Genomic DNA, 72089 nt, shown 5'->3' on the forward strand with positions numbered 1-72089 from the left:
ACTTTTCTCAGAAATTGAGACAAAGATGATGGGAGAACTCTTAGAAGAGTCTGAAAAGAGAAACCCCCTCAGGAAAGCCAGGCAGATCTGCTCTGGGCTGTCCCTCCAACAACACCCCTTACCTTAAGGGAGCTGGAGGTCACTTGTAAATTTCCCCCTCCAGTAAAAAGTTTCCTAAGTAACCTTATTGCTTAGAGAAATGTTTGGGGCAAAAATACACATGTAATACAATACATATTTATGTTACTATAGGTAATTGGGGCCACATGAACAGAATAGCCTTGGTCATGTCAAGGATAGTTTTGAATGAATATATTTAGAAGTATTTCCAATCCCAAATTTTAAAAAAAACCAAAAACAACCACAAACCAGTTTTTGTGCTAATCTCCAGAATGCCTCTTTTTGGAATGTATGCTTACTATTCTGATGTCGCTGGGCCTTTTTCAATTCGGTGATGATGAACTGGGTAAAACCTGCTAAGCTCCATGTTAACAGGGGGGACCCAGGTGCTCTCCCTGGAAACTGGGAAAGAGAACACAGAAAGGGCCCTGGGACACAGCAGCAGGGACCTGTCAGGGACCTTAGCTCTCTGTATCTCTAACCCGTGCAGACCAGGTGGAAGGCCTGGTCAGCAGGCCCACTCCAATTACTTGGCAAAGTAAATGGATCCAAACCCTGCTGCAGTAGTCAGCACCCTCAAGTGGGAATAAAAAAATAAAAATCTAGTTGGCAGCCACCGAAATGGGTGTTTCTCCTGGCACACGTGTGCAGGCAGAGTAAGCTGGAATTATAAAGCTAAATAATTCATGAGCATGCCTAATGCTTTTGCTGGAAGCTATGATTATTTGATTAGCCACATTATAACCTTTTCACATGCATCTCAAGAGGTAGGTTGATAGAAAAATCTCGAAGGGAAATTAAATGGAGTCTGAAAAGTATAGAATTATGGAAATGGTATAATGAATTTTTTCGAAACACTGAGTTTCCTTTGTCCAGTAGAAAAAAGTGTAATCAGTGACTGCACAGCTTACTGCTTGTAAATTACCACAAAATAAAGATACCTGTGTGTGCCTCCCAGATAAAGAAACAGAACATTTCCAGGGCCGCAGAATGGTGAGCTGCAGGTCCCAACCTTGCAATAAGGAAGACAAGGAAATAAAAGTGGAACATATGTTAAAGAAGGAAAGAAAACTTGCATTTTCTATACTGATGTTATTTCTAAATGTAGATAATTCAAATTTAGCTACAAATAAAGTATTAAAATGATTAAGTAAATTTCGCAAGATTACAGACTACAAAGTCAATATGCACAAATCAATTGTATTTCTATTTATGGGCGGAAAACAATTAGAAAATAAAATGTTAGAAAATAATTTTACTTAGAATAGCATAAAAAAATCAAATATTTAATATAGTAGTTTTCAAGGTATGGTCCAAGCAACCCTGGGGATTCCAAAATTCCATTTATGAGGCCCTTTTTAAACACTCGTTCTTTCGTGCACGAATACTGAAGTTTTCCAGAGATACATAATGTGTGATAATACATCAAATTGAAAGCAGAAGTAGATCTAAGAATCTAGCTGCTTTTTATTATACAAAGCTTTAAAGAGATTTTTTTTAAATGTAAAACAATGCCAATATCAGTTAATAGGAGATGTGTGTTAAAATTTCCATTGAGTTGTGAACTTATATATTTCTCCTTTCAGTGTTAGATTCCTCCTTTAACTTTAGATTAAACCAAAGAATTTATATCCATTACCTATGGGCACAGGCTGGTGAAGGACTGGGGAGGGGTGGAAACTAGGTGGAGAGGGGCAATGGAGGGACAAATGGGGGAAATCTGTAATACTCTCAACAATAAAGATTTAAAAAAATTTTTTTTCTTTGTCTCAGATCTAAGTAGTTTTAATTTGATTGTTCTTGTTTTTGTTAATCCTTACCTAAGGATATTTTTCCATTGATCTTTTACTGGTAGAGAGAGTGGAAGAGGGAGGGAAAGCCAGGGAGAAACATTGATGTGAGATAACTGCATCGATTGGTTGCCTCCTGCACATGTCCTGACTCCTGACCAGGGCCCGGGCCGGGGAGAACCCTGGCTGGAATCGAATCCAGGACCCTTTGGTCTGTAGGCTGACGCTCTGTCCACTGAGCCAAACCAGTTAGGGCTTAAATTGATTGTTCTTGATACAGTTTTCTCTGTATTTGTTAAGTTTGGGACTCAGAACTTCTTAAATCTGTGATTTATTATCTTTTATCACTTTGGGGAAATTTTCAGGATTATGTCTTTACATGTTACTACTGCCTTATTCCCTCATTCCTCTTATTGTGAGATTACACTTACAGGTACGTTAGACCTTTCACCATGTTCTATATGTCTCTTATTCTTGCTTATATGTTTGTTATTATTTTTTTCTGATTCATTGTGAATATTGTTTACCCGTATAACTTCCAATTTACTAATATTTTCTTCAAATTTCATTGATTTTAATTTCCATGTTTGTTTTCTAGTTCTTAAATTTTCATTTGATTTTATAGACTCAGTTTTTGCTGAAAAGCTCTAATATATCAATCACGATTATTTTAAAGTTTATGTCTGACAAAACAAATATCTTTATGACCTATGGATCTGTTTTAGCTGTCTGTTTTCCCTTTGTTTTTTGATCAGTTGGTCCTGTGTCCTGGTATGCATAGCAACATTTTATTGACTGTCAGATGTTGTCATCAATAATTGGAAAGATTCTGCATAGTGTTTTTCCCTCAGAGAGTATAATTTTGCTTTTGACAAGTAGTTTGATAAAGAGCCTATTATGTAATACAATCTGAGATTAAACTGATAAAATATAAATTATATTCAGGGAGGTTTGATCTATTTCCAGTTCACCTCTACTTCAGTTTCACAATCCCAATAGAAAGTTTATGATGTTTACTAGTTCTGCTTCATCTTGGTAGGCCTTGAACTTCATGCCTTTCCAGTATTTATGAGAGTGCCAATCACTCCTTTTAGATTCTCTCTATCTTTATATTTGGCTTCTGATGTTCTTGGCTTGCATCTACTTCTGAATGGCAAATGCATCCAGAGGAAAGCAGTGATAATACTTGACTCACCTCAATGCATTTCCTTTTCTTTGTGACCTTGATCACCTTAAATCCTGGCTGCTTGGTAGCTCTGGAATGAAGGCTTTCAAATTAATTTTTTTCTTTTATACTTTTTAAAAATCTAGCTTTGCTTACTCTTTTTGGTGTGAATTTTATTTGAGGCTGGCTACTCTCTATAATTGGAAATAAAGTCCCCAGAGCTTATCATTTTTTCTCTCATCCCTTACAGCGGTTTAGTTCCCTCGTTTTGAAACTACGTATCTTTGGGTTCTGCCTCTTCCTCTCCATTCTCTGTGCCTCCCTTTATTCCAGGCCCGAATCTTCCACTATTTAAATTACTACCAAGGCCCAGCTAGTCAATGTCTCTGTTTCAATTTTTTTTGTATTTGCTTCAAGTATTACTTCCAGGGTGAGCCATAATTTCCTTAATTAAACATATCTTGTGACTTATGTCACCTATAAAATAAAAATCCAAGTTCTATACAAGGTGCATGAGCATTGCAGTAGTTAGATGCTAAACAAAATTAAAAGTTAGAAGATTTAATTGATGGGCAAAGAATAAAAAACCGAATGAAATAATTGCACAAAGCAGGACACAAGCCAGTATTGTTTTAGAGGTTTAGAGGTCTACCAAGTGTCCAGTGGAAATGTACAGCCGATGATACTACCAGTGAGTAAAGACTAAGTTGGGGTGAAAACTTTCCCTTCGTATTTCTCAATTTTTTTCTTTCAATATCATGGGTAAACCTATTCTCAACCCCTGACTTATAGGCATGCTGGATCCTGGTCCTCCAATTCGTCAGCTGTAAATAACAGATACAAAAGATACTACCAATCAATTCTCAGTGTTTACTCTGAGTCTATGTGAATCAAATGACAGTTTTCCAAATGACAGTATTACAGGTTTCAGAACAGCCTTCACATTGTATTGTTCCCTAATACACTCTGCTTTCTGCTTTGTCAAAATACTCGCCTTCCTTTCATTTTTTCCTACATTCACACATATTGTGCCTTCTGTCTGGGTACCCGTCTTCACTTTCCAGAGGAAAATTACCGTTCATGAGTCAGCTCAAGTGCTGCCTCTTCCAGGAAGAATCCCTGACCCATCTTTGCCTCACAATAAAATTAGAACTTCCTCCTTTTCTGTTTGTATAATACTTTGCATATTACCTCTAATGGTCATTATGTCTTTGCGATTACTTGTTTATTTCTGTCTTCATGGAAAGAAAGTGAGCTTTTCAATGGCAGCATTCTCATTTATTTATTTACTTATTTATTTAGTTAGCTAGTTATTTTCACTTTAATCATTTTATTTTTAATTACACTTGACATACAATAGCATTATTTTCCTGTGTACACCTCAGTGATTAGACATTACGTAAGTTACTAAGTGATCATCCTGATAAATCTGGTGCCCATCTGACACCACACATAGTTGTTAGAATATTATTGACTACATCCCCTATGCTGTACTTTTCATTCCCATGACTATTCTTTCAAATAATTTCTTTATAAACCCAAGACCAGTACAGCACTTCAAACATAAGAGGAACTCAATCAATATTAGCTCAATGAATAAGGTTTCCAATATTATCAAATGAGATGGCTCAACAACCAATTATTTTCTTTATGTGAATGAATATCTGGCAAAGAATAGGTACTCAGTTAATATTTGTTTCATTGATGAATCATATTAACTATTGGGAAAATGTACTTTATTCTGAAGATGTGGGGTGTGTGTGTGTGTGTGTGTGTGTGTGTGTGTGTGTTTTTACATAAATAAAACTTGTAAAGAACAAACTCAAGTTTAGAGGAGAGAATTTAAAGGCTCACAGTTGGAGAAAATAATTTTAGAATCATTTCTCTAGAAATGAAACCAAAATTATTCTTCACAAAACCAGATTAATTAAGGATGAAATCACTTGGGCATGGAAAATTTGAGAAAAATCAGTTATCTATAAGGCCATAAGAAAAATGTGTCAAATGTCCAAATATATAATTTATCTTAAATTTTTGATTGGTGAGCCATGAAAATTATATTTTCAAATGTTTAAGAATTAAAGAGCACCATGTCTACTTCATGCTGCTGCTAAGCTCCATGAAAGCTTCACACTGTGCACGCAGGGCTCAATTGCCATGGACACTTAATTCCTAGGGATTTCAAGGAGCTGATTCTGCTCAGTCAATGAAGAATCTTTGGACGAACTTCTGGGACTTATGTTCAGGCACATAAAGATTCATTTCAGAGATATATAATTGTGGATTTTCATTACAGAATCTGCAGGTTAACTGAATTTCACCAGAAGGTGCTGTGAGAAGTTTTTTAACCAGGCAACTGAAAAGGACTGCTTTTTCCTAATGAACCTTGCAGTGGCTTCCTTTCAGGCACTAAGTTGGGGTAGTTGGCTGTTTTGCATCCTATTGAATCTGCATGTGCAAGACAGTTGGAATATGTATGTTACATTGGTTGGATCATACCCATGCTCTAAACCTGACTTTCTATATGAAGGTAATTGCTGAATTCATAGCATTTTTGTTGTTGTTGTTGATCCTATAGCTGACACAATAAAAGTGAAAATTTACCAAAGTTGGATCATACTGAGAAATTTTGACATGTAGATGGTTATATATTCTGCAAATATTTATTCAGCCACAGCACAATTTAAAATAGATTGCGTTTGAAAAGTCTTTTTGACATTAGTTATTTATAATATTATTTGACATATATAATATTATAAACAATGATTAGCCAGATCAGCAGTAAAAAACTATTTGGTTCATAATACTACTGAACAATTACACATTCAGGATGATCGTCTAGAATATATAATTAACACATTAGAAATTAAATGTAAAGTAATACTAAAATTTAATTCATTTTATTATTTAAAATATATTCTTAAAATATGGGAACAGAAATGCAAAGCTTGTGGGAATTTGTTAAGAAAGTTTTGGGACTCTTATAGGAGTTTATATATTGAGGCTATTAATTCTTTATTGTTTCACATTTTATGTAAAAATTATTGAGGTTTTTTTTCTTATTATGTTTACCAGCCAGTGTTGAGTTGATATTTGGCTCCCTAATGGGAAAGAAATAAAAAGAAGGGAGAAAAGTAAATTTTTCAGAAGTAACTAGCATAGCCCTAACTGGTTTGGCTCAGTGGATAGAGCATTGGCCTGTGGACTCAAGGGTCCCAGGTTCGATTCTGGTCAAGGGCATGTACCTTGGTTGTGGGCACATACCCAGTAGGGGGTGTGCAGGAGGCAGCTGATCGATGTTTCTCTCTCATATCGATGTTTCTAACTCTCTGTCCCTTTCCCTTCCTCTCTGTAAAAAAATCAAATATATATATATATATATATATATATATATATATATATATATATACTGTAGGATAGGTCCGAGAGCCCAGAATGTGTAAAATCTTATCAGCAAAGTAGGAAGAATAGGAGAAGCTGTTCATGCAAACATTATATGCCTATAATCAAGAAAGTACATGGCCATCTATAGAATGTTCTCTTCATTATTCTCAAAGAGATTATCTATGTTGTGGTCAACTCCCATCCACAACATAGATAATAAATGTTTCCTAATGACATTGCTTGTATATCTATTTTTTTCCATCATTGACAATCAAGATTTTCTGTTTGTTTTGTTATCAGAGAAGATCTTTGAAATTACTTACCCTTTTCAGGACTTTTTTTTTTGGTTAAATATATAAAACCTTAATAGCTGTAAGTAAGGATCTTGAATTAGGTTACCCTAAAAACAACAACAACAACAAAACACACACTAAAAAAATTAAGAAAGTTAACAGCTTTTCAGCTTCTCCAGCTGATCTTCTCAATGTAGTATCAACTGGAGCTGGGTGGGACATACCCATAAAGACAGGGATAGGAGTGGGCAGAGTTGTCTCCGTGCTACAGGTAAGAGTCATATTCATAGGGCTGAAGCTAAGAGAGAATGCCAAGCATCGCTAAGCAGAAGTGGAAACTACTTAGTGGCTGGAATTATGGGTTTGCACTGGGAAACTGTCAGGGATTTCTTGTTCCTGGGGCACAAAGTAGCAGTATGTCACAGATTTGTTCAACCATTCTGTGGCTGCTTCTAAAAATCCCATCTCCCATATCAACCAATGGCTTGTCCCTGGTCTTGAATGTTAGTTAGAATACTTTTTCTGCTGCAGTTTTCTGGGCTAAGGTGGAGAACAGAGTGGGAATGACGTAGTTCCTTCCAGACACACATTTTCCTACAGAAGGAGGTAAGGCAGGGTGTTGACTCAGCGACCCATTCCTCCTTGCCTGCCAGGTGCTGTGGTAGGTGGCAATGTCAATGCTCATGCCATCGTGATGGTGAAACCTTCCAATAGGCATACAAGTGCTGCATAAAATTCTTTCTGCTACACCAGTGGTTCTCAACCTGTGGGTCGCGACTCCTTTGGGGGTCGAATGACCCTTTCACAGGGGTCGCCTAAGACCATTGGAAAACACGTATATAATTACATATGTTTTTTGTGATTAATCACTATGCTTTAATTATGTTCAATTTGTAACAATGAAAATACATCCTGCATATCAGATATTTACATTACGAATCATAACAGTAGCAAAATTACAGTTATGAAGTAGCAACGAAAATAATTTTATGGTTGGGGGTCACCACAACATGAGGAACTGTATTAAAGGGTTGCGGCATTAGGAAGGTTGAGAACCACTGTTCTATACTGTCCCACCTTGTACCCTCTTGACTTACTTATTTTCTTTGAACTGAATATAAGAATATTAAACACACCAATATTCAAATATAAATATTCACATGGAATCCCAGTTCAAGTCAAAAATAAATTTTGAATGGCCAAAGCATTTGGTATCATCTGTAGTATTAACACTTTCTCAAGCATCAATAGCAGATATTTGGGTATATGTATTGTATACATGTGTCTATTTTTATGCACCTTCTTTTTCTCTGATGGTGGCAAAAACTCTCAAATATTGCTTTGGAGTTGTTCTTTTGATTTTTTTTTTTTTTTTTTTTTTGCCAGAGCATTTATTCAATAGGAATAAATTTGGCCGTGTTAAAGCTGTGAGGATATGGAATGCATAAATTTTCCAGCTACAAAATACTTTTTTTGTCTATTTATGAAACTCAAAACAGATGCATCTACAAAGTTTACCCATAGAAAAACAGATTACCAAAGGCAGAGAGTCAGGTCTGGTTTAGAGAAGATTTTGGTATTTTTACCCTACAAACATGTTCAATGTGTAAAATCAGTACTGGGAACTTGGATCCAATGGCTGGGTTTGGGGGAGATTACTATGAAGTAGCACAAGATGAGCATCCGACTCCAGCGCTTTTCAGCGTTGAGTCTACAATCTTAGGCATAACCATTGTATTTTTTAATTGAACTAAAGAGAGTCAAAGGTTGTTTTCCCAAGGTTTTCTGAAGAGTGGTAGCATGGTCTAGTCTGAAATTATACCATGCTTAAAAGTTAAATTCTTCTGGCAGTTGATCAAATCAACAATATGGTAATTTGCATTGGCTGCTTAAATGGAAATGAGCCTTTTTAAAAAGGGTTCTGGATGCTTAATTTATTATACAGGCCACAGATTCTCTTTGCTGCAGTTACACAAATGAGGTCTTGGTGTTGGCCCATGGATTGAGGTATCAAGGTGGATGGGTAGCTTTCTTTGAGTAGGCATATGACTGCTATAAAATTCTTATCCACTGGCTTTCTGAGAAGTGAGAAGTCTGGCAAACACATGGGAAGGTGGGTAGGAACTGGTGAATGTTTTGGCTCTAGCAATAACAGGAAGTAATTAAGTATATGGTTGCTATTAAAGGTAATAAAATACATCAGCTCCTTGATTCTTACTCCCCAAAAAGTTCCGTTCTTATTTTAATTAAATAAATTGTCATATGGCGTGCCCAGATCGCCAGTGGATTATAAATTTAAGTAAGATTAGATCTAGTTTCATTCTTGTATTCAATAGATAATTGTTGAAAAATGACTTTGTGGTAGGCACTAACAGTGTTGCCTAAGGGGGACAGGGTGCTTTTTCTCCCATTATATGAATAAGATTGAAAATATTAGTTTCTTTTATTAAAATACTAGGGGCCCAGTGCACAAATTCGTGCACCTTGAAAGGAACTGTGGGCTACGAGGCTGCAGTAGGCACAGGGGTGGGTTTTGGCCCATCCTCCACACCTCTGCCTGGCCTCTCCCTCAGCGGCCCCCAGGCCCCTGTCTGTCAGAAGCCCTGCTCCCACTGCCGCTCCCACAAACTGACGGTGATGGCCCTGCTCGCACCCGCTGATGGAATGGAGCGACTGGGGCCAGTGCCAGCAGTGGGTGTGAGTGGGGCCAGCACCGTCAGTGGGTGCGAGTGGCGGCTGCTGCCCCAATTACTGCTCAGGAGCAGAGGGAGGTGGAGAAGTCCTCAGGGGTGATCAGGGCTGGCAGCCACCGCTTGCACCTGCTGATGGCTCCAAGCCATCGAGACTGGCACCGGGCACTGGCAGCAGGTGCGAGTGGCAGCTCTGGCGCCAGCTGCAGGTGTGACCAGGGCCGGTGCTGGCAGTGGGTGTGAGTGGTGGCTCCAGCGCTGGCAGCAGGTGTGAGCACCAGGCGGGACCGCAGTGTGAAGGAGCAAAGAATTTTCAGTAACCACCAGAGGCTCACCCCGATGACAGCAACCAACATCCTGCCTTGATCTGGCGCCTCCACTCACCTGCTCCACCATACTGCCATGACCGACGCACGCCATGTTCCACACATGCCCTCTGGTGGTCAGCGCATGTCATAGCGACTGGTTGTTTGGTTGTTTGTTCTGCTGTTTGGTCAATTTGCATATTAGCCTTTTATTAATAGGATTTTTTTCCTATTCAAAATCTAATAAAGTTAAATAACCTCTCTTAAAGGGCTTTAATATTTTAAATTTTGTTTATAAGTTTAAAATACTTAATTCTGTTAACTATGTCAGTTATAGACTAACAAAGACTTACAAAACACTTAAGAAATTCTATAGTATAACTCTAATAATGCAGACAAAAACAGTGTATCGTAAATATGTTATAAAATGTTGTTATACTTTTCAACATAAAATTGCAGATGAGTTAGTAATTAAACATTTTAAATTGTACTCACAACTCCAGTATAAGTTCTTTTACACAGTGCAGACATATGAAATAAAAAATGTATAAAGATTAGTCCTTAGCTTAATGCATAAGTATTAATACTATGGATTTTTAATTTCCTTATTAATTTCTAACCTTCATTTTAAACCTTCCCAGAGTTAAAGACATTTTAGCTACTAATTAAATGATCTTTTCCTCATGCAATTCGTTATTCACCCCAAGGAAATTGGTGTTACCTTTTCAAAAGGCCAAAAAAATGACCAGGAAATGTGACCTGCAGCAGTTGATACTCAGGGTGATCTTCTCATGATCATGAGAGACAAGTCAAAGCCCTCCAAATGGTGGATTGGATAAGGGATGGGCATCAGTAATAAATACAAAGATTTTGGTGTAAGCAACTGGGTGAAGAGTGGTACCACTTACAGAACTAAGAGAGATGGCAAGAAAAGCAGACTTAAGAGAGAAAGTCTTGAGCTGCTTTTTAAACTTTCTAGGTTGGAGGAGCCAGTGGACATTGAGATGGATTTGTTAGAAGACTGAATAAAGTTCTCTGGCTAGGAATTTCTGTTTGGAATTCTCGGGAGATAGGCATTCTTTAAATCTACAGAATTGAAGGGAAAAGAATTGGGGAGAAAATACAGGAAACAAAAAGGGTGAGACTGAATGGGCTGACGTTTGGAGCTCAGGGAGGAAAGTGCTATAAAAGAAGACTGAGAAGTACCAACTGCAGAAAGACAACATAAACAGCAGTGGTGACAGCATGAAAGCCTAGAGAAGAGATGAAGGGAGACGGGGAGAGAAACATCAATTATAAGAGAGAATCATTGGTTGGCTGCCTCTCGCACACCCCCCACTGGGGATCGAGCCTGCAATCCGGGCATGTGCCCTGACCAGGAATTGAAACATGACCTGCTGGTTCACAAGTCAACACTCAACCACTGAGCCACTCCAGCTGGGCAAGAATTTTAAGAAGAAAATAGAGGAGGGGAAAACAATCAACATGAAGATAAAAGCTGCATTTAAACAATGAGGATAAAAGCAAATGTAAATGAACCTATCTGTAGGATTGACGAAACTGCACAAAATGAAAGAGAAAAATCTATGAAGAAAGAGCTATAGTTTCAGAAAAAGAAATAAACATGGATGACAAATAGAACAGAAGATATATAGAGGAAAAAAAAGAGCATAGCACATACAGAATAACAGCAACAAAAGTGTCCAAAGATATGAATAATGAAAAACCTCCCTGGAATAAAGAGCAAGTTGAATCTGCAGATGACTGAGGAAAAGTGATACAGAGCTGACAACAGCAATGTATATCTTAGTCAGATTATTGGAATTATTGGGCCAAGGATAATAAAGGAATCCTGATAGGGTTATTGTGAAGATTAATTCATTCATCTGAGGCATAAAAATTTGTGCCTAATGTGTAATAAGCACTTGATAAATGCTGCTGCATCGCTTGTGTTTTCTCCTTCTCTTCCCACGTCTATGCATTATGATTGTAACAACTATTATCACTCTCTTCAATTCCACCATTAGATGTGGGTATTGTTCAGACTGGGTCTCAGGCCCTCTTCTCAGTGATTCTCCTTCCGTAGGTAATCTATTCTACACCCACAATGGCAACTTTCCTCTGTTCATTGATGACTCCCACAGTCACATCTCTACTTGGGTGTCACCAAGTAATTCCAACTCAAATATCCGAGACATATTTCAGGCTTTTCTCCATGCAGTGATTCCTCTGTCATCCGTCCAGAAAGCTCGATCCTTTTCCAGTACTGCTGACCTACACGAATGGTACCACTGGTTTGCAGTTGGGTGAGTCAGATGCTTACGAGTCACCCTTGACCTCCTAACTTGTCCAATGACTGAATCTGCTCTTGCTCCCACAGTATGTTCTTCACAAAATGGCCAAAATGAGTCTAAAAATGTAAACCAGATTATGAATGCCTGCTTTCATTGTAGCCCATGATTGAAGAGAACATTTTTCTCTTACTCTGTAAATTAAACAGATTTTCCTTTGGGGGTTTATATTTTTTTTCTAGGTTTTAAACCTAAGGGATCTCAATTTGGTATGAATGGTGTCCTGCACTTGTTTTGATAATTCTGATAAACAGAGAGCAAGCTGTTGTGTTGGCTGTTGGGTCAGAGTGAGACATGCCTCTCCTGCAGTGACATCTGACAATGAAAAATTTGAAAATAGTTTTTACTACTTAAGAGTTGTTACTTTTCTCATTTGAAATAAAGCAAACATCATTTTAAAATTTTAACATACCATGATGGAACTGGAGAGCATTATGCTAAGTGAAATAAGCCAGTCAATGAAGGAAAAATACCACATGATCTCACTCATTCATGGATAATAGAGACCATTATAAACTTTTGAACAATAATAGATACAGTGGCAGAGCTGCCTCAAACAGATTGTCAAACTGCAGCGGGAAGGCCGGGGAGGGTGGGGGTGCAGGAGGTAGGGGGGTAAGAGATCAACCAAAGGACTTGTATGCATGCATATAAGCATAACCAATGGACATAAGACACCGGGGGATAGGGGAGGCTAGGGGACTGTCTAGGGCGGGGGGAAAAAATGGACACATATGTAATACCCTTTGTAATACTTTAGGCAATAAAAAAAATAATAAAAAAATAATAAAAAGAAATAAAACAAACATCATTTTAAAATTTTAACATACCATGAATTTAGAGCGTGATTATTATACTCCTTCATATTTTCATAAAACTTTACAATATTTAAAACACTGATATGCAGAGGTTATTTTTAGATATCTCTTAAAGTACATAGGACAGGTTCTAGTTTAATGTCTTATAGGTATAGACCCCGAAGCTACGGGAGTTTGTAGGTGGTAGAGTGGGACACTGGTCATACCCCCCACCCCAGGCCTTCACCACCCTATTGTCTGTGACCATGGGTTAGGCATATACACATGTGAGTTCATTGGTTGATCTCTCCCCCTCCGTCCCCCATCCCCACCTCCCCTGCCTTCCCTCTGAGGTTTGACTTCTACTTCTGACTTGTTTTGTCACTCTGAAGGTCTCTGATACAAGCACACGATGAATAAAAATGTAAAAGCATATGGACCTAATTTCCCATCTCATCTCCCTTTGTTTTCCAAAGTGGTGAAGCAGTTCTGCTCAAAAGCTAGGGTTGTTGTTCTGGTCTGGGGTCTATTCAGAAGATATTTATCCACCCAGAAGATTCCCAGAACTTCTGACTTCACCTGAGCCGCCTGCAATCTACATGGCACCTTTCTTCTTCTTCTGGGCCAGTGCAGTCCTGGGTTGAACAACATTACTTGGTGAGTGAGGTCTGGGATGCAATTCAGGCCTGACCTATCCTCTCCCCCAGTACCATTGTGCAGGACACTTTCAACTCACCTAGAAACACTGCGATTCACACATGTCTGGTTTTGTCTGAACAACTCATGACAAGCCTGTGTGCATGAGAACAGAGAAGCCTCTCAGAAAAACCATTCTGAGAGGGAAATGGCCAGATGGGGCTGGGTGACAAGAAAGAATTTTTCATCTGGATAGCAGTGGTGATCTGCGTTGTGGCTGGCTGCCAATTGAATCTGACTTGGACCAGCACCTGGAGAATGTCTGATTCCTCAGCAGAAGAGGAGTGCTAGATAAAATAAAAAGAGCATTTCACTAAGAAATTTCTAAATTTAAGTGGTGGTTCAAGCAAATTAAAGATGAGGCTCTTCTTTTTTAAAAAATTGATTTTTTAGAGAGAGAGGAAGGGAGAAGGAGAGATGGAAACATCGATTAGAGAGACATATCAACAGCGATCAGCTGCCTCTTGCATGCCCCCTGCTGGGGATGGAGCCTGCAAGCCTGGCATGTGCCCTGACTAGGAATCAAACCGGTAATCTGGTGCATGGGTCGATGCTCAACCACTGAGCCACACCAGCTGGGCCAGCTGAGGCTCTTTTGACAGCATATGATATGGAGGGGAAAAGCATTGAGTCCAAACATACTTAAAACCCCTATCATAATGTTTCTCTAAGTGAAGACTGTGTGCAGCTTGAAGAGAAGGTCACTGCTTGGCAAGTCCCTTTGGTAAAGATGATAACGCATTAGGGAGAGGCAGCAGCGCTCCTCTGCGTAGCACGTGTCCTGGTCAATTAGTTTGAGGAAGAGATGAAGCTGCCTTTTGCTAGCCACACATAATGCCCCCGCAGTCCCAGAAACCTGATGTTCATTTCAAGGCTCATGCGGTCAATGCAAGCTTCTGATGCGGGGATATTAAACACAAGGCATGTGTGCCCTTCTCTCCAGACATGCAACCACGGGAAACATGACTGATCCATCATGAAACTATTTCCAGAACCTGGGCGTGGCATGAATAATTTTCTCAACACAGTGCTCCAGGAAGTGGCTAGAAACTAATGTTCAACCCCTTCTCTAATATATTTTGCAACAAAAACAAGGTAAGCTCCTGCTATCTGAGAGCATAAGGTTTTTTTTTATTGGAAAGGCTCATTAAGTCCCAGGTCATTCTCCATCTATGCAAATGACCTGCATGCATATAAGCCTAACCAATGGACACAGACACCAGGGGGGTGAGGGCATGAGTGGGGTAGGGGGGGGGCAATGGGGGGATAAGGACACATATGTAGTACCTTAATCAATAAAGAAAAATAATTAAAATAAGATAGCTGCTGTCTACAATGGGGAATCCTTACAGCAGGAGGAGTCTTTCCTGAGCCCAAAGCCCCCCTGGAAATGTTACTGAAAGTGGGAAGGCCTAGCAGATTTTATTTGGAAGCACTCGAGATGCTGAACGCTCCCTTTAGCCTGCGGCTGGTAAGTAGATATGATTTGCAGTAACACATGTCAGCTCATCTTTGGTTTTCAATAAAAGGTTGAAGAAAGAGGACTCAGTATAATAAAAAATGTTGAATGTAGCAGAGATACAAATAAGTGACTTTTCTGCTGCAGCCTTCTTAGATTTTTCTTAGCAGAGGTTCCACTCTTGGGTCCAACGCATGAGTGTGCGTGCCTCAGAACACAACCAGATGAAGGACATGAATCCCTGCTCATTAAGGGGCATACAAACCTCTCTCTTCATTAATCTCACTTTTAAAAAGCGAGTTAATAATCTCTTTAGTGTGGAGCATAGTTTTTGTTGGGTCACTTAAAAAGGCCACAACCAATCTCTGGTCAGGACAAATATTAGACACATCTGTCTATTAGTTATTCAAAAAGAAAGGGTAGAAAATTCTGTTACTGCAGAAGAGCCATCGGTACTATATTGGAGAGGCAATTTCTCAGCCAGGCAAGGATATAAAACGGACATAAAAGGTTGACCTTAGGGTGAATGGCACATTAATCAAAGGCGAAGGGAGAGAAGTTCCAAAATAGATGTATATTATACAAAAATATTATTATGACCTTATCAACTTTTTGATGCTCAGGTAAACTGGTTTCCCTGGCAACCAAAGCCCACCTCATTTAAGCGTTCAATCAGTAGGAAATGTAGATTACTTTTGGACCAATATACCAAGGTTTTGTCACTCTTAACTCAAAATTCCACTCATCTATGTGTTGCATTTTTAATATTCCCTCTTTGACAATGTGGATGATCTCTATGTAGCAGATACATGGTGTACACAGCAGCATAGAAGAGAGATTGAGCAGAATAGAGGATATCTAAGAGCACAAGACTGATATCAGATACCCCTGGCACATTGGTGGCATGCCTGTACTAATGACACCTTGTTAAGCTTCAGGTTCTCCTTTAATAAAATTAGGTTAATAATGATAACTACTTTATGATATTGGTGTGGGAATGGAACACACATTTCACAGATGTCTTAGATCAGGCTGCCAGATAGAATATAAAACTGAGAGCTTCAACTCCCGATGTTATTGGCCCAGCATGACTTTGGTGGGCAACAGCTGTAGACAGTGCCCAGGCCAGTGGTAGCAAAGTGGTGTTATCTTTGTGGGGCCTTTAAAATGTTAATGGTCTTGGCACCAGATACATGCATAGGAATCTAAAAGTGAAAGAGAACAATGGTGGAACCTGTCTGGTAGCTAAAAATGCTATGTATCTTAATTAGATACTCACTGAGGACTCCCAAGATTGAGAGCCTGGAAAGGGAATGGAGATCTCAAAATCAACTCAGGAGCCCAACACAAGAGAAAATTCTGTTTATAAATTTAAAAAATTCCCCCAGGGGATGATGTAGCTTGAGGAAGTACAGGTATACAGAAATAGGCTTCCTCCGCGTGGCCTCATGGACAAACTCGAACTCTGTAATGCGTGTGGCAAAATCAGTGTTGGATGAATATTTATAACAGAAATACAAACCAACCCTGAGCTTCCAATGTGATTAAAATGGTTAATCCATTGTTGCTCCCTGATGAAGAGGTAAGATTTAATCATTAGTGTTTAGGCTGTGATTTTCCCTGGTGCTGTCCTTATGGAAGGCGGTCAGCAACGTGACTCCCTCCTGGGTAATGTTTGAATTTAATTATGTTCAGGGACTGCACAGAATGCATCAATTCATTAACCTGTTTACTTCAAGACACTAAATTGATGCACTTACTCCAATAGGATGTTGCATATACTTATCCTAAACCTCTTACTTGTAAAGAAAAAATGTCATCTTTAAGCAAGTCATTATAGCCAACTAGAGGCCCGGTGCACAAAATTCGCGCACTGGATGGGGAGTGTCCCTCAGCCCAGCCTGCACCCTCTTGCAGTCTGGGAGCCCTCAGGGAATATCTGACTGCTTGGGGCAGTGGGCCTAAGCTGGCAATCGGACATCCTTCTTGCAGTCTGGGACTGCTTGCTCCTTACCACCCACCTCCTTGCTACTCCTTACAGCTTGGCTTACTGTTCCTTAGCACTGCCACAGAGGCGGGAGAGGCTCCCGCCACCGCCACTGTGCTCGCCAGCCTTGAGCCTGGCTTCTGGCTGAGCAGCGCTCCCTCTGTGGGAAAGCACTGACCACCAGGGGACAGCTCCTGCTTTGAGCATCTGCCCCCTGGATGGTCAGTGTGCATCATAGCGGCCGGTCGTTTTGGTCATTCTGCCATAATGGTCTCTTATGCTTTTATTATATAGATAGGCTATAACTAGAAAAGAAGGCTTTAGAAAATAAGCACTAAAGATTCCATTAGCAACCTGTCCTGAGAGAAGCCAAGGGCCTGGCTGATGCATTTGAGTAGGCTGACCAACTATAGCCCTCAATCCATGTGGCTCACACTGCCAGTATGGCTCACGTGGCTTAGGTTTCCAAAACTGTCATTTCTACATGTGAGAGATGGATAATCAGCCTGATAGACTTCTAACATGGGGGACAAAGATTTTGTTGTGTAATAATTTCAATAGAAAAAAAATGCACCCACATGATCTGGGCGAATCTGGACAAATTGGCCCAGGTCATGTTTGTCTAGAGAGCTTAATTTCTAATTAATTTTGTACCAATGCTAGGGTGATTTCAGGAGTTTACAGGAGGAGTGAGAAGCCTCCAACCTGTGGAAGGATTGAACAAATGCTAGGGATGGCAGGTGGCACCCAATAAGACGCACACATCTCCAGCTCACATTGTCCCTGCCCAACTTCTCCCTGAACTTCCTCCCCTGCTCCTTTTTCCTCCAAGGTGACATCCCCCCTCTACTCCCAGCTGTTCAGGCTCTATAAACAGCCAGTTCTGTACCAAGTCGCATCTTTGCAGTTAAGAAGTGGACAGTGTTTTTCTCCACTCCTGCACATCAGTGATGACTAAAACATTTTGGGCACAAAATTGGGGCTCAACACAGGTGTCCCCTTTTCCTAACGCCTACCTGGCCCAGCGCAGAGATGTCTATACCTGACCCTTGTGCTGTCATTCTAACCACATCTTTATTTCCACACTTATGATAGTTTTCTTGCTGAGAAGCTGTAGACTTCTCCCCACAGCATTCAACATATCCATTACCAAAATGGTTAGAATTTCTCTGCTAGTTAAAACCACAGTAGAGCCCTAGCCAGTTTGGCTCAGTAGATAGAGTATCAGCCTGCGGATTGAGGGGTCCTAGGTTCCATTCCGGTCAAGGGCACATGATCAATGATTTTCTCTCATCATTGATATTCCTATCTCTCTCTCTCTCTCTCTCTCTCTCTCTCTCTCTCCTCTCTCTCTCTCTCTCTCTCTCTCTCTCTCTCTCTCTCTCTCTCTCTCTCTCCCTTACTCTCTGAAAGCAATAAAAAAGTAAAAATAAAAACACACTGTAGAACAAAAATAATATCCTTATGACGGGAAAATCACGCCACCCACCTCACCCAAACTCTGAATCCTTAATTTCAGGTCCAGTCACAGCAAAAACAACAATAATCCACAATAAAAATAATGCCTGGCACACCTCACACACATTCTTTCCAATCCTTGCAATAGTTCCACAGGTGTTTACAAAGAGGAATGCGAGTCCACAAAGACAGCAACATGGTCAAGGGCATACAGCTGGGAACTGGCAGAGCTGGCTCCCCAGTCAGGAACATCTGGGTACAAAGTTGGTGCTTTTTTCTTCTGAACTATTCTGTTGCTCCAAAGTATGAAAACTGTCTTCTTAGGAAAAATTTGCACATTAATTAGCAAAAGAGAGGTCATTTTTTATTTTTCCTGCCCATATAAAGAACCATTGGGTTGGTATCTTTTCAGTCCCTTGGCTGCTTAGAGTCAAATATTAACTCTCCTTAATATATAATTTTTTTTTCTTTAGCTCTTACCCCTCACTGTTTCTTGATTGAGCACCCAACCGACTCTGCCCTTGGAATCTGCTTCAAATGAAGGAGGCTGATACTGCAGTTTTCACCTGAAAGAGAAAATGAAGGAAGGTTTTCTGTCACTGATTTGTCTCAAGGCACATAACAGCAAGATGCTTCGGTAGAACTGAGGCATAGATCTTGGGCTGGTGCATCGATAGTCATTTCCTCTGATGTCCGCAATTCTTAGCAGGTTTCCAAAGCTGGGCTGTGTAATACTGCAGAACATCGAAAGGAATATGCTTGTTGCTGAAGAAAAAAATGTTATAACAGATTGCCTCTAAGTCTCAGTTTCTTCGTTTGTAAAGCAGTTTTGAAACTTTTTGAAGTTGTAGGCCTCTTTTATAAAATAAAAATTTAAACAGAAAGTCCAACATATCAAACTGATAAAAATGGGAACACTGTGATGGAAAAGCCAGGATAAGATACACAACCAGAAGTCTCACCCAAGAGTCCCCTCGGCCCACACCCTTAGCAGCCTTTGGGGCACCTGTACCAGAAGCTCTTCTAGACGCAGTGTGACAACCACCAGTCAAGATATTCTGGAAGGTCGTCTCGGACTCTAGCATTCAAGGACCTGTGGATTTCCTCCCTACCCTATATCATCTCACCAGCTTCATATAAATGTGTTCTTGCCCTCTCCTCAGGGAAGACAGACCGCGGCTCTTCATCAGCCTCAGCCCCCTCTCAAGGTGCGCCCTCCATCCTGGAAGGCTGATGATCGCTTCTCCCCTTATCCCATGCCCTTGATGCGTGTGAGCTCCCTCTGTCCAGGCACTGCTGTCACCAGCTTGCCCTGAGAAACTTCCCCTCAATCTCTAGCTTCCTTTTTCGCACTGCATACGGAGGCCAGGACATTGCACAGTCTTAAACAGTTCTCAAGAAACACGTTAGCACAATCGAGCCTTGGTGGTCTGGGGATGGAGTCTTGTAGAGATGGAGACCCCAGCTCCAAGCAAGCCATGATGATGACTTCAAGATATGGCTTTGGTATCAGACTACTACTGCCTCCTAGTGGTCCTCCCGGGGGATCGCAGTAATGATTCTCCAGCAGAGGGATGAGAGGGCTGATGAAAAACACAGCTGATCCAACTTAACGCGGCACAGCTGAGCCCTTCACTGCTGCTACTGTGAGCAGCACCACCAGACATGGCCAAGGACCTTCTGAGCAAATGTCCTGGAATCTGCATTTGTATCCCCGCTTTGCAAAATTATAAGCTGTGTAAAGTAGCGAGAATAACCCCTCTGAGCATTAGTTTCCTTTTCTGGAGATAATGGCACCTCCCCTGAAAGGTTTTGTGAGAATTAAATGACATGGCAAACTAAATTTCCCACCAAGTGCTGGGCGCAGAATTGGGGCTCAATTAAATGGCAGCTATTTTGCTTTGAATGGAAGGGACACAGCTCCAGACACTGGGCAGACTTTGTGAGTACATCCTGTAGCCAAAAGGAGAAGGATAATTTCACTGGTGTTCAGTAAAGAAAATATCATGATTAATTTTCCCTCTTTTCAGGCAAATATTCACCAACACTACGGACATTATGCCATTTTAGTACAGAAATCAGTGTGGTCCTGAAAACTGTAAAACAGCCAATGATGTAATTTTCCCCAAAGTGTATCATATTTAATTCTCTTCTCAGAAAATTAAAGAAAAAAATAGAAAGAGAGGCTTTAAAAGCACAAAGAATCACATGCTTTTAACAGTGTCATGTAATGGATTTTCATCCATAAATTATATTTATTTTCTTTTAGATAAATCTTCAAGTAAAATGATTAGGAAAATGTTGGGGACGTTTCTTGGTTTGGAAACATGTTGTGACAACTTCTTTTCTTTTTAAAATTTCTTTTAATTTGCTTTAAGTTGTTTTCTTAGCAATTTTATCATAAGAAGGAGTCAGTGGGGGTGAGAATGCTATTTGGGGATAATCTTTCAAGAAAATGATCCAAAATGTTCCACACAGATGAGCCAATGAAAATAGTATTTGAAAGGTAAGAAGCTAAAGTGGTAGGTTTTGTAATTTATATTCCACACACTAAGAAGTCATGGACAAAAGCCAGCACAGACAAATTATTCTTTTCACATGTTATCACCTGAAATTTTATCTGTAATATTGCTTCCAGGAGCATAACAACTGAGTGATCACAGACACACTGCATAGAAAGGAAAATGTTAAAGAAGGAGACTTTACAAACATAAAAAATATACCCAATTTCAGAAACATAGAACAGGCAAATTTTAAGTAAGCTCCAGGAATATTGTGTGTGTGTGTGTGTGTGTGTGTGTGTGTGTGTGTTCTGCAGCTAATTTGGACTGTGTGTACATACAGAGCTATGTTTAAGCAAAACCAGTCACCATGGTGACACAATACCACTTCTAAATGAAGCATGTGATATCTAATTCTGTCTGTATGGTAACTATTTAGTTGAAAAGTGGGGAGGATCTTAGAAGCCACAGACAGACCAATCAAGAGTATCTCTCTAGGTTTCTTTGTTTTCGCCTTATCTCTGCCTGGCCAGTCTCTTCTCCATTTTGGCCAAATATTAATTTTTCTTCTCTACATGATTAAATGGGTGAACTTTTTTTTCTGAATTTGAATGTACATCTTCAAAAATAATGCAGAAAGGCCAGATATTTCTTCTGTTAAAATAAGACAAAAGTTCAACATATTAAACAAATAAAGTCACTTTTAGAAAATTTCTTAGTTAGTTCTCATTAAAGTGGCATTTTCAAAATAAATTCCGAATATTAGAGCTTGTTGGTCTCTCTAATTTTAGTCTTTTCCTTCCCACACACAGTCACGAGTTTTTCATTTTAAAGTCATACTCTCTGTAAAGTATGGGGAAGCTGTTTTATAGGAAAAAGTGGAACACAAGTACATGTTGGAACGAACAGGAATGTATAAATCCCAACCCTTTACAAATATGTTTACAATCTCAACATCTGTTAAGACTCTTTTATTATTCCTAAGGACAAGTGATAACCATGAGGTACTTTTCCTGTGACTGTGTGGCTAAGCAGCTGCTTACTTGTTGGATCATTGTTAGGGGCATTTCCAAGGAAAACTATAAAAGAGGAATAAAGAGGCCGGAGAAGATCCTGACTATGGCAGAGTCTTGGCTAACATGGTGTGACAGGCAGGAACACTTGGGCCAGAATTCAGCACATTATTTCCAGCTAACCTTCCTAGGAAGTTCTTTAGAAGAACAAAATCCATAGGTTGAGTTCTGCCTCTTCTCCTTTTTCCCACATGCGTCCTCATAACCTGGGCTTCCACAACAGGCACTGGAGGAACTGAAGAACTGAAATGTTACACTTCATCTGTGGACACACCGAACAATTATGGCCAGAAAGCCCAAGGAAGAGCAGTTGCCGTGTCACTTTTGTGTGATGAATTTAGTCTTCACTGATTGAAGTGCTTGTGTGTCTTTGGCAATACACTCTCCTTAGTGCTATAATTTTTTTTTTTTTTAAGATTCCACCTGGCCTTTAAGCACCCATAACTTTGGAATTACGAAATGGAAATGTATAGTTTTTAGCTAGTTATAAATGCTAATCTTTATGACTTTACTGTTTAAAGCCTTGGGAGTCCATTTATGTAAAAGGGCTGTGTCAGTGAAGAGAGCTAATCGATAGAGTGCTGGATGTGGGAAGTGTGCCCTGTGTGACTTTTTCTTCTTTGCGTAGGTGATCATTAAAGTTACGATATATCTGTTTCATTTGTTGCACAGATAAATGAACATGTCTAAAAAATGAGATAGAGTTTGTACTGAAAGCTGAAAAAGCCAAGTCTACTTGTCTGCTGCGTCTTATGTGCTCTGTCAAACTATCTTTTAATTTGCTTTAAGTTGTTTTCTTAGCAATTTTATCATAAGGAGTGGGGGTGGGGGTGGGTTGAGTGGGTTAGAATGCTATTTGGGGATAATGGGTGAACTAGAAGCTATTGGTACAGGAACTTGTTAATAAATATTAATGGTACAATAGATTTTTTTCCATTTTTATGCCAAATAAAGATTACCCAGCACTATTTTTTCTTTATTTTATTTTGTCCACCACCCTTTATCTCCTCTATACCTTCTTCCACTCCTACCCACCCCCATGTCACCACACTGTTGTTGGTGTCCATAAGAATTCTCTCTCTCTTTTTTTTCAATCCCTCTACTGCCTCCCCTCACAAGAGCTGTTTGCCTGCTATCTATGAGTCTGTCTCCATTTTGCTTGTTAGTTCAGTTTGTTAATTAAATTCCACATATGAGTGAAATCATATGGCACTTGTCTTTCTCTGGATTATTTCATTTCACTTCGAGTAATGTGCACCTGGTCCTTCTATGTTGTTACAAAGGGTAACATTTTCTTCCCTTTTACAGCCGAGTATTATTCCATTGTGTAAATGTACCACAGCTATTTTATCCACTCATCTGCCAATGGACTCTTGTCAGACATCTTAGAGAAGAGCATTCTATTTTAATTTTCCCAATTAATCTGCTATTCTCTGTTACTTTTCTTGTTTGTTTCTATTTGATTGCATTGTATTTTATATAATACTAGAGGCCTGGTGCATGAATTCATGCAATGGTGGGATCCCCAGTAGGGAGAGAGACTGGGAAGTGATCAGCCCTCCAGACGGGCGGTGGGATGCCCTTGCTGTCCTGGGATCCAGATCCATCCTGCTGACATTCACGCTGGCTGTTGGGAGCCACCCGGTGGCCTCTTTCATATTGTTTCTTCCTTGAGGAGCATCTAGGGCAGGGGTGGGCTAACTTTTTGACTCGAGGGCCACAATGGGTTCTTAAACTGGACCGGAGGGCTGGAACAAAAGCATGGATGGAGTGTTTGTGTGAACTAGTATAAATTCAAAGTAAACATCATTACATAAAAGGGTACGGTCTTTTTTCTTTTTTTAGTTTTATTCATTTCAAACGGGCCGGATCCAGCCCGCGGGCCGTAGTTTGCCCACGGCTGATCTAGGGAGGGGAAGTGGCCACAGTGCCCGAGGCCGACTTCCAGGAGGCTGGCAGCGCTGTCAGGATAGTGCCAGCAGTGCTGGTCCATCGTTTCTTGTCCTGTTCTCCAGAGACTGGACCCACAGGACTACTGAGGGAATGGCCGTTGCTGGGCTGGTAGGCCACTAGGACAGGTGGGTCAGCTGAGTGGTGCTCTTGCTGTGGGAGCGCACTGAACACCAGGGGGCAGCTCCTGCATTGAGCATCTGCCCCCTGGTGGTCAGTGCATGTCATAGCAACCGGTCGTTCTGGTCATTCAGGTCGTTGGGTCACTTAGGCTTTTATATATATAAATTTTTCTTGTTTTTGTCTTTTTTCATAGAATGCAAACTTTTTGTACCTGGGATCTTTATTCTCTGTCTACTCTTTTTTATGCAGCATATGAACAAGGCCTAGAATATTTAAAAAAAAAATTTGTTGACTGCATCTATGGAACTTAATGGAGCCTAAGATAGGATAGTCAACAAAACCAAGTTTTAAAGACATCATTCATTTGTCCATTTTCCATACTCTTTTTTTCTCACCTTACAAATATATTGCTTGAGTCTTAACCATGTGGCAGGCACTGCGTTAGGCACCAGGAGAGTTATGATAAATTAGACACAATCTTGCCTTGGTGCTGTTCTCACAAGAAGACATTGATGGAAAAGTAAACAGTACAAATGTCTTACTGCACTAAGGGAAATTAGTTCGTAAGTCTCTTGTTGACACTCTGTGGAAGATAATACTGGGGAAAAATCGTGACAAAAGAAAAAAGATCAATTATTTCTAATTTAAGATTGTAAAATTTTCATTTTGTCCTTGTTTTGTGCTTTGTTTCTGTTTGTTTAGTCTTATCATTTCATATTGATGAATATCATAAATTTAATTTAGATATGATCTCAAAGTTGACAAAATGACATTTTGACAAAATGTCAAAATGAGTTTTATCAGTTAAGAATAGAATGAGCTGTGGTTAAAATAGCCTTGTACATTGGCTCAAAGCTACTAGGAGTTGATCTCTTGCTCATACATAGAATGAGGGTTATGTTCTTGATCAGCTACATGGTCCCTCAGGGAAGCAGTTTTCTTCTTTTGGCTCCACCATCTTCTTCAGGCTAGTGGTTCACCACTGTGTGGTCCCAGGATCAGTAGCATCAGCACCACCTAATGTAATGTACCCCTCGAATCACACAAGGACGCCTCAAGAAGTTGAATTAAAGAGTCACATTTATTGCAATCTGGGACTATGAGGGACCATTCCCCAAATCTCATAGCAATAAGATGGTCGCAGCTCCAAGGTCATATAGGCAAAAAATCAAAAAGGTATTGATTACATCCCAGAGTTTGGAATGAGGAACCTGGCTCACAAAAAGCAGATTACAGAAGCAGAATTAAGCGTGTTAATTATAGTTTTGGGTCTCGGGGTCAAACACATTATCTAGAGCCCTCAGGTCTGGAATGAGGAACCTAGTTTGCCAAAAGCAGTTTTCAGCATGTTATCTAAATAACAGTTTTGGGTCTAGAGCCCTCTGACCTTGGGATAACTGTGCTGTCCTTCCCAGGTAAAGGAAAATGTGCTTTCTAAGACCAGTATGACCACAACCCATGGGATAGTCACATTACAATCAATAAGGCATTTAATCCAATGGGATGGTTTATATAATTCAGAAAATCAAAATAACCTGTCCATTGTTAAACAAAGCAAATAGGTGCCATACTTCACTAAGACCTTATTAGAAATGCAAATTCTAGAATCCTGCCCTAATCCTACTGAATTGGAGCCTTTAAGGCTTAGGTCTAGCAATTAGCATTTCTAAGTGCCCTCCAGGTGATTCTGATGCAGGGCGAAATGTGAGAGCCACCGCTCTAGGCCTGCATGCCGGTGTTTGCATTCAGTGGGGGGATGGGCAAGGGAAACACCTCTTCTTAAAGGTCTCCACCCAGAAATGTCACACATAATTTCCTCCATATTTTATTGTCTAGAAATCAGTCTAGACAACCGAGTCGAGAGTCCCTTCCATGGAAGTCTTAAGTGCAAATTCACACACTACCTCTGCAGTGGGATGTTCTGTAACAGGGTGCTTAGGACTGGGCGGCAGAAATCTGTTATGCTTTGTGCCAGACCTGATATCACTAGTATGTAATAGATCCCGGTAAGGCTTGGGGGTAGACAAAACTCTTCTTGTATTTTAGTGGCCTGTAGCGGAAGGTTATGTTTTATTTGAATAATTGATACCGAATTTTTGGACTGGAACCCAGATTCTTTGTCCGCTGGAATCGAAGAATAAATCCACGGGCAGAGCCGAAACCGGTTTGGCTCAGTGGATAGAGCGTCGGCCTACGGACTGAATTGTCCCGGGTTCGATTCCGGTCAAGGGCATGTACCTGGGTTGCGGGCACATCCCCAGTAGGGGGTGTGCAGGAGGCAGCTGATCGATGTTTCTCTGTCATCGATGTTTCTAACTCTCTATCTCTCTCCCTTCCTCTCTGTAAAAAATCAATAAAATATATTAAAAAAAAAAAATCCACGGGCAGAAAGTGGTATAGCAAAGGTGGAGATTTATTGAAGAGCAAATACAGACTCCCACGTGGGGAGAGGGAAGAGTCCCACAGAATGGACTCCCAAGTAGGGAGGGGGAAGGGTCCCACTGAGTTCCTGTTTTCATGGTTTTTAAAGGCTGCAGTTCCTGTGTCCTGATATCCCCTCTGATTGGTCCATATTCCCCTTTGAATTGGTTACTATAGTGATTCCTGACCCCTCCTCCCTCATAGTCCTTCCATTCCTCTGGGCTTCCTTCTTTTCCATCTGAATGGAGGGCTTCCTTCTCTTTATTTTGTAAATATAGACCTTTCCTGGCTACTTCCAGTTCCCTTGTCTTATGTAAATGCAGCTGTTGCTGCTCCCTTGTCTTCTGGAGATGTACCTGCACCTGGCTTCCTGGTGCTATGGAGATGTACCTTCTCCCAGGCTGCAGCCCTGTGTTCTTCCATGGACCCCAATTCTAAAAAATCCCTAAGCTGCCTATGTTCCCCCCAAATTCCTGCTTCATAATGTTGGGTAAAGTGGTAAGTGGAAAATATGGCTTCATCATGAAGAATAATTAACTGGGGAAAAAAAAGGACAGGAAGAGAAACTCGCAGCAGCTGACTAAAGGACTTAGGCTAGTTGTTTTTTGGAAGGGGGGTGGGGGGTGAGGGTGTGGAACGGGATGAGGAATGGAGGAGAACCACTCAAACTTGAGCCTGCCTCAGACTCATCTGGAGGGCTTGCTGAAAGGCAGGGCACCTGGCCCCACCCAGAGTTTCCGATTCAGTGAGCAGGAGGATTGGCTGATGCTGCCGTTCAGGGGCCACACTGACAGCCTTGCTGCTTGGGAATGCAAAAGAAGCCTTTCAGTTGAAATGTGAACTTCAGAGAAATCCTACTTGCTGCAGGGCTTTCCCACAAATGTCTCTATAAAATGCAGACCAGGGTTTTTTTCTTTGTTTGTTATTTTCCTGGCAAAGTAAGATGTGTACTCTTGACTTGAGGGTTGAAGAGTAGATGTTGGCTGCTCTTCAAAGAAAAATAAAACCAACAACTTTGCACCTTTAGGGAATGTTTATTAATCCTCATTATAGCAGAAGTTCCTCCCACAGTGGAAATGGGAAGCTAAAGGTGTAACTTACTTATTGCTTCCTTTCTCACCCTACCCATTAACACTTTTGAACATTTCAAATGTACACTAAGACATACAAGCATAGATGTACACACACATACACACGCACAGGCACACACTTGCAATCTCATTCACCTTCAGAAAAACGTTTGACTTCATATAGCTGCTAAGATATCAATCTTCACTATGTAAAATAAATGCATTGGGACCACAAAATTATCTTGCTTAACTTAGCTGTCTTCCCTAGAATACCTTCCCTAGTAAGTATTGTTTTTCCTGCAGTTTAGGCTGAGTTTGTAAATTCACTGAATACACTTACTTTTGCAGCTTTCTGATCTCTCTTTTCATTGTTGAATCTAAATTAAAATTCTGTGGTAGTTGCAGCCCAGTATTTTTGCAAACTGCAAGAGGTATTTTCCTGTGTTGTTGTCATTATGGTATTAATTATAATACACACTACCAACTGAATGTCAGCAGTATCCCAGGATTTGTACTGAGTGAAGTTTTGACAAGGTCCCTGCCCAGGGATTATGTAAAAGAGGTCTCCATTCAAGTAGAATTGAATTAACATATGACTTAGTTTAGTGTGGCTAAACTTGCATACTGATTGATTCTTTGGATGTAAAGTGAGTTTGTGAGGGAGCAAAAGGAATTAATGATAGAAATTTTAGAATCTGTTTTTCTGGAACAACCCATGATTTCATGTAAGGGCTTGGTTGCCTCTGTAGAAGAAAATTCTTGTTTATTATTTTATTTTGTGGAGTTGAAAAAATAGGATTCACGGACTCAATTTAGTAGTAGGGGAGTAGGAATGATTTCTGATGTTTTAATAACCTCTCTTTTTTGGTCTAAGGTCGGGGGGGGGACACACTCTACTCTCAACGTTCTTTTGTCTGGTCTAATAATTAAATAGACATGAGACAGATTAGCAAGAAAAAATCACCAAATTTAATACCTACATATGTATCGGAACAGAGACCCCTCATGCTGGAGAGGCTCAGAGCTAGAAAGGGGGATGGAGGCATATGAGACTTCCTGAGCGAGGGATGAGGTAATGCACCTTGGGGGCTTCAAAGGGTCATTGGTTACCTCTGAGTTTGGGTCCTTGTGAAGCAGGAATTTTGGGGAACATAGGCAGCTTAGGGATTTTTTAGAATTGGGGTCCATGGAAGAACACAGGGCTGCAGCCTGGGAGAAGGTACATCTCCATAACACAAGGAAGCCAGGTGCAGTGACATCTCCAGAAGACAAGGGAGCAGCAACAGCTGCATTTCCATAAGACAAGGGAACTGGAAGTAGCCAGGAAAGGTCTATATTTACAAAATAAAGAGAGAAAAGTCCTCCATTCAGATGGAAAAGAAGAAACCCCAGAGGAATGGAAGGACTATGAGGGAGGAGGGGTCAGGAATCACTATAGTAACCAATTCAAAGGGGAATATTGACCAATCAGAGGGGATATCAGGACACAGGAACTGCAGCCTTTAAAAACCATGAAAACAGGAACTCAGTGGGACCCTTCCCCCTCCCTACTTGGGAGTCCATTCCATGGGACTCTTCCCTCTCCCCATGTGGGAGTCTCTACTTGTTCTTCAATAAATCTCCACCTTTGCTATACCACTTTCTGTCCGTGGATTCATTCTTTGATTCTGGCAGACAAAGGATCCAGGCTCCAGTCCAAAATTTGGCAACACTTGTCTCCAGATATAAAAGAATTTAGACCGGGGACACTGATAAAGGCAAAGACAGGTTTATTGAGGCTCTACAGAGGGCGAGAACACTGAGCTAGAGCCTGCCCCATGCATGTGGGTTTTAGGGATTTTTATTCCTTGAGAACACAGAAGTTGCTGGGGTCAACCAATCAGGCTGCAGGTCAGCAAGCTTTTCCTTTTTTGGAACACTGATGTCCTGGAACAATTCAGCCAAGTGAGGAGTCCTGGGATTGTGCAGCACTTATTATGGAAGGGACATGGCTTGGCTTTAGAGCTGAAAAACAAACTTAAAAGGAGTCAGGTTAGTTCTTGGACCACTGTTTTATAGCTACCTATTGATAACTGCTGTAATCCTGGCAGGGCTTGATTCTATGGAGCAATTTGGGGGAACATTTTATTCTACCTGTTTCAATTACAGGCTGTTCTGGAACATAATATAAATAGTGTCATACAGTGTATTCTTTGTGTCTAGTTTCTTTTACTCACTATAATGTCTGGGAGAGTCTGTGGTTGGTAAAATGTTTTTTATTGCTATGTAGCATTCTCTTTTATGAGCACACAAAACTTATTTACTCATTTTCTTGTATTTGGACGTGAGTTGTTTTTAGTTTGGGCTGTTATGACTAAAGCTGTTATAAACATTTTTGAATGTTTATTTTTTTGGTGATCACATGAGCCTGTTACTCTTAAGATATGAAATAGACATCTGATTAGCTCTAATTTAAACTATTCCAAAGAATGTATTAATCTATACTTCTTCCAACAGTGCATCAGAGTTCCAGTTGTTCCACAGTCTCGTCAACAATTGGCACTGTAAGTTTTTTAAATGTTAGCTATTCTCGTGAGTATATAGTAGTATCTCTCTGTCAACCTAGTTTTTCACCAATTGATGAAGCTTCTAGATTAAATGAAAAGAATTCATAAGGTTGTTGAGAAAAGATCAATTTGATCAACTGTCAGTATTTTAAAGCTGTTAGCATAGGTAGCTGGTCATTAATAAAGAAAGGGAGCAAAAGGAATTAGACATTATTAATCCTAATAAACTAGGGAGCTGGATCAGACAATAAGCCTGCCTCCATAGGAAGTTGCAGCATCGCAGGTTGAAGTACGGTAGCAATCATCTCAGGTAGAAACTATAGTTTAACTTTAACCCTGCTGTTTGGTTTCTGTACTTATTTGCTTGCTAAAATAATAGAAAAGTTATTTTGATTTTCTGAATTATATAAATCATCCCATTCGATTAAATGCCCTATTGATTGTAATGTGACTATCCCAGTGGTTGTGGTCATATCGGTCTTAGAAAGCACATTTTCCTTTACCTGGGAAGAACAGCACAATTATCCCAAGGTCAGAGGGCTCCAGTTAATGTGTCTCTGTTGACTCAGTGTTCCGGAAACCCAAAAACTGTAATTTAGATAACATGAAACTGCTTCTGCTTCTGTAAACCTCTTTTTTGCAAACCAGGTTCCTCATTCCAGACCCGAGGACTCTCAATAATGTGTTTCTGTCAATTCAGTGATCCGGTGACCCAAAACTATAATTTAGATAACATGCTGCTCGCTTCTGTAACTGCTTTGTGCAAACCAGGGTCCTCATTCCAAACCCTGGGGTGTAATAAATACCTTTGTGATTTTTGCCTATATAAATCTGGTGTTGCGGCCATCTTATCACTATGAGATTTGGGAGAGCCGAAATGCCCCCTCATAGTCCCGGATTTGCAATAAATGTGACTCTTCAATTCGACTTCCTGAGGCGTCCTTGTGTGATTCGCGGGGTACATTAAAACAGGTTCCCCAGGGGACCATTGCATCCTTCACCTGTTAGGGTCACCGAAGGAGGAACACACGAGGACAGAGTGGTGAGGGATTACGAATGTATTCGATTATCACACACCAGGTGGCTGAGCCTGGATGGCTCCAGCCCCAGTGACGGGAGTCAGCGGTTTTTAAAGGACTTTTTGGGGGCTTTTTCTGGGCGGAGAATTCTCTGTGCAGGTCCAGATTCTGGGAAGTTTGGAGGGGAGAGATAATGGTCTAAGCAAGTGGAATGTCCATTGTGAAGTGATCGAAAGGTCAGTTCCCAGGTGAGGGGGTATGGAGTCAATTATTTGGTCAGACCTAACACCACCTTGGGTAACTAATCCCTGAAGCTGGCAGGAAGGATACTTACTGGTCATTATCCAGAATTACCAAGGGAGGGATAGAACAATGAAGGTAAAATTCCTCTGCTGGGTGCATTCCCAATAGAAGCCAAGATGGTACCAGGGAAGGTCCTTCTACTATGAGGTATATACAATAGGAGCCAAGATGCCAGCCATAAGGGCTTGTCTGTCTAGCCTGGGAAAAGGACTGGATTGGATAAAGGACAGAGAACCCTGAAAGATGGAGGAAATGAATTGGTTATGGGGAGGGTCTAGCATCAGCCTGTAAAAGATTAGAAATTGATTGGTTAGTTTGAAAGAGCGCCTGGTCCTTCCCATGCCCAAGATAATATAAGCTGAGCCTAACAAAGGCAAGCGCTCTCTCTCTCTCTCTCCCCCTCTCTCTATTTCTGGCCTCATAACACACATTCATTTTGTGCTCAGATGTTCACGCTCTGCCCCAGCCATGCAGGCCCTACACGCAGGCTTCACGTGTGAGCCTGGGTACAGTAATGCAACACTGACCAGAGTGCAGCTGGACGGGAGCGAAGGCTGACCTGGTCTAAGGTTTGACATGGACTGAACCAATGGCCCTGACTTTCTGGACCTTGGCCTTTCTTCTGGGCTTGATGAAGACAATGCTGGACTTCTGCCCTGTGACTAAGCTGAACCCGGGACAGTCCTTTGTGTTTGCTCCAACTTCAATAAATCTTACCACCATACCTCATCCTACCGTGCGTGGTCCCTGAAATGCTTTGCTTATGATACTGCAAGGACCCATTTCCACCAGCAACGAAGCCACAAGAGCTATCTACGTGGTTATTAACTGAGCCAGTTCAGTGACAATTGGTGAGCTGGGATTTGTACCAGCAAATTATTATTTTTATTAAATGCTTGCTAGTTAACAAATAACTTGCTAAATTATTTATTTGTATTGACTCATTTAAGGTGTCAAGTTTTATATCTTACATTACCATTGTTTCTAAACACACTCTGCATTTGGGCTGCTTTTGAACACAATATGATTGAGATGTTCTCACCTGCTCCAAGTACATCTTCCTGTGAGCAGGGAATTCACCATCTTCAGATGCCCAAGTACTTATTCAGAGAACAGAGTGAGGGAGAAATGGAAAGGTTGGTAAAATAGTACAAACTTTTAGGTAGAAGATGAATAAGGTCTGAAAATCTAATGTAAGACATGGTTTACTATAGTTGACAACACTAAAGTATATAATTGAGATTTTCTAAGAGAATAAAAAAATGATACATTTGTGAGGTGATGAGTGTGTTAATTAACTAGCTAAGAGGAATCTTTTCATATCAAATCATTGTGATGTAGACTTTAAACATCTTACAATTTTATTTATTAATTATATCTCAATAAAGCTTAAAAATAACACCATTACTTAAATGTTAAGAGAGACATTTAAAAAGATTTTCTCTTGAATCTTGAGCAATAAATAATCATTAAATTTCAACCAGTACTCCTTCTCAAGAAAAGAAGTCAGTTCAAGAGATTGATTGCCTTTTTGTTATGGACATATTAATGGAGAGAGAGAGCTGAGAGGGTAGAAGAGAGAAAGAAACTTCAAACTTTTTGAACATATTTTTAAAATAATCAATCCAAATCCTTTTCTATCCAGTTTCTTCACATTTTAGATCTTTCCAATTCTAAATCAACCAAAGTATCCTATATTATAAAAGCCTAATATTGCTAAGTGTCCAGTTGACTGGTCAGCCATTCAACCAATCAAAGTGTAATATGCTAATGATATGCTAAGGCCACTCAACAGCTCACTATGATGTGCAAATGACCACCAGGGGGCAGAAGCTCCTACTGATAGGTTAGCTCACTGCTGGTGTCTGGCTGATTGGGACAGAGCGAGATGGAGCCCTCCCATGGTTCCTCCCCAGCTGGCCAATCTCCCGAGTCCCTCCCCAACCCTGATCGTGCACAGGTGGAGTCCCTTGCCTGCTCTGTACCCTCTTGCAATCTGGGACCCCTCGGGGGATGTAGGAGAGCTGGTTTCAGCCTAATCTCGCAGGCCAGGCCTCTAGTATTATAAATGTGACTAGTGTTAAAGTCAATAACTGATTTTAGTTTTGTTCTTTAACAGTGTAATTGCAGTTTTTCATTTTCTATGTATTTTATTACACTGGGGTTTTTGTGTAAACATAGTGTAACATACACTTAAGACCCTTTTTTAGGACTTAGAATGTTATTTGACAAATATATTTTGTTAAAGGTTCTATTGTATTTTTGCTTGTGTGACATACTGTTGGGCATTTATATTATTTACTTGAATTCTATATAAGAAATCAAGCCTCAAATATCTAAGGCAAAATCTGATTTGCTTTTAACCTGATTTCCAGGAGTGCATTGGGATGGAATTGAAATACAGATGAAATTAGGATGAACTGCAGTGTAGGCAGGCCTCTGAGTTTAGAGTCAGGGAGCTCCTGAAGACCAAAGGGCATGTTGCCTGCCTAGAGGAGAGATGCTGGTTACCCAAGGGTTGATTCTGGGCTGCAGGTCCAGCTGGGCAGCAGGACAAGCAGTGAGTATGTTGGTATAAAGAGACAGTTTTTTTGTTTGTTTGTTTGTAGGCAAGTGTGTAGTGATTTTTTTTAAAGTAATATTTCTCTATATTAATGACTTTCTGATTTGAAAAAAAATCTAAATATAATGTAATGATCAATTACCAATAACTTTGGAGGAAAGTTATTATAATTTTAAAGAGTTACTGTTTTTACTGGGAAGTGAGGATTTGAGGTGGAAGTCTAGAACTGTTTTGTTTTACTGCTGTAATGAATACCTGAGTGTTATTCATCTCCATGGCAAAGGAGTCAGTTTGTTGGAAGTTTCCTAACTTCTTTATTAGGACAAGGTCACATCTGCATTATGAGTAATCAAGTATGTACCATTATTTCCCAAGGCTGCCAGTTTATCAACAAAAACCTAATAGTTCATGATGCTTACACAATTTTCCTGGAATATACTTTTATTCCACAAAAGATGTTGTTCACTTTTGATTTCTTTTAAAAAAATATGTCCATGATTGTACTCTCTTGACTTGCCCTTTAATGAGTCTGAAATGTCATGAACATTTTCCCAGACATGAAATTAAACGCCCACTTGAAGCTTTGGCAAAGAGGGATGACAGTGAGATAAAGGAGCTGGGAACAAGCAGGAAGGGGCTGTTTACAGAGCAGTTTTGAGATATTGTCCATAGACCCCAGAAAACAGCAGCTGAGCACAACAAAAATGTTTGTAAACACTTGTTGCTAATGTGGTGAAGATAAAAGCATCACTAAGAAAACCAGTATTTGATAGCACGTTCATACTTTATTTTGTTCATAGAGTTTCTATCCTCAAGATAATATACCGACTTCAGAGAATGTAGTCTAAAAAATTACCCAAAACATGTTTATTGATAAATGTCAGGGTACATAAATAATAAAAGAATAATGGGGTGGTGAAGAACTAACCTAAGAAATTTTGGGGAAGCAGTATTTATAAGGCCAAAGACTGAAAGAACTGTGTACAAATACTGCACTCTCATTAGCAATATTTTTCTCAGAGCAATATGGATTTGCAATTCTGAAAATGCACAAATAAGTAAAACATATTACAGGTAATGAGATCCACATTTCTTATGATCAGAGGAAAATGTTACAAGTAAGGACTAGGAATAGCTTAGAATGAACCCTGTTGTATTGGATTGAAATTGGAAGTATCAGCAGGAATCCATGGTTTTTACTATATTTATATAGGTAGATGCAGAGATAAATGTAAATGTGTATATACCTGGGTTGCTAGACATACATAACATTTTCTAACTCTGTCCACTGAGTGTTCCTAGAGGAAAGAAGAGACCAGTAACAACGAACATACCTAGTGCCCAGACCTTGGCTTCTACACATCTTTCTCCAATAAAAGAAACCATATCTCTGGAGAAATGGTTGATCCAATGCTGAAATAGAAAAAAAAAAAAGTACAAGAAGATCCTAGAATATGGTTTTGTACAGAAAATAAAGAAGTGGTTTAAAAATTAATGTGTCATTTTGAAAGACACATTGCCAAACTGAAGGAGCTCTCAGTGGTCAAACCTGAAACAATATGTGTAACAAAATAAATGAGAGCATGGAATTATAATCAACAGAATAAAATAAATATCCATGAGCCCCTATCGATATAAATAAATAATCATAAAAACAAATAAATGGAGAAGAGGCCACTCTTTCATAAAAGATTTCTGGTTTATCAATGTAGAAGAAATGAAAGGCATGCAAAAACTATTAGGCAAACACCATGGTAACAATTTCAGGTAAGATCCATGGATGGTTGCTAAATTAATGAATGAAAGTTTAAGGAGAAACAGAATATTTGCATAATCTCAATGAGTCTCACTCAACTTTTTAAATTAAACACAAATGGAAAACAATAGAGAAATCTAGCAAACAACTTAAAATTATTAAGGTTAACATTTTATAGTTAAGATATATCAACCTCAGATGCACCATAATATGGTGCAGACGATGCCACTTCTATAGTATTCTTGCCAAAAATGAATAATCTCAGTCTAATTATCAAAAAACATTAGTTAAAACCAAATTGGTGGACAGTCCGAAAAATCACTGACTAGTGGTCTTCAAAAGTGTCAAGGTCGTGGAAGACCAGGAAAGACTGGGAAGACTGGGGCACTGTCACAGATCGGGGGAGGGGCAAAGGAATCATACTTAAATGCAACGTGGGATCCTGGTTGTGTCCTGGAAGAGGAAAGGACATTCATGGAAAAACTGGTAACATTTGAATAAGGACTCTACTTTAGCTAATAGTATGTACCAATATTAATTTCCTAGTTTCAAAAAATTGTGCTCTGATTACATAAGATATCAACATTAGGAGAAGCATGGTGAAGAGTATATGTGAAGTCTATGTAGCCTTTTTGCAACATTTCTGATAAGTTTAAAATGATCTATAATAACAAAAGTGTAATATGCTAATTAGATCAGAAGTCCTCCCGGATGTCCTTCCAGACGACCTTCTGGACGAAGCCAGGGCTGCGAGGGAAGTCTGGGTCCCAGGTGCCTGCCAATGGCCAGAGGAGAACCCTGGTACTGGGTGTCAGAGGGAAGCTGGTGCCAGCAGCCAGGGGAAGGAAGGCCTACTCGTGCACAAATTTCGTGCATCAGGCCCCTAGTTTTGAAATAAAAAAAGTGAAAAAAAAATCAACAAAGTCCCACTACTGAAAAAATGCTAATATAATTCTTTTTTTTAATTTTCTTCAAAACAGATTCTTTTTTATGATTAATTAAATCTTTATTGTTCAGATTATTACAGTTGTTCCTCTTTTTTCCCCCCATAAATCCCCTCCACAAAGGTCCCAACCCACCCTCCTCCCTCACTCCCCACCCATTGTCCTCATCCATAGGTGCACAATTTCTGTCCAATCTCTTCCCGCATCCCCTTCATCCCTTTCCCCCCAAGAATAGTTGGTCCATTCCCTTTCTATGCCCCTGATTCTATTATAATCACCAGTTCATTCTGTTCATCAGATTATTCACTTGATTTTCAGATTCACTTGTTGCTACATGTGTATTTGTTGTTCATAATTTGTATCTTTACCTTTTTCTCCTTCTTCCTCTTTTTAAAGGATACCTTTCAGCATTTCATATAATACAGGTTTGGTGGTGATGAACTCCTTTAGCTTTTTCTTATCTGTGAAGCTCTTTATCTGACCTTCAATTCTGAATGATAGCTTTGCTGGATAAAGTAATCTTGGTTGTAGGTTCTTGGCATTCATCACTTTAAATATTTCTTGCCACTCCCTTCTGGCCTGCAAAGTTTCTGTTGAGAAATCAGCTGACAGTCGTATGGGTACTCCCTTGTAGGTAACTGACTTTCTTTCTCTTGCTGCTTTTAAGATTCTCTCTTTATCTTTTGCTCTTGGCATTTTAATTATGATGTGTTTTGGTGTGGTCCTCTTTGGATTCCTTTTGTTTGGGGTTCTCTGCGCTTCCTGGACTTGTAAGTCTATTTCTTTCACCAGGTAGGGGAAATTTCCTGTCATTATTTCTTCAAATAGGTTTTCAATATCTTGCTCTCTCTCTTCTTCAGGCACCCCTATAATTCGGATGTTGGTACACTTGAAGCTGTCCCAGAGGTTCCTTACACTATCTTTGTGTTTTTGGATTCTTTTTTCATTTTGGTTTTCCAGTTGGGTGTTTTTTGCTTCTTCGTATTTCAAATCGTTGACTTGATTCTTGCAATCCTCTAGTCTGCTGTTGGGATTCTGTATAATATTCTTTATTTCAGTCAGTGTATGCTTAATTTCTAGCTGGTCCTTTATCACAACCTCGAGGGTCTCATTAGCTTTCTTGTAGGTCTCATTAAGTTTATCGGCAGTTTCTAGAAAATTCTTGAAAAACCTTAAAAGTGTGGTTTTGAACTCTATATCCAGTAGTTTGCTTTCCCCCATTTCTGTCATTTATGTTCTTTTTCTTTATCTCTACATTTTTTATGCTTCCCTATGTTGATAAAGTGGTTTTCTGTGCTAAGTGTCCTCTAGGGCCCAGTGGTTCAGCCTCCCCAATTACCTGAGGAGAACACTCTAGGTGCACCCCCTTGTGGTCTTTGTGCACAGTCTTGTTCTAATTAAGCCTTGATTGTTGTGAGTATCACTGGGAGGAATTGGCCTCCAGGCTAATTGGCTGTGAGAATCAGCTGTGTTTGCAGTGGGAGAACTTCTGTCCTGGAGACACCCCTCCGGGGCAAGACTTGCTCCAATGGGGCTTTGGTGCTCACTGAGTCTGCCCCCTGAGTGTGTCCTTTGTGGTTCCACGGAGCTGCAAACTGGATGGTCCCACTCTGACCTCTGGGTACATTGGCTCCTGGAACTCTAGGGAGGTGCTAATCTAGCCTCTGCCTTAGGCTATCCAGCAAAAGGCTCCCTGCAGGGCTTGGGTGGGCTGGGTCCCATGGGATCAACAGGGCGGGGCTAGCAGTTATGGCTGCTCTCAGAGGCTCCACTTCTCAGTGTCTCGGCAATTGCTGCAAGCCCCTCCTAGAGAAAGCTGTCCTTGAGTTCCGACTGATGCCAGACAGTCCCACTTCTCCCATATGAGTCTGGGTCCCCAGAGACTCACCCGGAACTGGAGCTCAGAGCCTGAGACTCCCTCCCGATTGAAAACGACAACCACACCCTCAGCCGCCAGCCTGCTCCACGTGCACCTCTGTACCGTAGTATTTTACTTCCACACTGCGCCTCCTCTGAGTCTCGGTATGCTTTTCTCTTTCCTTCTAGTTGTAGAATTTCCACTCAGCCAGCCTTCCTGTGGTTCTGGATGATGTCCGTTCCGTCTTTTAGTTGTATTTTTTAAGTGGTTGTTCAAGGCAGCAAACTCCGGTGTTTACCTATGCCACCATCTAGATTTCTCCTTCCAAAACAGTTTCCTAATATTATTCTTTATGACTTTTTCCTATGTGTGCATATGTATTTTGAACAATTATGTTAAAAAATGGGAAGAGTAATGATAGTAGCATACTTGCAGGGCTGTTGGATGACAAGAGCTAATATATTTAAAGCACTATGTCTAGTGATAGTGAGTTCACAATACATTTTTAGTCATTGTAAAGGTTGCTTACTGTTTTGTAACTATAAACTAAGTGATGCTTGGTGCCACCCAGGGAGGCTAAAGGGAGCCCTTAATCCTATCCAGGTCCTTGTCATAGAACAAGAAGAAAGTCAAGAATATAGCAGAAAGATTTAACAAAGCACAGTAAGTATATTAAAGTGATAGTACACACTTGAACAGTGAGAGCATGTAGGAGAGCAGGCAGCCTTGAAGAATGAGACGCGCTGATTGGGGTTTGGGTGAAAGGTTTGTATTCAACACTGGGGGAGAGGAAGGGTGATCCTCTGTTTCAGAGGCTGGTGTGGTGACTGCCAGTGTGGCTTGTCCTTATCTCTTCCCTCCAAATAATGATTTTTTTGGTCCTCCCAATTACAGGAAATTGGGGAGCGAGAAGCAGGGGAATACTAGTAGGTGGTTAGTAAAGGGTTTGTCTGAGATGTTTCAGCCAAGACGGAGAGGTAGAGCTTGAGGCGTTTGTTCTCTGTTTTAACTTTCCTGCGTCATAGGTAAGTATTTAAGGACTTTGGGTATTTAATGTCATATGTGAGATACTTGAGCAGGTAAGAGATATTTCAAGACTAAACGAGGTAGAATACTAGGTGCAAAATTCTAGAGTTACAGACTAGAACATAAATATAATTCTGTGCCTTTAACTTAATGGGAAGTTATTCAGTTTGACCCTCTTCTGAGTTATCAGTTTAGATTATCAATACTACTGCACAAGTGCAATTGATTTGTGTTTATTTGCCCCTTTAATAGCATGAGCATTGAATTTAAACAATTATAGCATAAGATTACATGGAAATAGTATAACAAAATGCCAAATGTGTTTGACTTCCTCTGATTTTTCTTTCCGAGAGTTCAGAAACAACAGGGAATCAAAACAGAAACAGAGGAAAGAAACCTCCCTGCCAGCGGCGCTGTTGCCGGAAGCCATAATCCACCAGGCTTGGAACTCCCCTGCTGGGTGTGACATGCTGCATTAGCTGTCCCGGAAGAGCAGTGTCCCTGATGCCCTGAATAATGTCTGAGAACCTCGTCAGCATTGTTGAAAGTTAGAGAACACAGGGCCATCGCTAGAACCCTGTCTAATCACCTTTTCCAAATCTTCACGTGATGCATCGAAAGAAGGAAAAGAGAGGTCATTCTGGGCAAAGACTGATACTGTATTCCTTTCTATAAGTTAAAATCTCACTCATGTGTGGAATCTAATTAACAAAATAAATTGATGAACAGAATAGGTCCACAGACATAGAAACATGGAACAGACTGTCTAATCTCAGAGGGAAGGGGTGGGTGGGTGGAAAGAGATTAACCAAAGAACTTTATGCATATATGCATAACCCATGGACACAGACAATAATGTGGTAAAGACCTGGGTATGGGGGGGGTGGTGGTGTTTGGGGCAGGGTGGAGGGGGTCAATGGGGATAAAGAAGGGGGACATCTGTAATACTTTCAACAACAAAGATCAATTTAGAAGAATAAAGATTATTGGGACATTGAGACCCATATGTTTGAGCTTTTTAAAACAGTAAGGATATGATAATGTTGGATTTTTCTCTTATAATCCATCCTACTCAGATTGTTTAGGCTAAAGCATTATTGAACAGATGGGCTACATCCTCAAGGTTGGAGGAAAACATAATAACAACTCAGGTGAAGGCCAAATTGGTAGAGAAACAAGTTTCAGAGGTACCACCATGTGTTGCACACTTATCATGAGAGAGATTTTTATGGCATTTTAGAGACATGGCAGCTGGTGTGATCCAACCAGTCCTTCAGAGAAATGTAGATGGATAAACTCAAAGCTGATAAAGTAAACAGAGCCTTACCCATAATTAACACAAGACCATGTAGTTTTTGTCACAATAAATTGCCTTCTGTTATTTTCTTTCCCATTTAGTCTTTACATGCCCATGAATGATGCCAATACAGAGATATTTGTATCATCAAATTTTATTTTAACTGGTGTCACAAAAACCTGGAAAAACCTCCCTGACCATTGGTAATGAGCTTCCCCAGAGTACAGGTGTGTGTTGATTCCAGCTCTGAAATACCTGTTTGCTTCTACTCTACCTCCTTTCCCACTGTCCTCTTCTTTCCCTTTGCTCTAGTGCAATGCTCTCAAGTAGTCTTCCTCCTTTTATCTCCTTCCTGCTGTAAGTTGCTTTTTGAATTCATAAATAATTGTCATTTTTCTGAATCAATCTATAATAATAAAAGTGTAATATGCTAATTAGACCGGACAGCCGAATGACCTTCCGGATGTCATTCCAGATGAAGCTGAGGCAGCAGGGGTGAGGCAGAGGTGGTTAGGGGCAATCAGGCAGACAGGCAAGCAGTTAGGGGCATCAGGCAGGCAGGTGAGCAGTTAGGGATGTGCAGGCAGGCAGGCAGGCAGAAGCAGTTAGGGGCATCAGGAAGGCAGGCAGAGTGATTAGGGGTGATCAGGCAGGCAGGCAGAGTGATTAGAGGTGATCAGGCAGGCAGGTGAGCAGTTAGGGGTAATTAGGCAGGCAGGCCAGGGGTTAGGGGTGATCAGACAAGCAGGCAGATGAGTGGTTAGGAGCCAGAGGTCCTGGATTGCAAGAGGGATGTTCCATTGCCAGTTTAGGCCCCATCCCATAGGCAAGCAGTTAGGGGCAATCAGGGATTGGGTTTAAACTGGCAGCCAGATATCCCCTGAGGGGTCCCGATTGCAAACAGGTGCAGGCCAGGTTGAGGGACACCGCCCCCCCACCACCACCGTGCATGAATTTTGTGCACCAGTGTTCTAATTTTTAAATAAGTCTCAATTTTCTACAGATTAAAATCCAAGCTTCTTAGAATGACTGAAAAGGATTTTCACAATCTGGGCTCAAATTGACTTTCCAGATCCACCTACCAAAATCATTTTGTACTCTGTGCTATGTGACACACGTCATACTCTTGCACCTCCATGCCTTTGTTCTTGTTCCTTCTGCCTAAATGTCCTTTCCCCTTACTTCTGTAATGGTATCCCACTGCTGGTCTAATCACCCTTTCCATCTCAACTCAAATATGTTTTCTCTGATGCTCTCTCTTCTCCATTCTCACCTACTTTAAATTAATCGCCCCTTATTGCTGTATTTATACAACTATTACAGCCCTTGTTATAAAATGCCATATTTAATTGTACATATAGATTTTAAGTTCTTTGAGAGCAAATTCCATGTCTTACTCTTGTTGGTTCAACCTGGCTCTTCTATACTTTGTAGGAATTTAATAAATCCACATATGAGTGAATGTATAAATGAATAATGAAGCCTGGGGGCCTCAGGTACCTTTCAGAGACTTAGGTAAATTTAGACTGAACATGTTAACATTTGGATGAGACTGTTATTTCATTCATGGGACCATCCCTTGCACTGTGGGCATTACAAGCCTGTAAATGGTGCTCTGAAGTTATCATGACAATCCAAAACATTGCCACACATTTCCAAATGCTTCCTACCTCCTGCAAGGATAGTACTTTCCTGGTTGTAAACAGTTTCTGGCTTAGCCACTTCATTGTGTTTCATTAGAAATCCAAATGGACTTGTCACTTTAGGAGATGAGTTGTGAGGTGGAACATCATGCATTGCACAGCCTACTCACTGGCTCCACCTCTCTGCTTTCCCCCCAGAGTTCATGCTCCCAACACTTCATCCTTCTACTGCCTTTTTTTTTTTTTTAATAGGAAATATTATCCAGTCCCTTTCATGATAATTCCTTAAAACTGGCCCCACCTGGATGGTTTGATCTCTCCTCCCCGGTATTCCATGGGTTAAGACTTTGTCATTGTGTCATTAAAGCCAATATTGCATACCATGCCAATAATAAAATAATAGTTCTAAATTTCTTGTAGGTATTTTCAAATATGACTTATAAGTTCCTGAGAAAGCTTATTCTATTTAGGGCCTGTATAGATTGAATGTTTGTGTCTCCCCAAATTCATACATTGAAGCCCTAATGCCCAGGGTGGCTGTATTTGGAGAAGGGGCATTTAAGGGAGTGATTAGGGTTAAATGATCATAGGGTTAGGGCCCTGATCCAACAGGATTAGTGTGCTCACAAACAGAAGCACCTATACTTGCTCACGCTCTCCTTACTGCACACGTAAACCAAGGAAAGGCCACGAGAGCACACAGCTGGATGGTGTCCACTATAAGCCAAGGGATGAGGTGTCAGAATAAAACCTATGTTGCTGGCACTTTGATTATGGACTTCCAGCCTCCAGAACCATGAGACAGTAGATCTCTTTTGTTTAAGCCACTCAGTCTGTGGTATTTTGTTATGGCCCCGAGCAAACCAATACAGGGCCCATGCTTCATTCCTCAGTGTCAGTCTTGAGTTAACTAACTAGTGAACTTCTGAACTAAATTCTGCTAATTAGGATGTACTATTATAGAACTACTACAGCAAAGCTTCAAGGACCTTCCCTTCTCATCTGAGCTCTGCCAGTGGGAACTCAACATCATGCCCCAGGTTTCTCCGTAGGTCACCACTTGGTGCAGGCCTATTCCCCTCCCCTAGTATTATTCTGGGGCTTGTCTCTGCCTCACCTCAGCTGAGTGTAGATATTGATGGTTTCCTGCTTCATGAGGTTGTGCTGAATGTTTTTGTTTGCATAACCTCAGATTGGGACTGTAGAATCCCAGTCCCACAAGCATTTTGCCTCCTTTTTTTCTCATCTCCTTCCAAGCCACAAATGATGGCTTGATAGGAGTTGGTACAGTTAAGTAGAAAAAATTAAAAATCTAGCTTCAAAGAGCACTGACAGTTTGCTGGGATGGGCTCCCAATGTCTAGGGTGCTGTTGGCCAAGAGGAGCTATTAAGGAAGATATCCATGACCAGGCAGTCAGTGATCCCCATGTGGATCCCGTCCCTGAATTGTCAACCCAAGATGCAGGTTGCACGATAACCTCAATATGTTGACCAAGGGCAATGCTGCCAGTGACCTGGAGACTTAGAGGTGGGAAGTCATGAGGGTAAGATGGGAGAGTTTGGGGGAAGAGGAAGGCATAGCACAGGCTGTGCTCCAAGGGAGAAAGTGTGAATGAGAAGCTGCATGAGCTCACTACTCAGTAAGGCACTCTGATGACCAAGAAGTGAGCGACACATTGAAGCAGGCTCAGGAGAACCAGGGAGCCACAGCTTCCCATTTGTTAGTGAATCTGCTGGTGTCATAGGTGGTAGATCACAAAAGTCCTGTCCTGGCACTGAAAATGATGGTGTAAACCCAAAGACCTTTGTAGATTATCAGTAATAGAAATGCATACTCACCAAGTCTTAGCTTATTTCAGCTGCTACAATAAATAACCATGGAGTGTGTGGCTTAAACAACAAATATGCATTTCTCTGTTCTGGAAAGTTAAAGATCAACTTGGAGGCAGATCTGGTGTCTCCTGAGGACCTGCTTTCTGGTTTGCAGGTGGTTGTTTGCTGTTATGTGGCCAAGAGAGAGAGGAAGTAAGCTCTCTTGTTTCTCTTTTTATAAGGTCACCAATTCCATCACGAGGGCTCTACCCTCATGACCTGCAATGGGTAATTTTACTTGTCAACTTGACTGGGTTAAGAAACTTTCAGATGGCCGGGAAACCCTTGTTTCTGAGTCTGTCTGTGCGGGTGTTTCTGGAGGAGATTAGCATTTGAATTGATAGACTGAGTAAAGGAGACCAGCCTCACCAATGTGGGTGGGCACAGCGGGTCTGAACAAACATAAAGGAAGAGAAAGGGAAATTCACTCCCACTTGACATTTCTCTCCCATCCTTAGATATTGGCAACTGCTGGTTCTTGTGCCTTTGGACTCAGACTGAATTATACCATTGGCTCCCCCAGTTCTCCAGGCAGCAAATAGTGGGACTTGGCCTCCATAATCATGTGAGTCAATTCCTAGAATAAATCTGTATATCTATCGATCATGTATCTAATCTACTATTGGTTCTATTTCTTTGGAGAATACATGACCTGATTACCTCTCCAAAGCCACACCTCTTATTACCATACCATTGGGGGTTAGCAGTTCAACATATACATTTTGGGGGACACAACATGTAATCCATAATACCATATTAGACTTGCTCAGGAGAGCCACTATGAGGAAACAGAAAGAGCCAGTGAGGCCATACAGGTGCATGGGTGGAGCTCTGTGCTGGGGACAGCATGGTCCCAGGTTGCTACCTTCCCCGCCCCTGCCCCCCTCAAGAGGAAGATGGAAGTGAGGAAGAATTGAATTTATTATTTCAAGCCCCAGTGACTAGGATAGTTTGTACAAGGCACTGTAGCAGATGAAGCACTTATCACCCATTGGCTGACCTCCTGTAATGATGGCCTGGTTCTACCCGGACCACCTGGGAAAAGATGACAATCTCTGTGAATACATCTACCTTTCTCTCCCTTTCTGTGCCTTTCCCCCAGAGCACCCATGTATGACCTCTCTCACTGCCTACTGGATCTTTTCATCTCAGAAGAGAAAGGCTCTGACATGGTCTGAACCTGAAAGTGGACTTAGATATTTTGGCATCATTAGATCTTTAGCTCTTGCAACCCACTTTTATAGTCCTCGTGCTATGTGATGCTGGCAAACCGTCTCCCTTCCTACCCTCAGAATTCTGTTCAATCTGCCTCATCTCCACAGGCTTTTCCCAGGTGGGCTCCCTCCTGCTTAACACACGCCAGTCATTTCACAGTCTTCTCAGCACTTGCATTTGTTTAAATATAGCTTGTTTATGTTCCTAACTGTGCTCTTGCTTTTATTTTTACTTTGCTGTGTTCTTATAAATGTTGTGGATGTTTGCCTTTCCTATAACAACAGCAACAGCAGCAGTGACAATAATGACAGCTCTGTCATTCGTCTGGGTTTAACTATGTGTTTGTCCTTGTGTTACACATTTCAGAAACAAACATTTTTGTTGTTGTTGTTGAACCTTATGATAATCCTCTGAGTTAGATGTTTTAAAATTTGTTTTCTTTGAAAAGTAATATATTAAGCTCTAGCCTATTTGGTTCAACGAATAGAGAATCAGCCTGCAGACTGAAGGGTCCTGGGTTTGATTCTGGTCAAGGGCATGTACTCGGTTTCAGGCTCAATCTCCAGCCCTGGTTGAGCACATGCGGGAGGCAGCCAATTGATGTGTCCCTTTCACATTGATGTTTCTCTCTGTCTCATCCTCTTCCTTCTACTCTCTCTAAAAATCAATGGAAAAATATCCTCTGGTGAGGATTAACAACAACAACAACAAAGGAAAAGTAATATATTAATGAATGAGCATTGTAAAATAGTTTTAAAAATTGTTTATAAAAAAACTGAAAGCACCTCTCCCATTTTCTTCCCCATAGTTAGCTTTGGTGATGTTGGAATGTGTTTCCTTACTGATCCTGTGTGCATGCGACTGTGTGTACATTTTTTGGACACAGAAACTTGGATACAGATTTTTAAAAGTAAATAGAATTATAGAATAAATAGTTTATGACTTTCTTTTTCACTTAACAGTATATCTTACAAGTAGCACGAGGAAAGAATAACTGTCCCCATAACATAGGCAAGGAAATGGAGGTTTGGAGACATTAAACAACTTTATCCTACTAGGTCATAGTTTCCAATACATGATAGGTTTCTTAAAATAGCATAAGCTTTCTGTTTTATACCGATATCCAGTGCCTTATACTTTACTTTTCATAGCTCACTTGTTCCAGAAGTTTGGTAATTCCCTTCTACTCCTATTCTTTTTTATTTTTCTTCTTCTTCTTCTTCTTCTTCTTCTTCTTCTTCTTCTTCTTCTTCTTCTTCTTCTTCTTCTTCTTCTTCTTCTTCTTCTTCTTCTTCTTCTTCTTCTTCTTCTTTAAAGCTGTGCTTTTATTGATTTTAGAGAGAGAGGGAGAGAAAGAAACATTGGTGTGAGAGAGAAACATTGATTGACTGCCTCCTGCATGTCCCCTACAGGGGATCAAGCCGACAATCGAACCAGACCAGAGGTCACTGGTTCGAACAACTGAGCCACACCAACCAGGGCCTTCTACTCCTATTCTTGAAGCAGGATGCTTTTTTCCTGTGGTGTTCCTGAGTCTTAGTAGCCTATGTGACACTTGTAATTTCAGTCAAGCTTTAGCTTTCCTATGCCTCATCTGGGTAGTGCCACCCCCACCTGACGGAATTCCAGCACCTTCCATCTGCTGACAGACTTCCCGATGCTGGCTGCCTGCCTGTGGCGTTTTCCTCACTCCTGAATTTGCTGATGCTTTTCAAGCTTGACAGTTGACTTGCGATGTGCAGGTTGCCATTCCAGCCATCTGCTGTGCTGCTGGTCAGGCAGGGCTCTCTCCTGGTACATGCAGCTGAGTTTCCTTTCCTCACATGTCCCCTTGCCCTATATCTGCCCTACTCCACAGGGTGAATCCTGTTGCAGGTCCCTTGCAGCATGCTTGATCCCACCCAAATCCTGCCTGCTTTATATTGAGGAGTGCCAGAAGCTAATTCCAGCATGTCATAAATGCAAGAGTTTCATCGAAAGATTGATGGAACTTGGGGACTCAGCAAGGGCTGAATCACATGTTATTGCCTGTTGGGAATGGCTGAGGGCATTTCCCCAAACCTGAAAAGGATGCATAAATGATTGCTTGCTGCCAGACAGCTGAGGGCATTTCAATCTACATGTTATTGGCTCCTACTGGCCAAACACCTGAACAGCCGGAGGCAATTCCTCCAATCTGATAATGGATTCTGTATACCACCCCTGGCTTTTGATATGTATATCTACCTTGCTTTAGAACAAATCTACTTATATAAAAACCATGGGTGGTGTTTGTCACATACAGACGAACAGCCTCTGACCGAGCGGAAGGAAGTCAGTCCTACAGGGGTTGTCTTGGCAACGGCCGCACCCTTCCCAGAGCTGTTTCCTGTAAGGGCAGGGTTTGAGTCAGGAACCTGCCCTCGGAGCGTGGAGGCCAGCATGGTGTGAACCTGAGTGGGGGGGCTGAAAGGCTTAGAAAAGACAGACAAGAAAATGAAGGCCGGGTCTTGGTGGGACACTGCTTTTCTGAGACAGCAGCAACCACGCCCATAGCCATGCCTTTTGTTTATAGCAGATGCTACAAGGCAAAGTAAGGGTGTGACCAAGGTGTTTACAAACATTCTCCTGGGTTTCAATCCTACTCAACTACATGCACCTGAACTCTATCAAGCCCACATCACTCAGGCACGTGGGGTCATGTGTTTCGACAATAGGTTCAAGCTTACAACTACAGCTGTTGGCTATAATTGTGCTGGGAGGGCCCTGCCTTCCAAGCTGGGACTTGAACATGACAATGAGAGGACTGTGCCCTCTCATCAGTCCAAGGCTTGAACCTGTCCAAAACACTGTAGCAGCTCCTCACAATAAAATTTTAATTCTGTTTCTTTGTTATTGATGTTGCGGCCCCTCCCCATAACAAAGAAACAAAGGAAAATTTCCCCATCAAATTTCTGAATAATATTAGTCCTTTGGGAATGCCATGTCATAAATTAAAATTGAAAGTGGGTGCAATCATCATGCTATTGAGAAATCGCAATAGTAAACAGGGTCTTTGTAATGGTACCAGATTTATTATCAAAAGATTACGACCTAACATTATCGAAGCTGAAGTATTAACAGGATCTGCAGAGGGAGAGGCTGTTCTGATTCCAAGAATTAATTTGTCCCCATCTGACACTGGCCTCCCATTTAAATTGGTTCGACGAAGGTTTCCAGTGATGCCAGCATTTGTGATGACTATTAATAAATCACAAGGACAAACTCTAGACAGAGTAGGCGTGTTCCTACCTGAACCCGTTTTTGCACATGGTCAGTTATATGTTGCTTTCTCTTGAGTGTAAAGAGCATGTGATGTTACAGGTAAAGTTCTAAGTACTTCATCACAAGGGAAATTAGTCAAGCACTCTGAAAGTGTTTTCACTTTTAATGTGGTATACAGGGAGATATTAGAATAAGTTTAATCACTTTATCAGTCATTGTTTGCATCAGTTTTTATATCATGTTTTTGTTGTTTTCATATCATGTTTTTGTCGTTTTTATATCATGCCTCTGTTGTTGTTATATCCTTTTGTTACTGTTTATTCATTAATAAATTTATATACTATTTTCATATACATTTTACTAATTTCCTTTCATCTCTCACATTTCTATTATAGAGAAAGGGCAAATAGCAATGTTAAAATATCTCTGCTAATTAATTCCCTTTTTTAAAAAAATATATTTTATTGATTTTTTACAGAGAGGAAGGGAGAGGGATAGAGAGTTAGAAACATCGATGAGAGAGAAACATTGATCAGCTGCCTCCTGCACACTCCCCACTGGGGATGTGACCGCAACCAAGGTACATGTCCTTGACCGGAATTGAACCCGGGACCCTTGAGTCCGCAGGCATATGCTCTATCCACTAAGCCAAATCGGTTAAGGCAATTAATTCCCTTTTAATGTGCATGAATTTTGTGCACTGGGTTACTAGTTGTGTTAATAAAGAGCAAGGGGTCCTGAGACAAGAGAACTTAGTTCCTTTAGCTAAGTTTTCTCTGGCTCCCCAAAACGCCTTCCAAAATTATGTTTCGTCTCTAGACTCTTGATTAATTTACAAACAGCACCTTCTCCAGATTCCTGAACCCCTTCTAGACGCTGGATCAAGCCCCCCTGCAAGGAGAAAAGCAACTTGCCCTGACTTTAGGCAAATACACGATCCATCTTAACAGAATGCGAGGTTACCATATATTCCATTGAGAGCAAAACAAATCTAATGAAGGCTTTGGCATAAAGTGGAACAGATAGGGTGAACCAGTGGTGTACAGTGTGACTTCTCATTTCTTTACCATCTATGGAATGACTACCCCGTTTAGGCTAATCAGCAGCATTTCCTTTGCTCACCCTGATCTTGTTCGTTTCTTTTATAAGAAATAACACCACTTCTTCTTGTTTTAAGAAATAGTCTTCTAGAGATTGTTTTATTTATTTTTTTCATAAACTTTTGAAATGCTCATGAGGCTTTTCTATTTTAGTAAACAGTTTTTCTTCATTTCTCAGCAACCTGTCTTATGTTCCTCATTTCCTTATCAGTGCCACGAGCAGTTTTAGTCACCCAGAATGGAAACATGGGAGTCATCACATAAACCTCTCCTTTACCCTCTGGTGCTGCTGCCTGTGCCCTCGTCAGGGACCCAGCAATACATCCTTGTTGATCTTCCAGGCCCCTTCCTTCACCACTCCCTGTCCCACGCTGTGATATGCTTTCCCTTGTAAGCATTGTTTTTATTACATCACTCCCATTTTCAAAATCTAAAATGTGTCCTATTGTTTACCAGAATTGGCTCAAATAGATAAGAATTGCCTACTATTTTCTTCCATGTGCCAGAGTTGATCAGAAAAATTCTAATTTAGGGGCTTCATTTGTGGGTCAAATAATTATTCTTGGGAATGAATCAGAGCCCTTGATTCCAAACTTCAATCTAGTTCCCCCGAGTTGATCTTCCAGACCCTTCATAATGGAATCCCATTCTATTACCCAATCTTATTCCCTTCTATTCCCCCGGTGAGAACCTTTCCATTTGTCTTTTAAATATTCAGGGAATCATTCTGCTGCTAAGCCTTTGATCAGGTTCTACCCTACTTTGCAACACTCTGCCCTTTTCTCCTGTTGAATAGGAAGTTGAAAGGCTGTAACATGTCATCCTTGGCCTCCACCAGCTCATCTTGTACCCTATTACCAAAAAGGTTATCTTGCTGGATGGATCAATTATAATAAAGGCACAACTTTCCTCAAATATTGCATCTCCCTGCTTGGCTTGAGAGGCTGGTAAGGGTTGGGTTTTGGCTCCCACTCACTTCCTCCCTTTGTGAGGAGCCTTTGTGCACCATACAAATTGCACAATGGTATATGGCAGCCCCATTCAATCCATCAGCCCAGGGCCAATTTGTTTGACCCAATTGGGGAGGAGAATTATTTTTTTTTTCCCTCCAGCCTTTTCTTAGCCCAGCTGATAGCCTGCTTCTTGCTTGAGGATACCAGTCATCAAATGTTCTCTTTCTAAATAGCATGTTCACAAGTTTTATCATAAAATTGAATTCTTGGTTATATTTTGTCTTGGTTTCTGAATGTTTCTTGGGTTGGCTTTATCTTTCCTGATTAGGAGATTGTTAAAGATAATAATAATAGGACTTGGAGTTTTTTCTCTAGTAAATAAACTACTCACCATACAAAACTAAACACATATATTATTTTATAAAATCCAATTACCCTTAATTGTAAGATATTCTTTGGCTCTATTTACCACTAAAAAAGAAAAAGAAAACTCTGAAAATTGAACTATAGCTTAGAATCCCTATTTTAAATTTATTGAAAATAATTTTTAGATTTATTTATAAAGATTTTAAACACTTTACAAAGATTATACAACACTCTTACACATATATAAAATGAAATATATGTCAAATACACTAGTTAAGATATTCCTAAATATTCTTCACAGTTTCAGAGTGTTTTGAATCATTTTTGACTCAGTTATAGACGCCTATACTTTCCCTCATTCTGGTTCTCTGTGCTCTGGTGAGCAATGGTGGTGTATCTGTTCTTTTAAGAGTCCTTCACTGTTTGGGGAAAATTTTCTTTCAATCTACACACAACCGTTTTACAAGTTTTGATGTTATGTTTCTCTTGATCTTACCAGACAATGTCAATGAAACTCAATAGCTAAGTCATAGTAATTCCTCAAAAGTTCTTAAAGAGCTTTTTCGATGAAATACCAAGGGGTTGTAGTTGTCCATTTATGCCACCAGAATATCAGCCAAGATTGTGCATGAATAGGTAACGACACATCATTACTGGCACCAGGTTAACATTAGCAGTAAGACACCCTTGCTTTCAAGTTTTATTATCCCTATTTTAGAGGTATTAAAAGTGGAAAAATGTGTTTTAGTGAGATGAAATATAGGAATAATTGTTTAGTTAACTTATCTCAGTGGATTAAGAGAATATCAAAATTTTAAAATGAGAAATATCATGTTTGAGGCAGAACTGTTAAGCAGAAAAGGCACTGGACAAGTCTAAGAGTTGTGGTCTAGCTTTTGCCATTCAATCATTTGTCACATTTTTATTTCAGCTATCTGGATTTCAGTGTTATTGTTTGAAGAATAAGGGTATTGACCTGAATGATCTCTAAACGTTAAAGCAATGAGATTGAAGTTTGAAATCATCTGCCCAGATTCCTGTCCAAGAGAAAAATCCCTTAGATTCTTACTCTGGCCTAGAGATTTGAATTTATCTGATGAAATCTAACATAAGCCACGAGTGGCAAAGGCTGGACTCATGGGAATGATAGTATGCAATCCTTATCCTTCTGAGGAGAAATTGTCCATGTGCAAACTCTCCTGTCAGGATGAAGGGGAGGAGAGAGTAATCAAGATGATGAAATGGAGAGTTCATTTGTATGGAGAGAGTTAGACTCTTAGAAATCTCATTCCCCCCCCCCCCCCGCCCCCCGAATATTGACAAAGAACCAGAGGCATTCTGCTGGAAGGAAATTAGATTGCAAAATGGTTAATTCTCCCCAAATGGAAATCTGGTAAAGAATTTATGTGTGGTGCCTGAAATATACACAGCAGAGCCAAGTGACTCAGTCAATTTAGAAAAGATCACATTTTAATTAAGTGCAACGGGAGAGAGAAGAGTAAAGAAATGTTATCCTGTTTTTCAAAGATACATAGAACCACTACAAATATAATAGATAAGTAACATTATTTGCTTATTTATTCTGCAGTCTAACGATGCAGTACAACCAAAGGGTATTTATTTTTAATTACCATGACACTTTAGACCCTCTCCTTTGTAGTTAGTCCTCAAAATCAAGCACTGTTTTTCAAATTGAGTAAATTACATGCACAAAAGAGTTGCTTAAAAAAATGAAATATGGGTACGAGGAGAATTTAATGTTTTGTTAACTTTTTCTTTTACATTAAAAAAAGAAATTTGCAATGGTTGATTGGGACCATGCCCTGGATAAGAACATCTTTGTGCTATCTAGAGTTACATATTGGGACCATCTTATTTGAATCCACAGATTAGGATTTGTAATTACACATACTCTATTTCATCAAACATAGGGAAGAATACATGGTCTGAAGGGGTACTACAATAGGATACTACAGTCTTTTTGACATTTTCAATTTTTTAAAATAGACTTTTGATGTATCTCTGTAACTTTCAGTCTTCTAGGTGAGAAAATTTAATTGCTGTACTTCATTACATGCAGAATCAGAAATTTTAACAACCTAGTACTTTTAGCAGTCTAACAAGAAAGAGGCGATGGAAAGAACATGAGTTTCAAATTCAGACAAAACAAGGTTCAGTTTCTGGATCGGTCACTTACAGGTAGTGTGACCTCAGGTTCCTAACCCCTCTGAATCTTGATTTACACCAATAGAATAAGTGGTACCTAGTCCAACAAAGACTGTTGTATGGCTTAAATATAATAGGTGAGACATACTGAGCATAGAGAGAAGCCTGAATAGCTGGTAGCACCTACAATTGCATTTGGAATATTGGCACCCAGCATCTGAATAGTGGAGGAGAGGAAAATGGAAGTGGACACATAGGTCTTGATTGGCAAGCATTGTAACATGTAATAGTTACACAAGTTTCTAATCCTAAAAAGAAAGCTAAGAGGTAGATGTCATACTTTTTCTCTCAACATCATGGGCATAGCTCAATTCATGTGGTGTAATGTGAAAGAGCACAAATTATGTCAAAATATCCATTGAGGAATTTTTAAATTGTGGACAACTTGGCAGCATGTGGTTAGATATAAAAGCATGGCCTAGGCTAACTTGCCTGATACACACACTGGTTTGTAGGGGCAGGTATTACTACCCCCAAACAGTAGCCATTTACTCCCATCTAGTTAAGCTACCTACATTCAGAGAGCTTAATTTTCCTTTTTAGGATTTTAAACAGAGGAAGAGAAATTTAATTTCTGAAATCAGTGTTTAGTCTCAGACTTTGGACAGTATCTGAAATTAATAGCAATAGATTTTTTTTTCTTTTCTTTTTTTTTTTTTTTTTACCATTAAGCTGATAAACACCACCACTAACGAGTCCTATTTTCAGCCTGGGCCTTAGAGGAACTGAAATCTAGTGGTCTGAGAGTGTTGCAGAACCTGAACTCACTGTTTCTCTCCATTTGCCTATGGCAGGTTCTCTAGTGTCAAGAGAAAACTTCATTTGGGGTAAATCCTTACCCCCTTTGACTCATTTGTGGGTTTCACTTAAGTTTTAAATGTCTCTGCTTTCAGGCTATTGCAGAGTTGAAATGCCATTTATAATATATTTACTAAAGGAGTCCTGAAAAACAAGTCATTAGTCAGCTACTTTGATCTGGCTCTCTTAATCAAAGATTTATTGGGACAGTTTAGAAATAGTCAGAGAAATGCTCACCCTACCTGGGAGAGGGGAGGGGGGAGCCATGCTCTGTGGAAGATTTATGCTGGATTGCTCTATGCCATCCTGCATTTGATTAACTTTTATCAACCAGAACAACAAAAAACACCCCAAACCTTTCCCAATGCATCATTTATATGAACTTTATAAATGAATCATCCTTCTATTGCCAGCATAATTCACCATGATATAACCATTTAAAACATCTCCAAGAATAAGCAATTAACACAGGAGGTATTTATGTGATATTTCTGCAACAATTTCATTTTGGAAAAACTGAATGTGCTACTCTGTAATCTGAAACTATAAAGGATTGATATAAAGTTGTGTGTTTTTTTTTAAATTGATTTCAAGTTTTAAGTATTCCTAAGGTCAGGCAGGAAATAAGTGGCCCCACCCTACCACCTTCCCGATCAGAGTAAACCAAGTCAAAGGTTGAACAAAACACTTTGCTCATGAGATATGACATGTGAGTCCCCTAGGATCCAAAAGGCAGTTATACAGGCTTACTCTATTGTTTGTGCCGATTATAGTTCCTCAACCCGAGATTTCAAGTAGATATGATAGTGGAATTTTAGGTCTGGGAGACAGAGTTTAGGTACATAATTCTGAGTGCTCATTCATGACACTCGGGGTCGATTTTCAATTCCATCAAGAAAGACACTAACAAATTAAAAGATCCTTTCTGGCAAATGTGAAAAAACGTTAGGTCTCTTGGGAGTACAAATAGGTACTGAATCCTATCGTCCTTTTACTTCATTAATATATCTTCTTAATGAAAAAATGACTAACATAGCCATTTCTTTTGTATTATAAAAAGTTAAAAGGACAATTAAGGTAAAGGGCTTCTGAAAACATTCAAAGTACAGATAGATGGTTTCCAAAAAATGGTTTTCCTGTTCCCAGATGATTGATTCGTATTTTCAATGCCCTTGGCATTTCTGCGGCCTCAATTTTTTTTCCATATATTTATGTAAAAAAAAAAAAAAGTTGCTGTAATACTTTTTCTCCTCCAGATTCAGTGTCTGATTTTTCTCTTCTGGGCTCTGAGCCCCAGAAGGCTGGCTTCTCTGGACCCTTTGCCCTCTGGTTCCTGTTGGGTTCGGCCAGTGGGAATCACTGAGAGAAGATTGAATACCGGGTGTTAATTCTCCTGACAGCTCCTACAGCTGCGTTGGGGGACTTTTCTTCTGTGGCTATCACTCTTGCTGTAGAGCTCTGTTCTTTTGTTTTAGCCCCGTACCCTAAGGGTGCTATGGGATTCCCACAATTGAGTCACCACATCTTATTGGTTTCCTTAACCTTGTCTACGCCTCTGTGAATGTTCTCTTTACTAGACTCTCTTTAATAAAACTCTGTTCATTCTCTAAGCTATTTTAGTTCTATCTGCTTTATAATGAGACCCTGATACATTTGCTTGGCATTTTCCTCAGGTAGATGTGGATGTGCGGTCCACTAATATATAAAACAGACATAATTAGAGTGAAAAGAGCATTTTTAATCTGTGAAAAGTCACACTGGAAATTAGTACCAGGATTTGTTCCCAGCCCTGCTGATAACCAGCTGTGGTGCCTGGGGAAGGTTTCTTAACTTGTACAAGTTTCACTTTTCTTATTTGTAAAATAAGGGACTGGTTTAATGTTCAACTTTCAATTATCTAAATTTTAAAGTGATCTTGCAAAATAAATATTTTTTCTAAACTCACAGAGAGCGTGGGTTATCATCCGTTTACAATGTTGAGCTTATCCTGTAGATTATGCTCATACATTGTCATTTAGAATTTGCAATACAGAAAAATTAAGCCCATATCTATTTCACCTGCTTCTCTCTTGAAGCATGAACTTTGAGGCCATTTAACTGAGAAAACTGGAATAAATTACATTTTATTCGGAACTGAAAATATGTGTAGAGAAAGAATGGCAAAGATGGAATAACAAGAACCTGATTTATGTTCACACCTGCTACAACTAAAACTCCAGAACAAAATATACTCCAGAACAGTTTTAAAGGTTTTGGACATCAGCAACAACAAGAGAGTGATTCCTGAGCGACAAGAAACAAATGGAGTGAGCGCTATTAATTCTCCACCTAATTTGAATGAGTTTCTGGGTCACAGCATGAAGGCGGGTGGGGTAAAGAAACCACAGGCAGAGCCATCAGTCTCCCTAACTTGAAGAGAGAGAAGAACTGGAAACCAGGCAGGCCCCAAATAGCTAGAATATGCAGATCAGAATACCCTGGGGGCAAAAGAGAACTACAGAAAGATAACCCTGGAGATCTGGAGATTTGTTTTAGTAGTGGACTAAAATTAACCAAAATTTCATAAAATTTACAATATCCCATAAATACTCTTGAACTTTCTTCTGGGATGCAGTGAAGTTACTTGGAAATAGTTTGATCCTTGCAAGTCTTGCTCTTAACTTTTTATGTTGTCTTAGGCAAAGCTTTAAAGCAAGATTCTGAAGAATCAAACTGACTAATATACTTGTAACTTAATTGCATCTCTGAACAAAGCTCAAAGAGATCTATGATAATATAAATATATTGACAATCCAGAAAGGTAAAAATCATAATGTCTTATATCTAATACAAAAATTTCCAGACATGCAAAGAAGCAGAAAATTACAACCCATAATGAGGAGAAAAATTAATAATAACTGACCCAGATGATACAATTAGTAGAAAAAATATTAAAACTTTTATTATAACTGTATTACATGTGTTCAAGAAATTGGGAGGAAAATTGAACATTTTAAATAAAGGAATAAAAGATATAAAAAATTCTCAAACTTTAGAGCTGAAAAATTCAGATAGATAAAACTGCCTGAGGTGAGAAATACAGTTGATTCTTATATTTTTGGTAGTTCAATCTCTAAAGTTGCTGTGAACAGTGAATTAGTGAATACTGAACAATTGCTAGTGGTTCTCAACCTTCCTAATGCCGTGACCCTTTAATACAGTTCCTCATGTTGTGGTGACCCCCAACCATAAAATTATTTTCGTTGCTACTTCATAACTGCAATTTTGCTACTGTTATGAATCATAATGTAAATATCTGATATGCTATATGTGTTTTCTGATGGTCGCAACCCACAGGTTGAGAACCATGGGCCGAAACATGGGATTCGGTTCTTGTGAGCCTCTGGCTATACAATTCTCATTATCCAATCAGTACATATCTTGTTTTATACATTTTTAAAGACTCCATGTTTAATATACACTGTTCATTCATTAATATTGAACTCAAGGCCAAAGGCACTATACCTCATGCCTGAATGAAGCTCATAGAACAAGTGTGTTTTCTCTGTAAGGCACATCACAACCTTCTTGTGCTTAGGAACTCTAGACAGCATTTTTGCACTATGCTTGGGGCTATTTGAACAGCAAATTCAATGACAAAGAAGTGTAAAAATGTAAAAAGTTTGGCATCAAATAGATATAAAACAACAACACACTTGCTTACAGTATGAGAGCTGAAACAAGAAGGCATAGTGTTGCCTCATTCAATCTCAGCTGTTAGATGTATGTGTTAGGAAACTAAAATTTTTCTGCTGTTGTGCTCATGCCCAAGAATGACCATGAAAGAGCAGCGAGCATTGATTTTGAGGTTTCAAATAAATTTTAGTGAGTAAGCGAATTTGCCAATATAGAATCCACAAATGTGAGGATTGACTATACCCTAATGGTATTAATGGAAGATTAGGTCTAACTCAGGAAAAGATTAGTGAACTTGAAGAAATAGAGCCCTGACCCGTTTGGCTCAGTGGATAGAGCATCAGCCTGTGGACTGAAAAGTCCCGGGCTCGATTCCGGTCAAGGTCATTCCAGTGGGAGGTGTGCAGGAGGCAGCTGATCGATGTTTCTCTCTCATCGATGTTTCTGACTCTCTATCCCTCTCCCTTCCTCTCTGTAAAAAATCAATAAAATATATTAAAAAAAAGAAATAGAAACCATTAAAAATAAAGCACTAAGAAAGTAAGATGAACAATTTCAAATAGAATAATACACATGTAATTGGAATTACCAACCGTGGAAAGCAGGAAATGTATTTGAGAAAACAATGCTGAAAACTTACATATTTCATAAAAACTGTAAGTCCACAGGTATATGAAGTTATAAAAATAAAACCTCATAAAACCATCCCAAAATATCAAGACAAGAAATATGGATAAAAATCACCAAAGCATTTCTGGCTGGTGTGGCTCAGTAGTTGAGTGTCAACCTATGAACTAGGTGATCACGGTTCAATCCCCTGACAGGGCACATGCCCGGGTTGTGGGCTTGATTCCTGGTAGGGGGCGTGCAAAAAACAGCCAATCAATGATGATTTCTTTCCCTTCCTCTTTGAAATCCATGAAAATACATATTTTAAAAGAAGTCACCAAGACATATCATAATCAAATTACTACAAATCAATGATAAATTCAAAATCTCAAAAGCAGCTAGAGGGGTGGTGGTGGAGATGGTGGGTTGGATTAAATTATGTACAAAGGAAGAAAAACCGGCACAATAGCATATTTGTTATCAGAAATAATTAAAAACAGAAGGCAGCGAAGCAAGATCTTTAAAGTAATGAAATAAAAGAATTATGTACCCAGAATCAATTTCTCTCAGACATAAAGGTAGACATAGAAATGCTGAAAGAATTTATAAGTATCAGGCATACATTAATATCAAAGTAGATTTCAAAGAAAATTATATAACAGGTGATAAACTTGTTTCATAATGCTTTATCATTTGAAATATATAGAGTCAATTTATCAAGAAGATTTAATAAGCCTCAGTGTTCATATATGTAATAAAAGAGTTTTAAAATCCATTAAGCAAAACTGGTAGAATTGCAAATAAAAAGAATAGACATATATACAATGGTAACCAGAGATTTCTGTATCCCTCTCTCAATAATTTCTACAATAAGTAGACATAAAGATAGTAAGGATATAGGTGACTTGAACAACACTTTCAATCTACTTGATCTAACATGTTTATAAAGCACTCCAAATGGCAGATATACATTTTATTCTAAGTGTACAAAGATTTTTTATCAAGATAGATTATATTTGGGCCATAATCATCTCAATAAAGTTAAAAAGGTTCAAGTTATTTAAAGTCTTTTCTTTGATCACAATGGGATTACTATGAAACTAGTCATAGGAAGACATCTAAAAAATCAAATATCTGTTAACTAAATAAAACAATTCCAAATAACCTGGGTCAAAGAAAAATAAAAATAGAAATTGAAGCACTTTGAATGGAATGAAAGTAAAACAGAACATATTGATATATTTACAGTGCAGCATTATTTAATGGGAAATTATAGAACAAAATGCCTACATTAAAAAGTAAAAAGCTCCCAAATAAGTAACCTTAGTTTCCATCATAAGAAAGTAGGAAAAGAGAAGAGCAAAGAGAATCCAAAGTAAGCAGAAGAAAGGAAATAATAAAAGTGAGAATAGAAAGCAATGAAGTAGAAAACAGAAAGACAACAGAGACAATGAAACCAAAATTTGGCTCTGAGAAAATTCATAAAATTGATAAACTTCTATCCAGACTAATAAGACAAAAAAAACCCACAAAACACATGTGACCAATATAATGAATGAGAGAGATAATATTATGCAGGTTTTACAGATATTTGGTGCATAACAAAAACTCAAACACCTTTATGTAAATATATTACACATCCTAGATGAAATGGACAGATTCCTTGAAAGACATGAAAGATTAAGCTTATTAAAAAATAAATACTAGTATGTAATACAAATATCCCTTGTCCATTGCATAATTTTAAGTCATAACCTTTACATAAAGAACATTTCAGACCAAGATGTCTTCAATGATGAATTCTACTAAACATTTTAGGAAGAAAAAATACCAACTATATAAACCTTCTTTCAGAAAATTGAAGAGGAAATAATATTGTACTTCATTCTATGGAGATACAAACTAGTATCTAGTATCTTGATATCCAAACTAGAAAAATGCATTGTGTAAAATTAAAAAAATAATATATTTCAAAGATGCAAAAATTCTTAACAAAGTGTTAGCAAATAAAATTCAACAATATATAAAAAGGATAATACATTATAATCAAGCAAGATTTATCCCAGAAATGCAAGGTTAGTTTAATAACTAACAAATCAATGTGATCCAACATACTAATACGCGTGCATGCGCGCGCGCACACACACACACACACACACACACACAATTATCTTAATAGACGTAGGAAAAGCAGTTGCTAAAATTCAAAATCCAAATTAATAACAGAAGGAAAATTCTTCAATCTTAAAAGGGATATTTTAAGAAAAATCTACATCTAACATTCTAATTAAGAGAGAAAGACTGGTGCTGAGTATTTCTAAGGATGTCTTCTTTCTTTCTTTTTTTTTTTTATAGTTGAAAAAAGTTGTAGGTTTATTTATTTTTTTTTTGCTTTTTAGTAATTCTTTTTTTTTTAACATTTTTTTTATTGCTTAAAGTATTACAAAGGGTATTACATATGTGTCCATTTTATCCCCCCGCCCTAGACAGTCCCCTAGCCTCCCCTATCCCCCAGTGTCTTATGTCCATTGGTTATGCTTATATGCATGCATACAAAGGATGTCTTCTTTCATCACTTATATAACACTGCACTGGAGATTCAAACCAAAAGACAAGTGAAATAAATGAAAGACATTTATATTAAACATGAAGAAACACCATTTTTCATCACCGACTTCATAATCATCAATGTAGAAAATCCTATAGAACCTATTAAAAAGTTGCTAGAGATGAAATATGAACTTAGTAATTTTCCATGATTCAAAATGAATACCCAAAAGTCAATTGTTTATGTATATACTAGCAAGGGACAATCAGAAATTAATAATTTTAAAACATAGCATTTATAGTAGCATTAAAATATGAAATACTTAGGCATGAGTGTGACAAGAGATGTGCAAAATCTATAAGCAAACTATAAAACGTTGCTGAGAGAAATGAATACAGTAGAACAAAGAGAGGGATGTATTGTGTTTCTGGATCACAAAACTCAATATTGTTAAGGTTTCAATTCCCCTCAAAGCAACTTATAAATTTAATGCAATCACTATCAAAATCCCAGGACAGTATTTTTATACTGTTCTGCTATAAGCTGATTCTAAAAATTCATATGGGGATGCAAAGGATTAGAATAGGTGAACAAATTTAAAAAGAATAAAGTTGGATGACATAATGAATTCCAAGACTTATTATAATGCTACAATAATCAAGACAAATGTACCATTTGTGTGGAGATAGACAAATAGGTCACTGGAACAGAATACTGAATGAACTCACACATATTCAATTAATTGATTTCAACAAAGGTATAAAGGCATTCGTATAGAGAAAGTTAGTATTTTTTTAAAAAATGATGTTGGGAAAACTGGATATCTATATGCCAAAACAACGACAACAATGATAGTCCTTAAATTCATACCCCACATAATATATAAATATTAACTTAAAATGAATCATAAATCCTAAAACTTAAAAAATATCTAGTGAAAAACATAAGAGGAAAATCTTTGAAAGCTTGGGAATGATACAAATTTCTTAGATATAGTACCCAAATTATTATTTTTTAAAAAGAAAAATAAATCAGATATCATCAAAATTAAGAATTGTTACTCTTTGAAAGACACTGTTAAGAGAATGAAAAGACAAATCAGATTTCAAGAAAAGTTTTGTAAATCATGTGTGATAAAGATTTTGAATTCAGACTATATTAAGAACACTTAAAGCTTACAATAAAAAATCAAACAACCCATAAAAACTAATGGATGATTTCAATACATAATTCAGCCAAGAAGATATATGGATGGCAAAAAAACAACATGAAAAGATGTTCAAATCAGTAGTCAGCAGAGAAATGATAACTAATGAAAGTGACAATGTTTAAAATTAAAAATCTACAAATGCCTAAATTAAAAATCTGAATATATCAAATGTTGGAGATGGAACAACTGGGAGTTTCATACATTGCTTGGTGGAGCATAAAATGCTACACCCATTTTAAAAAGATAAACATACTCCTGCCATATGACCCAGTCATTCCATTTCAATCCCTTTTATTCCAAGCAATACGAAAGCACATATCCACACTAAGACTTGAATAAAATTGTTCATAAGAGCTTGATTGTAATAGCCCAAATCTGGAAACAATCCAAATGAACACCAGTGGGTGAATGGGCAAGCAAATGGCGTTGCACCCATACAATGGAATACCATTCAGCAATGACAAGGAGTGAACAGCAGCATGCACGAATCTCAAGACAATTACTCTGAGTAAAATAAGTCCTACAAGTATCATTTACATAAAATTCTGAAAAAATAATGTATAGGGACAGGAAGCAAATTGGTGGTTGTCTGGTGATGGGAAGGGGGTGAGAGGGGCAGGAAGGAAGGATTACCAGAGGCATGAGGAAACTTTGGGGGTGATGGATATGCTCATTAACATTACTGTGGTGATGGCTTCATGGGTGCATACATAGTTCAAAAGTCATCAGATTGTACACTTTAAATATGTTGCCAGAAGCCGGTCCATCCTTGCTGTTTCAAGGGACCTGGCATATATGGCATACTGTTCTTAATATGTTTGCTCACCTTCTTGGCACTATGTGTTTTAACCAAGGTCTCCTCTCTGAGAAAGGTTGTTTCCCCAGGTAGGGATTTTCCCCTGAAGTTAGGGAGGGAATAAAACCCCTTAACTAAGTGCCAGGCGGGTAATTAATCACTTTAACTACGAACAATCATGCTTAAGCTACATAATCTTTACTCCCTGGAATGGAGATAAGAAACGCCCTAACCTTTGGAATAGAGATTGATAGGATTGGAATCAACTGGTATAAATACAGATTTAACAAGACAACTGGACACAGAACCTAGACACAGAACCTAGAGACAGAAGAACTTCGCTGGAGAGAACATGGCAAAAGATCCTGGACAAAAACTGGAGACAGAACCTAGAGACAGAACTTAGTGAGAGAACATGGCAAAAGATCCTGGACAGAAACTGGCCACAGAACCTAGAGACAGAACCTAGCGAGAGAACCTGGCTGAAGAACCTAGAGACAGAACCTGGCTACAGAACCTGGATAGAACATGGCAAGAGAACCTGACTAGAACCTGGTGACTGAACCTGGCTGGAGAACCTGGACAGAACCTGGCTGGAGAACCTAGCGAGGGAACATGGCTACAGAACCTGGCTGGAGAACCTGGAGAACCTGGCTGGAGAACCTAGCAAGAGAACATGGACACAGAACCTGGCTGGAGATCCTAACCAGAACTTTGCTGGAGATCCTGACCAGAACTTGGCTAGAGATCCTGGCTAGGCTGCTGATCAACTGAATGCTGTCTCCGTGTCATTCCTTCTTCGCCGACTCTGTCCACACCTTTGGGGACCCCTGGACTTGCTGGGGTTGGACCCCAGCAATATGTGTCATTTATTACACGTCAATTTTATCTCAGCAAAGCTGTTTGTGTGTGTAGAGAGGAGAGAGGGAGGGAAGGAGGAAGGAAAGGAGAGGAGAGGAGGAGGAGGAGAAGGAGGAGAGAGAGAGAGAGAGAGAGAGAGAGAGAGAGAGAGAGAGAAACTTGGATGCTGGTTTGCATTCTTTATGAAGTATTTATTAGTCAAAAAAAGGGGGGTAAATAACTGTTAATCAGTCCTTATTTTGGTGGTGCCTTTAGTTTCATAAATTCAGTGTGTAAAGGGTCTCAGAATGGTGGATTTTTTCTTTGTGTCATTCTCTATAGTCCTGATAATAAGCCCATGATTTGAGCATAATTATGTGTATTTTACAGATGGGTTGCCTGAGGCACTGAATATCAGGTCACTACTAAGACTGGAGACTGGTATCCCTGGCTCCACAGCACCACTCATTCCACCTGCCCAGGCCCACCTCAGGAATCAGGGGGTCCATGGCCAAGTGCCTTGGTGTCCCCTTTTTCTCAACATCTCCTGCTGTCCAGTCAGACTTGTAATTTTAAAAACCATCTAATAAATATGAACGTAAAAATGCACTGCCAGGTTGCCATCTTTGCCCAATGAACATAGGCCCTACCCTGTTTCTGCCAAGGGAACAGGCTCCAGTCGTTGGCATTTCTTAAACCAGCAGAGGAGTTTTCCTGTCGTGTGAGGTTAAGATTTCCAAGCTGCCTGCAGGAGAAACGCAGCCATGCTTCCAGATATTGACACCTGCTGGTCAAGAGCATGAATGTCTACAAAGAAGCATGAAGCAGAGGCCTCTAGTGGGAACCAGAGTGAGAAGTCATAGTCAGTCCTTTCGGATTTCAGTCCTTCGTCAGTAAAGATACGTAAGCCTTTACCCACTATATCTGTATATTTATATACTACGTATAAGTACTAGTTCATGCATTATAAAACATCAAAATGCATTTCAAACATAAATGTAGAATAAACACTAATTTAAAAATAACATGTTCTATTAACGATGCCAAAGCACTATTTTGAAGGCAATGTTAATGCATATCTTTCACTCTTTAAAAAGAAATCATGGTTTAACCCATTGTGATATACAAAGTGATTATTTGGTTTATTTTATTTAAAATGTCTTGAAATAAACTTTAATTGAAGTAAATGTTAGTTTATTTGGACGTGATGCACGCTGGCTGTGCTTATTTAAATAAATAGATTTCACTTAAAATTGTTTTTAGGTTTTGGATTTTTTTTTTTTTTTGCAAAAATTTGTTGTTTTAAAAAAATGCATGTAGTAAATCTCTATCTCCAAGATGTGAATCAGTTGTTCTTGCCAATTAGAAGAGGTGTTGCATTGAAAATTTTTTAAACAAAAGAGTTAAAAAACCTTTCAAAACTTTATTTGGAAAATTCTGCTAACATGTTTTAAAAGAATGTAGATGGGGTTTTTATGTATCCGTCATTATTTTCAGCCAAAGAAATAATGAGAAAAATAATGTCAAATATTTATTGCAAATGTTCCCTCCCTAGCTCAGTTTTCTTTCATGAAATAGTTACTTTTTCATTCATTGTAAAAGTGTCACCTTACCTATGAAGGACATGTTACACGTATTTGTTTAAAATATTCGCATTACAACAACAGAAGGGAAGCGAACTTAACACTTTTCTCTTTTTTAAAGGCAAAGATATGTAAGCTGTCCTGAAGTTCTGCAACCCTTTTATGTGCTTTGTCACATGATGACAAGTAAAGCCCTCTGTGGAACAAAGGATTTCCAGACATTCCACATTTCATTCCACCTATTGTAAAGACACATTTTTATTTAAAGGTCTCATGGAAAAACCCTCTCCACCTGCTGGGTGAGACTGTAGCACCTTGTGCATTTCGGCTTCATTTTGCTGTGGCAGTGGCCTGCCAAGAACGATGCAGTGATTGATTTGTTGATGCTGCCTATTTCTGTGACCTTCCCCCAGAATTCTTGTTAGAATCCCAAAGTGGATACTATGTCAGGAGTTAATGTATACAGTATTCCCCCCCAAAATTATGGTGATATAAAATAAGTCAGTTACTATTGAGAAAGTATTTTCTGCAGTACATCTGTCCTTTAATGGCCCACAAACTGTAGTTTTATGTGTATGTTGTCAGTGAAAGACAATCTAGCAAATACCCTAAACTGAGTATAGTAGAAACACCACTGGTTTGACCCAACTGTGTAACAAAGTGTTCACACTGCTTAATTGGCTCTAGTTTCTGTTTCTTTCCATCTTGACCTATTTTTCTCTGTATCTTCAAGCAGCATTTGCTAATGGTGGGATGAATGTTGATTTATCATCATATTAATGTATTTACATTGTTTGGTCATTTGATTTTTGTGCCTTGATCATAAGCAAGAAACCCTCAAAAGATGTATTTAAAATTTACCACTATGGTAAGTGGATATTTATAAATTACTGGATTAAGTATTATATAATTTTAAATATTGCTAAAAATTGTAGGGATGTATTTCATGTCAGGGAAGGTTGGAATATTAAAGATTTTCTTCAATCATCTGTTTCTTTGCAAGAATTTATATTTATTTATTTAATCCTCACCAGAGGATATTTTTCCATTGCTTTTTTTTTTTTACTTTAAAAAAATTAAACTTTATTTAAAAAATCTTTATTGTTGAATGTATTACATATTTCCCCCTTCTCCCCCCATTGACCCCTTCTAGCCCGCCTCTACCCCCCACCCCAGGCCTTAAAAAAGAAGAATCCATTGCTTTTTCAGAGGGAATGGAAAGGAGAGGGAAAGAGAGAGAAAAACATTAATGTGAGAGAGACACATGGATTGGTTGCCTTCAACACATGCCCTGACCAGGGCCGGGGATTGAGCCTACAACCGAGCTATGTGCCCTTGTCTGGAATCAAATCCAGGACCCTTCAGTCAGTGGGCCGACGCTCTATCCACTGAGTCAAACTGGGTAGGGCTGCAAGGATTTTTAAAAGCACTCATCTATTGTGAGGGTTAGTTTAGTTCAAACTAGATGTGCACTGTAAAGGCACGTGTCTGAGCACTTGCACGGCACACGAGAGAGGACCAATGTTCATCCTCACCGGCCGACACTGACTCTCCACACTGTCCTCTGGACTGAGTGAGGGGGCCTGTGCCACTAATATTAAATGCACTACATACTGCTGTAGAGATAAAGCTAAATAAAATCCTGGGGTTTTCTGTTTGTACTTCAAGCATCATTTTGTGTACTGCATTGGTTGTGTGTACATCACATTTGACACCACTCTTATAGAGCAATCTTTGTGTGAATAATTCCAGGATTCCTTACTTCGTGTACAAACTCAGGATTGCTGGCTTTTGGAATGAGTGGATGAATCTTAAACGTTCAAGTACAGAGAAACATTGTACTCTGACAAGTAAAAATGTTGAGGTAATAAAGGGCAACTTCTGCATCTGTAGCAGACAATGGATTATACAAATTTCTAGAAGCCACCTGATTTCCCCCCAGCTTCATCCATTTACCTCTGAGATAATCGAGTTGCAAATGTTCATATTTAAAGAATTTAGAAAAAGTTGGCAAAATTGCTGAGCTGTTTATACATTACCTGTATTGGAGAAAAATCTTGTAATTAAAAGAATCGTTACTACACACCAGTAAGTAAAAAGCAGTAGTGCTTTAAAATGTCAAAGTGCTCCCCCTGAGGGAATATTAACACTGCTTTGATAAAGGTCCAATAAGAATAAAATAATAATGGAATAGATAGCAGGAGGAACTATCTCCTGTTTGCATCTACTGAAAAGTGGAGACCTGCAGGAGTTTCATCAGATATACTATTCCGCTTCTCACTGACGACAGTTTGTATATTAGAAGGTCAGTACAGTTGAAAAATGATGGACATACACGAAATGTGTCATGAAATGTAAGAATCTGCGCACAAAGATAGACCTCTGTTTCAACCGCTTGTCACAGAATTACAGTTTAAGATGTTTCTACATTGATTTCTGTATAAAATGGAGAAAGCCTTCCAGCAAAAGGTCAGAAAGCCACAATGGTGGCCTTCCTCAGTTCCCCTGTCATACAGATCTGGGTCAGGTAACCCAAGGCAGCCCAAGGCACCCCCCTCTATTAGCACCGTAACTTGCGAAATGGGACATGGTGGTGAATACTTAGGGATGGAGACCGACATGTCATATTCTAAGATCATTGCATTCCCACGACTCTAATTAAGCGTGCTTTTAAAGAGCATTTTCTTAAGGAGGAGACAATTTCGTCTGCAATACTGTGAGTAGACAAATTAATTTTTCCTCCTATGCCAGACTCTTCTAATGCCAGCATCCATGCTTATAATGCCAGTGTCGCCCTGTACGTCATTCTCCATGTCATTCTTTACTGGTTTTACAGTTTCTCTATGGTGAATCTAAATATGGATTTTATCTTTTTAAAAATGATGTTTGGAACTTGATGGGTGGTCCCATCATCCAATATCAAACATTTTCTTTTTGTGGACATTGCGTATCCCCCTGGTCGCTATTGCTTCTTCTGGAATGCCAAATATATGTGTGTTGAAACTTCTCTTTCTATTCTCCTTGTCGATTAATTTCTCTTTTATATTTTCTATCTTTTTATCATTCTGTGCTACATTTAAAATGATTTCTACAAATTTATCTTTCAATTCACTAATTCTGTTGTATCTAGTAAGCTATTTAATCTAAATTTGATTTAATCTTTAATTTTTTAAATTTCCATATTTTCAAGAATTTTGCTTTAGTTCTACTTTCATACAGCCTGTCCACTCTTTTTGCCATGAACTGGTAGCATGATCTCGGGCAATTTATTTCATATTTCTATTATTCATTTCTTCACTTGTAAAATGGATGTGACTATATTAACACTGAGCCATTACAACAGTAAATATGATAATGGATGTGAAATTTCCTAGAGAAACACCTGGTCAACAGTAAGTACTCACAAACTATTGGATGAAATTGTTACAGAAGTCATGAATGTTTTCTGAAAATTGGGCCTCTATATGTATGTCCAAACAACAGGAGAGGGGAGGTTCCCCAGAAGTTCTGTTCTGTCCTGTAGGGACATTATGTCACCTTTTTTTGTGAAAGAGTATTATTAGGCTTGGTAAAGGAAGAACAGGCTGAACAGAGGATCAGGGACACAGGTGGGTGGAAAAGCAAAATGTTTCCTCCATGGCTTTAAGAGTCAGATAATTTCTATTTATTGGAATTTGAACAAGATTATACATATATTAAAGGCGAGGAACTTCTCTTCTCCCTTGTTTTTTCTTCTTTCTATTAAGCATGTAATAAATTGGCTTGAAAATAGTGGCTGCTCAATAAATACTTCTGAAATGAGTAATTATATTTTTTTCTACAGAAGTCAAAGTACTTTCATAGAGAGACACAGAAACCTGCATAATCTATTTCTCATGCTTCTTGCTCCCACCCCATCCCAGTGAGAATCTAAGTCTTTGAACTTTTTCTAGGGAAGAAAATATGAATACATGTTATGAATAGTTCACACAGTTCATAATTAAATGACAAGTGATGCTATTAGAAAATGTGTAATGGGGAAATATTTAAGAGACATAACTCCATTGCAGTTAGAAACTTCTTGATAGGAAACACATTAGTGGCCCTCTTTATCACTCTAAGATGACAACAAAGATACAGTTAATAACGGACTATAGAAATGATCCCTGAAAGTATAGTCTTAAGATACAGTTAATAAAAAGCGTCTGAAAGCTTAGACCCACAGTTTCTTGTTTGCTCACAGTTTACAAGTTAATTTCCCATTTCCTTTTCCTCTTCCTCAACTCATTCTGAATAAATTGTATGATGTAATATCTGATATTGCGTGTGATGTTTCCTGAAGAAACACATTTATTTTTTTATATCTTATTTTCTTCCTAAGCAGAATATAGATATATATTTTGTTGTTGGTGGTGATGGTGGTGAGGTCCTGGTGGCGGTGAGGTCCTGGAGGGAACAGGGTAGAATGGTGACAACTTGAGGGTCAAGTCACATGGACTTGCTTTTCCTGGCCTCTGACTTATGAATTCTAAACCCATGAACAAGACATTGAATCCTCCCTGACTGATGGAAGGGTCCTCTTTCCACTTCAGTGCTCAGGTCTCCTGACTGCCGATTCTCAAACTGGCTCTAAGCAAACCTAATAAAACAAAGTTCAATAGAAACAGTAACCACTTATTTATAGTTTATTATGTGCTAACCACATGCTTTTATTCAATTTTTTCGAAACAATTTCATGATATAGGTTTTTTTAATCCCATTTTACTGATAAAACTGTGGTTTCAAGAATTTGAGTGAGTGTCCAAAGTCACACAATATGTTCAGATCAAAACCAGGTGTCAAAACTACATCTCGCCAATGCCAAAGCCACAGTCGTTCACACCGGGCCAGACTGTTTCTCTTCCTTCTTGGCCTCCTTCGTCCTGGTGGTGAAAACGCTTGTGTCTCCGTGCCCTCATTTTAAAATTAATATAAAGGGTCAACTGCTGTGAAAGTCAGTACAGGTGGAAATCTATAGGAAATCTGATGAGAGCTCATAAAGCTATATAACATATTCATGCAAAGAGAAGAGAGAAATGATTTTTTGAAAAAAAAACATTTTATATATTTGGTGGCATTGCCTATGGTTAATAACAGATCTGAGAAATGTGTTCATGCTTCATAATTGCCATCTTATTCTAAGCACTTCGATAAAAAAAAGGCAGGTTAATAATTACTGGCCAATTTGCTGCCTCTTAAAACAAGTGGCTGCATCACATGCTCCTGTGGCCTCAGAAAGGAGCCAGCTCCCTGCCAAAAGCAGTAGGTTCACTTCTCTTTATGCAATAATGGAACTGAATGTGCTCATTTCAATCGGTACCAAGCGCAGAGAGGCCTGGTGATTTGCTTTGTTTGGAAAAAGTGAGACTTCCTAAGTCCCATAAAACAATTGCAGGGCAACATGAAATAGGAATGCTGTCATCCCCACTGCTGTTTATGAGCTCTGTGTTTTCAATAGCCAAATAGACTCCAAATTTTACTTTTCCAACTAGCTTTCCATTAAAGCAATTGCACACTATTTTTATTGTATTTTACTGAGCCACATGAGGCTTTTGTTTACCTGTATGGGGCATACAGAAGAGCAGAAGGAGAAATGAATACTGGGCAAAAATCATGGCTCAGGAAAGCAGCCTAGTGTTCCATTACAATCCCAGGGTCGGTTGGCGAGGGTATCAGCCAAGTCATGTGAGGCTAGGATTAGGATGGGCTACACTGTCTAAGGCAATCTGCCAAGGAGAGAGCCAGAAGTTCGACCAAAATCTCTTAGGCAGAACTGAGAAGCTAACCCCAGTGAGACCAATTACAGACACCAAGCCTGAATTGCCGGAGGTGGAGGCAGACACAGCCCGTGGAGCCAGGAGTTTAGGATCAAATGGGGATGGCATGAGATTAAGAACAGGTCAGAAACAAAAGGTCCAGGGCAAACTGCAAGAATACCCATGGCACATTCATACACATCTATATGCCTCAGTCTGTGCATGTCATATGAGATGTCAGTCTGGCTGAAAGAAAACCAGGATGCATCAATTGTTCATTCTTCTCCAGAAAAGAGGGGAACCAGCAGCTGGGCTGAGGATGTGGCTGAAAGAACATGTGGTCAGAGGTGTCATCTTTCTTTAAGAATTCTTCCAGCACAACATAGCAACTAATCACCCCACCCCTCCATGTTCCTACTGCATAGTGTTGAATACAGAACAGTTACTCAGTAAGCATCCCTGATGGACTCAGTGCATCTTCAGGTTAAGTAAAGCCCCTCAAAATAGGTTTAGCAGCAAAATGTATATTTTTAGAATATATATCTTAAATATCTTATACTAAGAAATAGGGAAAATATCTAACCCTCAAAGATTAATTTCTCAGAGTAAGTCAATGGAGAGGCTCTAGAATTGCCCGACTAGTGCAATGCACCTTCTAAATTCCACATCTGCACCGAATGCCATTCCTGCATG

The sequence above is a fragment of the Myotis daubentonii genome, chromosome 1 (assembly GCF_963259705.1).
Source record: "Myotis daubentonii chromosome 1, mMyoDau2.1, whole genome shotgun sequence".
Classification (NCBI taxonomy): domain Eukaryota; kingdom Metazoa; phylum Chordata; class Mammalia; order Chiroptera; family Vespertilionidae; genus Myotis; species Myotis daubentonii.